This window comes from Canis lupus, chromosome 1, assembly GCF_048164855.1.
Source record: "Canis lupus baileyi chromosome 1, mCanLup2.hap1, whole genome shotgun sequence".
NCBI lineage: Eukaryota > Metazoa > Chordata > Mammalia > Carnivora > Canidae > Canis > Canis lupus.
Genome location: NC_132838.1, coordinates 20,653,027 through 20,725,115, shown reverse-complemented (window position 1 = coordinate 20,725,115; position 72,089 = coordinate 20,653,027). Strand labels below are relative to the sequence as shown.

Here is a 72,089-nt window from a genome sequence, read left to right as displayed (position 1 = left end):
CAAGTGAATGTTTATATCTCCCACAAATTCATATGCTGCCCCTTGACCTCCACTGTGATCATATTTAGAAGTGGCGCCTTCAGGAGGTAATTAGGTTTAAATAAGGTCACTAGTGTGGAGCCCTCATGAAGGAATTAACTCTTCTTCTTAGTAATAATAAGAAGAGACAGAGACCTCTCTCCATCATGTGAGGATACAGTCAGAAGACTGCCATCTGCAAACTGGGAAGAGGATTCTCAGCAGATGCTTAATCTGCTGAAACCCTAATCTTGGACTTCCAGACTTCAGAATCATGAGAAATAAATGTCTATTGTTTAAGCCACCCAGTCAGTGATATTTTCTTATAGCGGTCTGAACTAAAGTACTCTTTCTTTCTTTTCTTTTCTTTCTTTCTTTCTTTTTTTTTTTTAAATGTGGATACCAGTAAATTTGACTTCCTTATGTGGTTCCCATTTGTGGCTTGCATTATATTTCTTTTGGACAGCGCCAATCTATCATACAGTAAACACTCAGAAATGTTAAGCTATTATTCTAGAGCACTTCTCACTTTCATGTAAACAAAAATACTTATTTTACATCCCTCTTTGTGGTCCAGGACCACTCTGGCCACATTTTTTAAAAATCATGTTAGCATCAACTATAGTGGAAGTAAAAGTGTTATTTGGTTTTTTGGGGGAAGGATTGTCCTGAATTTTGCTCGGTGATAGGAGTGCTTTTGGTGTGATCAAATCAAGGTTTTTCTCCAACAGTGGACTGAGTAATGATTGCAAACTAATTACAGCATGCATATTGCACTTTGCTTTGCAGTAACAGCTTTCTACCAGCTGTTTCCTTTAGCAGTTGTTCATTTCAAGTAGGTACCAATGTTGCTGGAAGTGGGGGATGCCAGAAAGCAATTTCAATTCTTTGTTTCAAATTGAAATCTGTATTTTTTTTTTTTTTGCATTTTTTTTCCCTTAAGGGCCCTTAAAAATCTACATAGCTCTAAGGCTAATTTCTTAACACCTTTTCTGGTCCCTTTTTCTGGAAAAAAAAATCTTTTGAAGATTATATACAGAATGATATAAAATCTCAAGTTTAATTAAGCTTTAGCAAAAATATCCTTTAACCATTGCATTTGTTTCTTGCGTTATTCCCTCATAGCCTGCAACTCTTCTGAAGTATACTTTCAAGTAGAGATTCAATAGAGCCATTTAGAGTAGTTGTTTTGTGGATTAAATAACTATTCCCATCTGGCTCATGAAATACATAATCTGTATTCCTCTCTGGATAATAAATACAGTAAGTAACTACTTACCATCCCTTAGACCATCACTTTTGTCTGTTCTTTATTATCTATTGATAAGGACTTTTCATTAACTCTTTCCTTGCATAGAAACATGTCTGTTGGCTTATTTTTACAGAGGAAGACATTAGCCTGGTTTCTCTGACCCCAACAAGGCCTCAGATGTGTAATGGTGGCCAGTAATAACAATGGCTAACCTTTATTGAGCACTTATTACATAATAGGCAAAAAAGCATAGGGCCAATGCTTAATGATTTGTAAACATCAGTTTATGCAGATCTTTAAAAAAAAAAAAAAACTTTGAGTGCACTATTATCCCCCACTCCCTTATCATCTGGGAAACCAATTTGGAGTCCTCCAACCTGTGAGTGGCTAAAATGAGATTTTAATCAGTTTGTGTAACTCCAAGTCTGGCCTGTCATCCTCACTTCAAAGTCAGGGGCTCCGAACAATGTGAGCACCTCAGGAGCTGTGCTGTGTGATACACTGGGCTGTGAGTATAATGTGTTAGGACTTTTACACACACATATATATATTTTTCTTATTTTTAAATGAAATTTCTATATTTGTTTGTTTTACATTGTGTAAGATAGAAAAATATACCGGTGCATGTAGAAAATATCTGCATAAGTTTATGGGCTTGGGAAATGGATGCTCAATTTTTTTTGGTAGGTTTTTACTATAAAAAAAAAGTTCCAATTGTATCACAGCCCTGGAGGAACTAATACTGCTTATCAGATCATCCACACAAAAATCATAAAACATGAGATGCATGATAACAATGCATATGATCCAACATTCAAAACTTTTTTAACTGACAGAAGAGTCTTACATTAAAGCATTATTTGTCAGTACTTTCACTCTAACTCGAGCAAAGCTCTACCCTCAGGAGTTACTTTCCCATGGGGGTAGGATAATTTGTCTCCCCTTTGTGTCTAAGTGAATAGATGCTTTAGCCACTTGACCACAACTGCCTGTTCCTACCACCTAGTCTTGGCTCACCTTGGATCTCTGCTTGCTTTACTGCTGACATCTACTTCCTGAGACTCTGAGATAAATAATTACCATGATATAATGTTGCTAAGCCATGCTGGCACTGCATGGTACACCCAAGAGGGTAGCACCTTTTTTTGTGGGGGGGTGTCTAATTATCCCCATGCAACTAACACAAGGTTGCTTTCTGTACAACAGGCTTTAGTAAGATTGGTGGCTGAGTAGAAGGGTAACTAGAGGGAATTATAATGTAGAAAAACTGGATTCCAGAAACCAAGAGAAAAGGGAATGCTTCGTCTCCTTAAGAATCTCCTTGTTTTCTTTTTCTTCTTCTTCTTCCTTCTCCTCTTTCTTCTCCAGAGAGAGGGTGGGAGAGAGGTATTTCTCAAATCCTTCATGGTGCAAATTTCCATTCTCCTTCAGGAAAACCTTAAATCTTCATCTCTCATTGACATGGTCTCACATCTTCCTTTGTCAGAAAAGTCCATATATATAATTCACAGTAGCAAAAGGCCACACATTTGAGTCACTTAGCCTAGGATAAGGACTTGGACAGAACAGTTCAGAGTGGAATTTACAATATAACTGCAATTCCTTCAACAGTTTTCCATGAGCAGGAGGCAAAGATCTGTGCGTGCCCTTCTTCCTGTGTCATTTTGGTCTCCTGTAGGGAACTCTTGGATGGAACACACATGCATACTTACGCCTCCAAAGGACAAACAATAATTCTCCAAGATGGAAGGACTTAGAACCATATAAGGAAGAGAAACAGTATTTGAAAACCATATGGTCTGCAAAGATTGTCCTTGTCACAATGTGATTGTTTTTTGCAATATTTTGCTAAACCGTTGGAAGTCTTCATGTTCTCATCCCCCAGATCTGCACCACACCCACACTGTCAATTTCAATTTGATCAAATTCAACAACCACTTTTCTTCTAATACCTAGTTTGAGTCAGATATCGAGATCCTGAGTGTATAGGTCAATAAGACAGAGCATGTTCTCAAGCACCTTAAAAATTAGAATAGGGAGATAGACACACAGAGTTGTTGAACACAGTGTGATAGGTTGTATACTTAAGTGCAAAAGGCTTTGACATTTTTGAAAATGATCAAGAAATTTTTTTGCTGGTGGGGAGGAGGAAATGATTTATGGAGGAAAGAATTGTGATGCCAGGCTTTAAAGAACACAGAAGATTCTACTGGGCAGGGGAAGTACAACAGAGAATGCAAATCAAAGGAAAACTTGTTCCTGGCTCACAATATCCTGCACTTAAAATATCCCATTTTATTTATGAGGCACGATGATACCTCCATGTGACTGTAAGGAATAGTCTAAATGTGGGGCACAAATTGTACCCTTCCTAGTCCCTAACATATTTAACAATATACAGAAAAGAAGTACCCCTACAAAATAAGAAAAAAGATCCCATTTTTCTATCTATTTGTCCAAAATCAACCCATTTCAAATATCACTTCCAAGTTGGAGCCTTTTTCTTACCATATTGGTTAATAACAGTGATTGTACCATTCATTTGGAAGCTTTCCTATTTTACCTAGCCTAAGAGGGATTATTTTCAGCTACATATCCATCGTTTCCCCAAGAGGGGAGGTTATATGCAGACTTGCATAGTCACATACATAGTGGCCAACAGTTTTCTCTAACCCACAGGGCCTGTACAGGGATTTGCATATGGTAGACATTCAGCAGCGTTTGTTGGCCACAACAAAGCCCAAGTCCCAGTTTATGTAGAGAGCCACAACCAGAGTTGGGGAATTCTGACATTGGTGTTGTATTTGGAAGAAAATACAAAATAAAAATGTAAGATAGTAGCATACAAACAAAAATATTCCTAATGAATTCAGCTTGGGTTGGGAGGGGGCAGGAACAGGACATACTTTAGCCCATAAAAGGGACTGAGGGCCTCAGAGTAGGACCAGAAGAGGTACTATAGCAGGTACTAGAACATCTAGTAGATTGTTACTATGGGAAGCCAATCAGGGCCAGAGCTGGGGACTCATGAAATTTACCACAACTGTGAACCAGAAAGAGGTCTAAGCATGGTCACATCAGGAGAACTAAGATTTCTAGAACTCTTTTTAAGATTCTCATCTGGAATAGGTACAAGTCAATCAAGAAGTGGTCCAAAAACCACCTGCTGGGTAAACAGATGGTCAGCCTGGGTGCAGAACTAGGTAATTCTTTGATATCAGGCACTGGAGGTAATGGCTTGGTATTCTAAACAATGGACAAAAGCATAAAGACAGTAGGGGCTGAGGGAGAGGCAGGGGTACTCATATAAAGAGAGGATTCCAGGGATGGTGGGATGATCAAACAGGCGGGAGGCAGAGCCAGGAGAGATTCCAGACCATAGCAAGGAACATGTTTTTTTTATTTTTTTTTTAAGGAACATGCTTTTTATAGGTCACATATGATGGGGCCTGCAGGTGTCCAGTGAGATATGAAAGCTGCCGAGCTGGAGGAAGTAGCAAGACTCAGACACTAATACCATAGATTTGAATGTTCCCATCAGTATAACTGTTTTCAGGGACTTAAGTCTCCTTTTCAAGACAACATGTCTCCTCAATGGGAACATGTGGAGTCTACCTGGAGGGCTGATAACATACAGATGGCTGTAGGGTATCTGCATCTGCCTTCAGCTTAGGTGATGGTCTCAGTGTCCTGGGATGGAGCCCATGCCTGGCTCCCTGCTCAGCGGGGAGTCTGCTTCTCCCTCTACCCCTCCCTCCTGCTCATGCTCTCTCTCTCTTACACACACATTCTCTCTCTCTCACATAAATAGATAAAATATTTTTTTTTAGATTTTATTTATTTATTCATGATAGTCACACAGAGAGAGAGAGAGAGAGAGGCAGAGACATAGGCAGAGGGAGAAGCAGGCTCCATGCACTGGGAGCCTGACGTGGGATTCGTTCCCGGGGCTCCAGGATCGCGCCCTGGGCCAAAGGCAGGCGCCAAACCGCTGCGCCACCCAGGGATCCCGATAAAATATTTTTTAAGAAAGCCCAGATGACTGGGCTCCAACCCCAGAGGTTCTAATTCAGTAGGTCTGGAGCAGAGTCTGACAATTTGCAGTTCTCATATATTCCCAGGCGATGCTGATGCTACTGGTTCAGGGAACATACTTTGAGAACTGCTACTTAAATGCATGGTTTTCAACCTACATGCACATTAGAATCACCCAGGAAGCTTAAATTAAAATCCCCATACCCAAATTGCCTCCAGACCAATTAAATCTAAATGGCTAGGGGATGGCACGTTGGCATCAGCACTTTGTAAAGCTCCCCAGATGATTGCAATACAGCCATGTTTGACAGTAAGTTGTTTAAAAACTTTCTTAGTCCTTTTCTTAGTGAGAAATGATCACAGTGCCTTCTATGGGGACATAGAACATCAGGGTGCAAGACAGTGCTGTCCCTTAGCTATATTCTTATTTTATAGCTGGGGAAACTGATAGGATTTCACAATCGAAACTTTTCTACCACAGGTGGTAGACTTAACGACACCCTAATGGTGAACACAACGAAGCTAAGAGTGTCCTAAGATGGGCTGAGAAATGTTTAGGCTAGGATATTGACAATTTAGGATGGCTAAGCCTGCTTCTTTCAAGGGTGAAAGATGAAATGGAGCAAACTTACTTGCATATTAACTCAAACTACGGTCACACACCAGCACTGATTAATAGTGTGTGTGATGCAACTTTGAGTGTGGAGATTTTGCAAATGTTTAATTTCTGTGCATTTGGAAGTGATGTCACAGTGAGGGATGGCATGCTGTCTCACGGGAAAGTAGGTTATAGGGCAACACAAGCATTCTACTCGACAAAGACTGTTTGGACATTGGCTTATACTACATAAAAAAAGTTTAATGTCTTATACCATGTAATGTTGCCAATGGAACATCTTCCAATTAAGATGGAAACAGCTATCAATCATCAATCCTACACATCATGGCAAGTAGAAGTGAAGAAAAAGCCCATGGCCTCCTCCCAGCTTTCAAGGGTCATGTATGCTCTCTACTGAGAGCAAAATCACTACCCATTTCAGTGGCAGGGAAATTATCTGTTGCGTGGCACTCACTCTACAATCACTGTGCCACAACCAAGAAATAAATATGGTTTAGTGATGTAGAGCACAGTAAACAGCATGTAGATAGTGAGAATTGCTTTAATTTCCTCTGTGCTAAAAAAAATCAGTAAATATTCTTCAGCGCTCTTCAGGGGGCAAAGGATTTCAGAGACTGGCTTTGGCGGCTGGTATTTTTCGATTTGATTTCCCTTCACTGGTAGCCAAAGTCCCCAAGAGAGGTGTTCCTGTGAAGGTAAAATGAACACTTAACAGAACTTAGAAAGAGAATTTCGTTCCTGTTTTGTCCAGTGTTGCACTCACTTCTGTCTACTGAGCTGCCCCTCCCCTTCTTCCTTCCCAAGAGACCCAACTTCTTCCCCGATTCTCCAGGCTCCTTCCCTGGCCACCTGCTGGGGGAGCTGGTTTAGGACCATCTTGTTGGTCTCATTTCTCTTGCTAATGAATTGCAGAGGCCTGGACATGGGATGAATTCTGGCTAGGGAAATCAGAGATGTGTGCTGGGAAGGATCACTTGATGATTTAAAGGCGATAAGCAGAAAGTTGGTGTTTTTTCCCCCTGGATGCGGTCATGGTTCTACAGTCACTATCTTGGTGCTTTGAGAGATACTCCGAGAACAAATGCAGAATGGAAAGATGAGGCTGTTCAACCAGGGAATTAACTATGCCTCGAGAGTTTGTCATATGAGATAATAAATGCCTTGTTGTTGAAGCCCATTGTTTCAGGGTTTCCTGTTCCTTGTAGCTAAAGGCGCAACAGTTGATTCATTTGGTATCTTGAGTACGTGTGTGCGGTAAGCCCTCCCTAACATTTGCCGAGATGGAAGATATTCTAGAAAAACCAATATATATTGCCACACTGCTTTACAATTCCTTATAGAAACTGCTCTTAATTTAAAAATAACTTCCCACATTTTACTTTTATTTTTCTTTCCATTTAACTTAATCTTAGCAATTATCTTGACAGATTTAAGGTAAAGTACTTCATTCATGTAATAAAATTTGATTGGCAGTTTTAATGTGTGGAGGAGGTTAAGATATGACTTTAGCATTAATAAGCTTTACATGTACAAGCCAAACACACATTTAGAAAAATGGATGCAAAACCATGAAAATCTTCCTAAGTATTACCAAGAAAAATTCTCCAAAATTGGTTTTACTCACTGTTAATATTTCTATTTTAAAGTTTCATATTCCGTAATAAACTTTTTGAGGTGCGCACATTATAAGTGCACAGTCTGATATGCTCACATATTTATATAACCACCAACCCAGAAAATTCCCTTTTACTCCTTTGAGGTCAATCTCTCTACCCCCACCTCAAACCAAACAACCAGTATAATATATCACTGGTAGCTTAGTTTGGCTGGTTTTATGACTTCATATAATCAGGTTGCACTATTTTGTATCTGGCTCGTGTTTCTCAGCAAAGCATTATTGACATTATTCCATGTTGTTGAGTATATCATTGTTTCTTTTAATTGCTGTCTGGTATTCTATTGGATGAATATACAATTTACTTATCTGTTCACCTATTGAAGGAAATGTGGATTGTTTCTAGTATTTGGTTATTATGGAAAAGCTACTGTACAATTGTATACAAGTTTTTGTGGACATTTTTTTTTCTGGGTCATGTGACAAATTTTTACAAAGTTTAACTTTGTAAGAAACTGCCAAATTGTCTTCCAAAGTGTCCTCACATTTTGTATTCTGCTCAGCAGTGTTTGAGAGTCCTGACCAACATTTAGTATGGTCAGCCTCTTTACGTTTAGCCACTCTGACGAGTGCATTGTAATGTGTCATTGTGGTTTTAATTTGTGTTTCCTGATGAAATGATGTGTATCTTTTCATGTTTTTATTGGCCAATCATATACTATCTTTTTGAGGCCTTTGTTAAACTCTTTTGACTTTTTAAATTAGGTTATTTTTCTTTTTTAGTTGAAGCAATGCTTTGTATGTATATTGGATACACATCCCTTCACAAATATATGTATTGCAACTATTTTCTCCCAGTGTGTAGTTTTCTTTTTTTCTTTCTTTTTGTAGTTTTCTTTTTATCCATATTCTTATTGATGTCTTTTGAGGAGCAGAGGGTTTAAATCTTGATGAAGTCCAACCCGGCAATTTAAAAAAATTGATGCTTTTTATGTCCTAACAGCACATCTTTGTATATTATAGTCATTAAGATGTTTTCTTTTTTAAAAAAGATTTTATTTATTTATTCAGGAGAGACAGAGAGAGAGAGAGAAGCAGAGACATAGGCAGAGGGAGAAGCAGGCTCCCTGCAGGGAACCCGATGCGGGACTTGATCCCGGGACCCTGGGATCATGCCCTGAGCCAAAGGCAGATGCTCAACCGCTCAGCCACCCAAGTGTCCCAAGATTTATTTCTTAGAAGTATCCTCTAGAAGTTTTATAGTTTATCTTTTTTTTTGTTTAAATCTATTATCCATTTCTGATTAAATTTTGTCTATACCATGATGTAAGAGTTAGGGTTCATTTTTAAAAATATAAATATCCAGTTGTATTATCACCATTTGTTGAAAAGATAATTTTTTGCTCATTAAAGTAACTTGGTACCTTTGTCAAAAATTGACTATGTATACATATATAAAAAGCTCTCTATTCTGTTCCATTAATCTATTGGTCTATGCTTATGACATTACCACTCTGCCTTGGTTAAAGTATTTATAATAAATCTTGAAATCAGGTAGCACAATTCTTTCAACTTTGTTTTTGGTTTTCAAAATTGTCCTGGCTATTTTGGGTTCTGTGTGGTTTCATTTAAGTCTTAGGATCATCTTCCCAGTTTTTAAAAATATTCCTTCTGGACTTTTGTGTGGGAATAAATCAGTATGGGGAGAATTGGCGTCTTAACAATATTAAGTCTCCTAATCCATGAACATGATATATTTCTTCATTTATTTAAACTTTATTTATTTATTTATTTATCGATTTATTTATTTATTCATGAGAAACACAGAGAGAGAGAGAGGCAGAGACACAGGCAGAGGGAGAGGGAGAAGCAGGCCCCATGTAGGGAGCTCAACGTGGGATTCGATCCTGGGTCTCCTAGATCTCACCCTGGGCCGAAGGCAGGCACCAAACCGCTGAGCCACCAGGGATACCCTATTTAAACTTTAAAACAAACTCTGTATGTTTATATTTTGCAGAGTATAGATTTATATATATTTTTCATGTTTGATGCTATTATAAAAATATCTTCCAATTGCTTTTTCCTTATATATTGATACAATTGCTTTTTATGTATTGACTGTGTATCCTATAACTGGTAAATTTACATTTTAATATAAACATTTTTAAACAGAAAGAAAAGTTGAAGTAAAATAACATTAAATGCTCATATACCCACATCTGGATGCAATAATTAATATTTTGTTATGTTACCTTTATCCATTTATATCCATCTATTTTTCTATCCTATTTATCTAATTTTTTTATGTATTTCTTACTGAGTTACAGATATTGGTACTTACTTCACCCCAGCATTTCAGCATGTATATCATAACTGGAATTCAATTACTGTTTATATTTTCTTTGTTTTAAGTAAAATGTACCTATAATGAAATGTACAAATCTTGTTTACTATTTGATACCTTTCCACAAGTGCACAGTTCCTGTGTTATCATATGTTCCTTCCAAGCCAATCTTGTCTCCCATATCCTCATAAATAACCGCTGTTCTGATTTTTTTTAATGTTAAATTAGTTTAGCCCATTTTGGAACTTTATACAAATAGAATCATGCAGTATGTACTGTTTTGGGGGAAGATTTCTTTCAATCAGCATGATATTTTTGAGTTTCGTCTGTGTTGTTGCATGTAATATAATTTTTAAATTGCTGGTAGTATTTCATTATAGGGAATCTCGCTCAATTTATTTACACTACTTTAAGTTTATCTCACCAGTAATTTTGATTTTTCAGTGAAGTCTTATGCATCTTATGTTGCAATTATTTCTAAGTGTTTTTTTTTTAAGATTTTATTTATTTATTCATGAGACAGACACACACACACACACACACACACAGAGGCAGAGACACAGGCAGAGGGAGAAACAGGCTCCAAGCAGGGAGCCTGATGTGGGACTCGATCCCGGGTCTCCAGGAACATGCCCTGGGCCGAAGGCAGGCTCTAAACCGCTGTGCCACCCAGGAATCCCAGTGTTTTGATTTTTGATGCCAGTATATATGCTGTTCCTTTGATAATTTTGCTTTCAAATTGATAGTAGCTAGCATCAATTGATGCTAAATGTACAAAATAATTGATTTTTGTACATTGACCTTGTATTCATTTACCAGTCCTAGTAGTGTGTGTGTGTGTGTGTGTGTGTGTGTGTTTGTGTGTGTGTATTCTTTAGGATTTTTCTGCATAGATGTCATATCATCTGCAAATATTTTCAATTGTCACTTTTATTTTTAGCCCTCTCAGATGTCATTCCTATATCTTCTGTCTTCTATTGTTTTTGATGAGAAGTTCATCTTACATTTTTTCACCTGTATCTGTTTTATCCCCTGGTTTTTCTTTTCCCTTCTGGATTATTTCAAAATGTTCTCTTTATTTTTCATATTCAGAAAGTATCTGTGGTGTGCCCTTTTGTGGTTTTATTACACATATCCTGCTTGAACTTCTTGGATCTGCAGTTTGATGTTGCTTATCAATTATGAGAGAATTTTAGCCATAATTTCTTTAAACATTATTTTCTACCTTATTTTCATTCATTCTCTTCTCCTTCTGAGACCACTGTTAGACATATGTTAGGCTGTTTGATATTATCCTATAGGTCACAAAGAATGCTCATTTTTCTTCAAAATTTTATTTCTTTTCTTCAGATGAGATAATTCCTGTCAATCCATCTTCTAGCTCACATAGTCTTCTAGCCCCTCCAATTTGTTGTTTTGCTTGTCCAGTGAATTTTTCATTTTTCTTGTTGTATTTTTCAGATTTACAATTTCCCATGCTGCTGCTTCTTCTTCTTCTTCTTCTTCTTCTTCTTCTTCTTCTTCTTCTTCTTCTTTAAGATTTATTTATTTTAGAAGGAGAGAGAGAGTGTACACGAACACTGAGGGGAGGGGTAGGGAGAGAGAGAATCTCAAGCAGACTCCCTGCTGAATGCAGAGCTCAACACGCGGCGTGATCTCACAACCCCAAGATCATAACCTGAGCTAAAATCAAGAGTCAGATGCTTAACTGACTGAGCCAACCAGGCACACTTCCCTTTACTTCTTTTAATAGTATGATTTGGAGAGAAATGCTCAGATCTTAAGCAATTGTAAATCAGTTTTCATTAATTCATATTAAGATTCAGAATATTTTCATCACCCCAGAGAATTCCCTCGTGTCCCAGTGGTATCCCTTCCCAAGATAGCATTCATGTATTATACTGGGTTATTCTAGAATATCATATAAATGGGATAATGCAATGTGGATATTTTGTGTGTGTCCAGATTCTTTTGCTCAATAGTTTTTATGTACATCCATGTTGTTGCATGCATCATGATTTCATTTCTTTTTATTGCAGAATAGTTGTCCATTGTAGGAATGTATCACAGTTTCTTTACCTATTCTGTTGTGCACATATGTTTTAAGTTCTTTTCTTTTTTAATTTTTATTTATTTATGATAGTCACAGAGAGAGAGGCAGAGACATAGGCAGAGGGAGAAGCAGGCTCCATGCACTGAGAGCCCGACGTGGGATTCGATCCCAGGTCTCCAAGATCGCGCCCTGGGCCAAAGGCAGGCGCCAAACCGCTGCGCCACCCAGGGATCCCTGTTTTAAGTTCTTTTCAATGAATATCCAGAAGTTGACTTCCTGGGCTATATAGATGCATGTTTAATTTTATTAAACATTTTTATTTTTGGATAGTTGTAGATTCACATTTAGTTTGAAGAGATAACACAGAGAGATTTCATGTACACTTTACCCAGTTTCCTCCAATGATAACATCTTGCAAAATGATAGAACAACTTCACAAATAGGATATGGACATTAATGTAGTCAAGATACAGAAAGTTCATCACCATAGGGCCCCTCATGTTGGTCTTTAAAACCATCTTTGTTCTCTCTCAGATTCTCCCTTAAATTCTAGCAATGACCACTCTGTTTTCTATTTCTATAATTTTGTCATTTCAAGATTTTTATGAAAACTGAATCATACAGAATGTAATTTTTTGGGATTGGTTTTTTTCATTAAGCATAATTCCCTGGAAATTCATACAAGTTGTTGCATGTACTAATAGTTCATTTTTAATTGCTGAATAATCTTCTACATGTCTAATTTAAAAAAAAACTAACACTTTCCCAAAGTGGTTGTACCATTTTACACTTTCGCCATCCATTTGATGCTTATTTTTAGTTTCTATTTTTCCAGTAAGATTCCTTATCTGGGTACTTATTAAGATCATATTTCTCTTTAATTATTTGAATATATTTTCTCTTAATTCTTTGAACATATTTATAGTAATTATTTGAATACATTTATATGCTAAGTCAAACATCCAAGCCATATTAGGTTTGATTTCTGTTGATTTTACATTTTCTTAACTATGGATCACATTTTCCTCTGTCTTTGCATATCCAATAATTTTGATTGTATTGTAAATGATACAGGTTTTTATTTTCTTCCTCTGAAAAGTGATGCTGTTTGTCCTTTGGTCACTGGTTGGTGATCTGTAGTGTGTAAGCTTGGTTTTATACTTTGTTAGGGTTGACCTTTGGAAAGCCCAAGATGTTTCCTAAGTCCTTCTTAAATGATAGGATTTTCTCTCCTCTATAGATACTGTCAGGACTTGCTTTTATCCTATCGTGGGGGGAGCAAAAGTGGGACTTACTCTAGGGCATAGTCCTTACTTTTGTGGTAGATCTTTTGTGATGTTCCAAGTGGATGCCAAAAGCTATTACATGATGTTAAAAATATTTCTATTCTCTAATTGAGCAGGAAATTCAACTTCTTCAGTACTGCTCAACTTTTAGTGTGCCTGCTTCTCTCTTAACCTTAAAAAGACCCCTCAGCAGCTGCCTTCTACTAGGCCTCAAGGAGTTCCACCCTGTGCCCTTGGCCAAGGACTTGCAGGGAAACCCCGCATAGACTTCTGGAGTCAACCTGGGTTCATTCATCTCCCCTCTCGTGCCACACCTTGCACATTCTAGCCACCGCAGCTGCTCCAAACCCCGATCTCTACCTCCTCACTTCAGTTGGACATCACGAATATTTGTATTCCAGCCCTATGTACCATGAATAGAAAGTTGTCCCTCTGTAGAGAAGTCCATTGATTGTGGAGCTCCCCTTGTGAGTTACTCAGTTCTCAAGGATCACAATCTCGCATTGCCTGTTTTCCCATGTCTTGAGTATTTGTCCAGTTTTGTGGTGGTTTCATGTAGGAGGGATAGCCTAGTACCAGCAACTCAATCATACCTGGAAGTTAAAACTCGCCGTTTACATTTTTAACCTCTTGTTTCATGTTTTAGACAGTCTGTTTGATTTAATGAACCTTATCTTTTTTTTTTTTTTTTTTTGGCAGAGTATAAATTGCATGCTGAAAGATAGCCCTTAGCATGCAATTTGAGTTGTAGACTTTCAGAATTTTAGAGTTAAAGGAGTCTTAGCAACCACTGATTCTAACTTTCTTCTGTAATGAATGAGGAAACAGGTCCAGAGAGATTAGGTGATTTACTCAAGGTTGCACAGGTTGTTAGTGATTTAAAGCACCTGCTCGTGGAGGCAATAAATACCATAAAACTGTACCATGGTAATGAGTGGAAGCTGCCTTATCTTTGCACTATATATGAAAAATAAAAGGATTCCAACAGTAAGCATTTTCAGAGTATAAAGATTGCAAAAGGAACGCTTAGCCTGGCTAAACTGCTTTCAAGATTTTAAAATCCCTTTAGTCATACTCTTTTACATAAAGCATCAAATGTGCTAATTAGAAAAGATTCAGATCTACTAATCAAAAGTTCTTTACTTGGCAAAATTATAAGCAATAAAATAAAGTTGCTCGAATAATTCTGCTTTTGTCTACCCTCTGCCCCCCAGGAAGGAGTAAATATTGTTATTTTGACACCTTCTTCTGAATCTGACATATAAAATAATCTATATTTTTATATAAATTAGCATTTCAATTTTATCCATGAGGTTTAATAAGGAAGTAATAAAAAGTTTACTTTCTAAACTAGTATATATGCCTAAAATTCAGGTTTCTGATTCTTACTTTATTGCTTTTTTTATTAAACTGCTTTTTAATAGACTATGTACCAATATGCCCTACCTATCTTTAAATATGCTTTTATCAGAGTGGTATGTACTATGTCACATGAATGCACTATAGCACAATGCAAAAAGAAACGATTATGAATTTGAACACATTCTTTTTAAGGTCACCCACACACCAACTGCTAACGTAATGTTTAAAACCTTGAGAAACTAAGAACTGTAAGTCTAGAACATTGAAAAAATACCCACTGTGCACTAGACGTACTACCATTTGTATGCAATAAGAACCTGTTTACCCTGCTTCTGTCCTCTGTAGCATTTATAATAAATAACGATGATCTTCCAACCCTGGACACTACCTCGATAAAGCAAACCAGAGATGCTTTCTATGCTCTCTATGGAAGCTGTAAGAATTGCCATGATTATTATACTTATACTCTCTAGACTTTTTATAGGCTTTATGTCTTTTTGTTATAGAGGATATTGTTAAATGTAAAAAAAAAAAAATACCCACTGTGTGCATGGAATCAAATGTTCTTTTAGAAAGAAAAAACTTAATAAAGGAAAGAAAACATGGTAAAAATAGCCAGTTACCAAGCCTAGTGAAAAATAGATATTATTCAATGGCAATAAAACGTTATAAAGCTAAGAATTCGGTTGTGGCCTTTTTGAAGAAGACAACTTTACTGAAGGACATTTAAAAAAGAAGCAAAAGAACAAATATCGATAGATGGGAAGGCTCAATATTATAACAATGCCAGTTCCCCCACAAACAATTTTTAGGTTTCATACAATTCAACATAAATTCAAAATGGATTTTTTTTTGAATCTGATGTTCAGAATTAAAATCAAAAGATATTTAAAACTTTTTTTAAAAGACACATTTTGAAGAAAAATTTTGTATTGTATTTGATAATCAAGGAAATTTTTTAAATCCTGGAGAATCTTTACAAATCTTAAAGGAAAAAGATGAATAATTCAATAGAAAAAGATGACAAAGAACATGTACCATTTACAAAATGACTAATAAATGTATTACAAAACCTGCTGACTCACAATCTACAATACACAAGTTAAATTACACAATTAAAAATTTCAAATACTGGGACCCCTGGGTGGCTCAGCGGTTGGGCACCTCTCTTTGGCTCAGGTCGTGATCCCAAGATCCGGGATCGAGTCCCACATCAGGCTTCCTGGGAGGAGCCTGCTTCTCCCTCTGCCTGTGTCTCTGCCTCTTTCTCTCTCAGTTTGTGTCTCTCATGAATAAATAAATAAATCTTTAAAAAAAATTTCAAATGCTAATTTGGTAAAGGTGTAAACAACTTAATGTTGGCAAAGTTTTGGGGAAAGGAGTGCTTTTATCCTCTCTGCTGGGAGTGTAATTCAATTTGACAATATGACAACAAACCAGCTTATTTCCTTTAATGAGGTAACTGACTTTGGGAATTGATATTAAGAAAACAATGAGGGATATTTTGAGAAATTTCAGTACAAATGGGTTCACCACAGTCTTATTTATGATAATGAAACTTTGAGAAGTTTAAGTGAGTTGTCATATATTTATGTATGTGATATATATAATGGGATGCTAGACAGTCTTTAAAGTAATTTGGAAATATTTAATGGGATTAGAAAATGCTACTTATAAAGTTGTTTATTCAGTATTATTAATTTTATTTAAAAATATAAAAGCTAATATGCATAAGCTTTGAAGACATGCATCAAAATGTTAACTGTGGCTATCTCTAAGGGGTGTGCTTATGGATTCCTTTTCCAAAATTTCTTCAAAGAGATATATTAATTTTGCAATCATTAATTTTTATGTGGAAAGAAGAGTGGACTAATAAAATATGCATCTATAATATAAATAATGAGATCATTAAAAAATATGCCTAACTGAAACAGTAGAGAGAGACATTCTTAGAGGGTTTCAGTGCAAACAGAATCATTAAGTGTAGTGATTCTCAAATGGGGCATGATTTTGTCCTCTGAGGGACATTTTTCAATGCCTAGAGACATTTTTGATTGGGGAAGGGGACGGTTGCTATTGGCATCTGGCAGGTGCAGGCCAGAGATCCTGCTGAACATTTGTCAATGTGCAGGACCAAGACTAATTCAAACTCAAGAGTTCAGGAGTGTTGAGATTGAAAAACCCTACTCCAGAGGAAAGATCATGAAGTTGGGATTCTGAGATCCTCATCTCTCTTGAATCCATTGATACTTTCCTGACCTTGGTGGAATCACTTGCAGTCTTGTTTCTTTCATCAGTAAAATGGAGCTAGCAATTTCTTTAAAGGGGATAGATGAGTGAAAAAGAGGTTCTGAGACCAAGTGGCAAGAACACATGTAGGAGTAATTCCTATTTGAGATGAAGGAGTAATTACCAGCATTATCTATTTCTCTTTGCTTTGAAGCAGACTTACAAGGATTTAAGTGTTGCATAAAAGTTTACAGGAATGTACAAATTTGACTGATTCAATGGGATCTCCTGTTGTATGCATCAAGCACATAAAAGAAGAATTTCCTGCAGTCCATTACAAGGGTCAATAAAAGCCTACAAAACATTTCAAGCCAAATTGCCTCACTCTTTCCAATGTCAACTTGGAGTATTTTGAAATTATAAAAAGAGAATTTCTTTTCCACTTGGATACACAGACCTCAGGTTTTTTTGCCCTTTTCATTTTAAAAGTTATAAGCTCTCTTTGAAACTAAAAGCTGTTGACTGTCTGCCTTCAGCCCAGGGCATGATCCTGGAGTTCCTGGATCGAGTCCCACATCAGGCACCCAGCATGGAGCCTGCTTCTCCCTCTGCCTATGTCTCTGCCTCTCTCTGTGTCTCTCATGAATAAATAAATGAAATCTTTAAAAAAAAAAAAAAACCTAAAAGCATTTATCAGTGTTTATTTTTAAAAGATTTTATTCCTGTATTTATTTATTTGAGAGGTAGGGAGGGGCAGAGGAAGAAGGAGGGGGAGAGAATGTCAAGCAGACTCCTGCTGAGCATGGAGCCCAACTCAGGGCTCCATCCCACGACCCTGAGATCACAACCCGAGCCAAAACCAAGAGCCAGACATTCAACCTAATGAGCCCCCCAGTTGCTCCAATGACCACTTTTTGATAGGAAGTTTCTAGAAAATGGAACCTTTGTATTTAAGTGATTTAGTTATACAGCTAGAATTTTAGCTTATGGCTCTATATGCATTCACTAATTCCACATAATAAATTCTTTATTCTTCATTTAAAAAGTAGGCTGATAATATTTACTTGTTGGTTACTAGGATTAGTGACTCCAGTCCTTAATGATCTGGTCATCCTCACCCTTTTCTTCTTTGGGAGGTGCTCTTTCCATCCTACCAGGCAAATCCCTGTTCATTCTTTAGGTGTCACCTGGAGGCCACTTGTCCAAGGAGATCTTCCCTTTCTCAAGATTAAGTTAGACTGTTGCTATATGTAATCCTGGAATCCTATATCTCCCTATAAAGGTATACATTGCCTTTATAGAATTTGATTATTTGTTCAATGTTTGCCTTCCCTTCCTGACTGTAAGTAAAGATGGAAAAAGAGTGAAAGTGGGATCAAATATAACTTATTCACTCTTTTGTATACCCACTCTTTTGATCCACGCCTGGTGCATATTAGGTGCTCAGTAAATATTGAGTTGAATGGAGCAAGGCACGATACGATTATAATCTAGAAAAGATTTCCTCTAATAAAATAAGGCATTAATTAGAAAGTCACTTTCCGGCAACACTAAGAGTGGTGGCATGTGAGTTGATATTGGAGAATGTGTTGAAAGTGGCTTGGGCTGCTAGAATAGGGTCTATGGCCAGAGGAGTGTGCAAGATGGGGAATGGAGGAAGCAGGATAAGGCTTAATGGGTCTCTGGAGATACTTCTCAGGGCTCATGCTCCCTAAGGCACTGATTTACCCACAGGGTTTCTAGTCAGCAGGGTTTGTGTCCCAGGGTGGTTCTGTGGCTGAACCAGTACCCACTGCCTGTATACTTCATGAACTCATTTCCATCATTTTGTGGATATTAGTGGTTTTTTGATACCATCAGGAAAATATATTCTGAATGTATCTTCATATAGTTACTTGAAATAAAAGTTTGTTGAAGTCACCTAAACAGTTCTGATTAGAAATTAATACTGAGTATCCAGTCTATCAGAGAAGGTTCCAACTGTATGCTCACATGATTTGGGGTTCTTAGTGCCAGCTATCATCAAATATAAGAAAAGAATGGCATTGTTGATGTAGAACTCATCTTACTCTTAAGCCATAGGACAGAGTCAAAAACCCGTATCCTAGTGACTGATCTGACACTCTTCCAGTTCTTTCTATTGAGGAACTTAATTTAAGATGTATCTCAAAACTGACTACCTTTCCTTTAAACTTTTATCTCATTTTTTTTTTGCTTTAAAATTTGACAACATTGCTTAACAAATACATGCTAATTGTATTTTATATTTGAATTGCATTTTTATGTCCCAAAATAAATGCAATTTATACTTTTACTTATATCATATAATATTGATTTTGAATGTACAGAAATGTTCAAAATAAAATACTTAAGTAAAACGAGTGAATAAGAAAAATCTTAAGTGTAGGTGGTAGACAAATAAAACAAGATTTGAGACTTTAGAAATCTTGGAATACTATAAAGTACTATATAATAGGGCTAGGAGGATGGGTTGATAAAATATTTTGATAAAATACTTTCTCTTGGCTTGTACAATGTGTAGATCGGCATTTTTCTAATGCAAGAGGACATATATACCATTCAAGTGATCTGAGGATCTTTAAGATCTTTTGTTTCAGGTTATATCATAGGTACAGTGTCTGTTCAAACAGTAAGATCTGAAATCCCAGAGCCTGGGGATTAGTGGGTAACTACTCTTTCCCAAATAAGGCAGGTATCTACATATAGAGATTACCCTATGCCCCCACCTGATTTACTATTCTTATAATTCAACTTTTATGTTAACAGTATTAGAGTCCATTTTAAGTTTTAAAGTACTTATAACCCAGTCAGTACTGAAAAGCCGATTATTAACTACATTTTTTGGTACAATGTTATTGTGAAGAGTCAGATTCTAGAGTCTTTATTGAAATTTTGACTCTGCCATTTATTAGCTCTATAACCTGAGTCATAGCCTAACCTCTCATAGTGTAAGTTTCTCAATCTATAAATAAGGGACAATAAATAGTTACTATGAGATTAAGTGAGCTACATAGAGAGAGCATAGACAATCTTGGCTATTATTACGATTAGCAATTGTTATGAGTTGAATTATGTCCCACCAAAAAGATTCATTGACCTCCTAACTCCCTACATTGGAATGTGATTTATTTGGAAATAGAGTCATTGTAGATATATGTGATCATTCTGGATTAGGATGGGCCCTTAATCTAATATGACTGATGTTCTTATAAAAAGGAAGGTATGGAGACCCGCACACAGGGAGGATGCCATGTGATAACAAAGGCAGAGGTTGGAGCGAGGCCACTCAAGCCAAGGAGCACCAAGGTTGGCTGGCTATCACCAGAAGCTGGAAGAGGCAAGAAAGGATTCTATCCAGAGTCTCAGAGAGAGGATGGCCCACATGATGCTTTGATTTTGGACTTCTAGTTTCCAGGACTGTGAGAGAATAAATTTGTTATTTTAGGCCACCTGGTTTGTAATACTTTGTTATGTGGGCCCTAGGAAATTAACATAGTAATACAGTGCAAAAACTTTAAATTTTATAAAACAGAAATTGTACATATATAGATTCTTCTGCTTTTTTCTCTTTTCTCTCTAAAAGTCAACTTTTTCTAAAACTTCTTTGGTTCTTAATATATCTCTTTGTTCTAATTTTATTTTTCTCCCATAACCTTTCTTGGTTTAGGATAGTATGTTAAAAAAAAAAAAAACCCACACACACTGGCTTAAAAATATGGTAAAAAAAAAAAAAAAAAGAAAGAAAGAAAAGAAAAAAACAACAACAACAAAGCAATTGCTCAAACAAAAGGCCAAACAACAAACAGGATGAAAACAAGAAATGACCACGTGAGAGGTAAAAGTGATGCTTGCTAAGCCTGAAGGTATGAGAAAAGACTAGCTGAGTAAATAACATGAAGATAAATAGAAGCTGGACATGAAAACTATTATTTAGATGAGTACACAAATGGAACCTTTCCTTGTCCAATTCCAGCTACCCTGTATTTAAGAAGGGAATTTTTATATCATAATTTCTACATGCTGAGTATAGTATAGAAACTAAATTGCTTCTCATTTGTTTTTCAAGATAAGTTCCTAAATTTTGCTCACTTGTTCACTTTGGAAACATTTAGGTTAGTTTTTTGCAAAACAAATCTTAACCCTTTCCTAAGTGAACACACGAGGGTAGAAAGGTACTTTTTCTTCTGTCTCCCCAGGAAAAGTAAATCTGAGCAAGATAGTCTTCTCACAAGGAGAAAAGACAAGGTGGGCCCCTCAAACAAATGAGTGGACTTGACTCTTGGGCTTCCTCCAAGTCCTGTGGTGTCCCTTATTCTTCCAAGTTCCCGGGTTTAGAGTGAGAGTTGGATTCCTCTCTGGGATCTCCCTGGACCACTAGAGGATTTAATCTTAAAATGATGAACTCTAGAGATACATTGTCAAGATAAAATATATGTCTAAACTCTATTATTCTGGTCATGTTAATATTTAATTCAATACGAGTAGTGATTTACTGAAAACATTTGTTTGATTTTCTTCTTTACTTCATACTTTGTTCCTTTCTCTGCCCTTCCCAATGACCTTTATTTTTCAAGTAACATGGAAAAGGTGAGGAGAGTAGTTGAAGAGGAAGAGGAGGCAGGGCCTGCAAATAAAGTAAATGAACCCAGTATTCTGTTATAATTAAAGCAAGCAGCATTAGGTTTTGGGTTATGGAAAAATATCCTGCGATTCTTAGATATAAATACTTGTAAGGTCATGCCTGTTATTACATATGATTAGAGTAGAAAAATCATCCAGGGGTATAGTAACAAAATTTGACTAAGACTGATTATTATCCTTGATGTCCCTGACGTCTTTTTAAAAACTCAAATATGAAGGCAGACCTAAGAATTTAAAAAAGTATAATATATCCCAATATTAACATCTTAACATACAGATAATCAGATATATTATACAAATTTGCCTCAATTTCTGAAATAAATGTGGTATTGGAAACTTTATTATTCACTTAGCAAATACTTACATGGCACTTCCTATGTATCAGGCATTATTTTAAGGACTTTACAAATATTTACTTATTTAATCCTTTTAGCATTTCTATGGATTAGGCACTGTTACCATTAATTAACCCTATTTTAAGATAAGGAAACTGAGTAACAGAAAGTTTAAGAAACTTGCCCAAGGTCACACAGCCAAGGATGGCACTCAAATCCATGTAATCTCCGCCACTGTGCTATAGTACATCTCCTGTTTCTGTTAATTAAACTTTTTATCTGTACTTTTTTAAGTAGAAGAAATCCCATGGTAAATTTGAAATGCAAAAATCCATTTTGTTAAGTGAATTTTTATCCATCAAATTTATCTTGTATGAAAACTTCTTTCTCATAAACTGTTTTCCTTAAAATAAGATCTATATATAATTTCAAATGTCTTTGTAATAAATATAAAATATAAACATATGGAATCTTTCCCTTTGAGGAAAAAAGGATTTTGGTAATCATGTATAACAGACTCCTTTCTACCATAAAAATTCATAGTCTTCTATCTGACGTTTGTGTTAGAAAATTCTAAAATTTCTTCTGCATTTCTATGCTTCATTTGAATGAAGCAATATGTGATAAAAAGTGCTGGCTCTTGGTCTGGCCATTTCTTTAAGAAAGGCAACCTTATCCACAGTTATTTTTTTCCCTGCCCCTCCCAGATTATTTTCCAGTGAAGTAAGGGAGTAATCATGGAAGACTGCCATATGGTAACAGTGAGCCATGTCAAACACACCCACCTAATGGTAAGCAAGCCACCAATGACTAGGTGACTTTCCATTTATGACCTGATAAGGACAAGTACTATCCTAGGTACAGAGAGTGCATGTTGTAACACACAAATTGAGAGCTCACTTTTGAATCCAGGGCAATTCTAACTGGTTTGTAGTGCAAAATCTCAATAGTTACACTTGCAGCCAGATGACAAAGAGATGAAACACACCCAGTCATCTCTGTATATGAGAAACCTTGTCTGGGGAATTTGAAGAAATCGCCAGAATTTCCCTACAGTTTCCAGGTATTTTCTTTTCTATGGAACACACACAGATGCTTTTCTGTTGCTCTTGGACAAAAAGTGCATGTAATGAGAATGTGTCTGCTCCTTTTGTTTCATTCACATGCTATTTTAATGATTGGAAATTTAGTCAGAATTGCTAAGGATTTGTTTGTTGCTGAAAGTGTGCAGGAATAAAAGGGAGAGGTGTCATACACAGAGCTGGAGCAGTTGGTATTGTTCATCCAGTACCAAATTTTTTAGAAGAATCACCTGCCCTCCATGTCTTCCCCTGTACCTCAAATAAACAGCAGCCAACAACCACAAACTCTTATCTCCACTCCCAGAGGACTGTGGGAGTTTGATGACTCAGGTCATCTCAAAGAAAACACTGCATTTTAGAGAACAAGCTGTTTCTTTTAGTTGGAACAACACAGTAGCAAACAATAATACATAATAATAGCAAAGGTAATGCCTTGAGCATATGACCTCACTCCCATTGTGATTTTCCTTCAGGGCTTTCTGGGAGGGTCCCGAGAGCAGATTTCCTGAGCAGCTGTGCAGATTCTCCAGAAAGGCCAATGTCTTTTACTGTCTTTTTTCATGAATGGATCAGCACTGGGAGGGGAACAATTGAGTCATGTGTATCATCTCCAACAATCACAAAACTTTCACTACAGATTTCAAAGGAATATGTTCCAACCACAATAAGCGCTGAAATGTGAGTACTGAGAAAAAAAAAAAAATCACTGGATATTTGAAAGGGTGGTTTCGGGTCTGTAAAAAAGCAGCCACTTTATCAGCTTATAAAGCAAGCTAGTTCTCCAGTGATTTTAGCCCATGACCTGTTACTTTCGACTTTCACCGTTACCTATTCAGAACATGGTTGCTCTGGTTTCAGTAACAGGCTTGAGTTGAGTTGGTTGATTGGATTGGTTGGTTAAGTTGATTGGGCTATGAGCAAGGATGGCTTTCAACTGTTGGAAAGACAACCATTACCAAGAACAGATACACTTCTTCCCTTTTCTGAGGAAATTGATTATTGGGTCAATTGTGGCTGAGAAGTGGGAGATGATTGTTCTTGATGAGCCTGGAAACCCTAGCGATATCAGGACTTCTTGGATAGTGCAGGCCTTTCTACTCCAAGACTTCCAGTACTCTGGGCAAGGTGAGAAGGTCTACATTCCTAGAGTGGCCCACAGTCAGGGTTTTATAGAGTTGGTCCCAATCTGCTCAAATATATGAAGCCTCATCCAGGAAACAGACACAGACACTTTATATGGTCAGTGATTACATATTTATCTGGGAGATAAGCAGAGTCATCTTCATTGACCTAGGGGACCCATTTAAAAGAGCATGATTGTGTGAATTGGTCTGGATCTTCCTGGGTTTTCCCAGGAAGCAGACATTGAGATGGAGGTTAGCATGTAAGAGTTTATAGAGAATACTTCTGTGATCAACACCCAGAGAAGGAGAGGTAAGGAAGCAGGATTTAGAAGAAGTTGGAGGTTGTGATGCAATTTCAGTGTAGACTCCAGCCAATCCTATGGGAGGATGGGAGGACCTTTCTCACATTTGAATAAGGGGTCAGGCTTTCACATGCCACCACCCATCAATCTGTCAGTTGATGTGGCCCACCCTTAGATGAGGTGTAAGCTTGGGCTAAGTGACTCTCTTCAGCAGATGCAATATATATATATAGGGATTGAGACTTGAGAGCTATCTGTCAGAAGTGCTCCCAGTATCCAGGGAGTAAGTCCTTCATTTGTAAGGGGGAGGCTAAATGGAATATTAGCCTATCACACGAGGAGGCCATTTCCATATATGGCCCTTCCAGTAGAAATTTCTGAGATGACAGACATACTCTATCTGCATATTATCTGCACTAATACAGTAACCTTGGTTACTGTATGGTTATTAAGCACTTAAAATGTGATGATAGTGGATATTGAAAAACTAAACTTTTAGTTTTATTCAATTTCAAGTAATTCAATTTTTAAATTGATGCATAATTCACATATCATAAAATTCACCCTTGTAAAGTGTATAATTAAATGGCTTTTAATATATTCGCAAAGTTGTGCAACCATAATGACCCTTCAATTTTAGAACATTTTCAGCACCCGAAAAAGAAATTCCATACTCACTAGCAGTCAATCCCATTCCTGCCTTTCCTCAGCTCCTGGCAAACACTAATATATTTTCTGTCCCAATGCATTTGACTGGCCTCATAGAACAAATAAGCAAGTTTTCTCTCCTCTTATTTTTTTGAAGAGTCTAGGAAGGATTGGTTTTAATTGTTTCTTTAACTGTTTATGATAGAATCCACTGGTGAAGACATCTGCTCCTGAGCTTTTCTTTTTGGAAAAAATTTCAATTACTGATCCAATCTCTTTACTTGTTGTAAATCTATTTATGTTTACCTCCTGAGTCAGTTTCACTAATGTGTATTTTTCTAGGAATTATCTATATTTTTTAGGTTATCTCAGTTGATGGCATATATTTGTTCATATCATCACCTTAAAATTCTTTTTTTTTTTTTGTAAGGCTGATAGTAATGTCTCTTCTTTCATTCCTGATGTTAATAATTGGATCTGTGCTCTTTTTTCCTCAGCCAGTCTAGCAAAAAGCTTGTCAGCTTTTTTGATCTTTTCGAATAACCAAGAAATGGTTTTGTATTTTTTCTCTTTTGTTTTTCTATTCTCATTTTATTTATTTCCTCTCTATTCTTTATTATTTTCTTCTTTTTCCTTGTTTAACTTTAGCTTGTTGTTCTTTTCCTAGTTTCTTAAGGGAGAAGTGTAGGTTACTGATTTGAGATCTTTCTTCTTCTTTATATAGGCATTTACAGTGATAAATTTACCTCCAAGTATTGCTCTAAATATCTGCCTTAAATTTGATATGTTGTGTTTTCATTATCTCAAAGTATATTTGTATTTCTTTTATGAATTCTTTGATTCATTGATTATTTAAAAGTTTGTTGTTTAATTTCCATACACTTTTGAATTTCCCAAGTTTTCTTCTGTTGTTGATTCCTAATTTCATTCTATTGTAGTCTGACATTGTACTTTGTGTGATTTCAATCTTTTAAACTTGTTGAGACTTGTTTTATGACTGAATATGTTGTAATATTCCATGTACATTTGAAAAGAACATTTTTTCTGCTCTCATTGAGTGTTCTATAGATGTCTCTTAGTCAATTTATATTGTTTTTCAAGTTTTGTATTTCCTCAATGATCTCCTGTCTAGGTTACTAAAGTCTCAAATCATTATTATTGCTGAAATGTCGATTTCCTCCTTCAATTCTGTCAGTTTTTGCTTCATACATTTCAACTTATTTGTATCCTTGAATCTGAATTTTGTCTCCTATAGAGAGCATTTAGTTGGATCATTAAAAAATAATAACAATAATTTCTGGGGGTGCCTGGGTGGCTCAGTTGGTTGAACATCCAACTCTTGATTTTAGCTCAGGTCTTAATCTCAGGGTCATGATTTCAAAATCATTTCTGGCAGTCTCTGTCTTTTGATTGAAGTGTTTAATCCATTTACATTTAGTGTCATTACTGATAAAGTATAATTTATGTCTGCCATTTGCTATCTTTTTTGTATGTACACTATAAATTGTTTGCTTACTACTTTATCACTGGCTTCCTTTGTGTTAAATGTATATTTTCTAGTGTGCCATTTTTATTCTCTTGGTTCTTTTCTTTTTATAACTTAAAATGTTTTATGATTGCCCTGGAGATTAGAACTAACATCTTAATTTTTAAAAAGATTTTATTTATTTGTTTGACACAGAGAGAGAGAGAGCACAAGTATGGGGAGTGGTAGGCAAAGGGAGAGGGAGAAGCAGGCTCCTGTTTACACAGAGTGAGGGAGCCTGGTATGGGGCCTGATCCCAGGACCCTGGGACCATGAACTGAGATACAGGAAGATGCTTAGCCAACTGAGCCACCCAGGCACCCCTTAACATCTTAATTTATAACAGTTTAGGTTGAATTAATATCTACTTAATTTTTAATACTATGCAAAAACTTTGTTCCTATGTAGCCCTGTTCCCTTCCTATTCTTTTGTGTTATAATGGCCTTACAAATTACATTCTTATAGTACATGCTTATCAGCATAGATTCATCATTATTGCTTTATGCAGTTGCCTTTAAATCACAGGAGAAATAAAAAATTTAAAAATCAGAAGAAAAATAGAGTTACAAGCAAAAAATATCTTAATACTATTTTTTATATTTACCTATGTACTTACCTTTACCAGTCTTTATTTCTTCATGTGGATGTGAGTTCCTGCATATAAGCCATATTTCCTGTTTCTTTACATGTCTCATATTTTTTTTGTTGAAATTTGAACATTTTAAATCATGTGGTAACTCTGGAAATCAGATTTAAACCCACTGCAGGATTTGTTGTTGTTGCCTTTTGTTTGTTTAGTGGTTTTCCTGAATGAATTCTGTAAGTCTGCATTATTTGTCACTGTGACCACGAAAGTGTCTGCTTGATTACATTAGTAGTCAGCTAATGTTTGTACAGAGATTCCTTAAATGCCTGGAACCAATAAGTCTCCTAGGCTTTATTGAGAGACTCTGTGTGGGTGTCGGAGCATGCCTTCTAATATTTGGGCAGACAGTTTATAACTGCTTTAGCCTGTACTTCCTGCTTGCACAGAGCTTTAGGGTCAGCGAAAGTTGAGAATTTAGGGCTTTCTCAAGTCTTTTCTGGGCATGTGCACAGCTCTGGTCTTATGTACAACCATATAGACTGGATTCCCAGAAATATATTAGAGCTTTACAAAGCATCCTATGAATATATTCTTTTCCAGCTTTCCCTTAATTTTTTTTTCTCAGTTTTATTTTTTGTTTTTTCCTCAAATTGTTAGTGTTGCCTTAGGCAGGTGTGCTATTAAACAATTGCCACTGATTGTTTTCAACAGATAACTCCTGTTTTTATTGATGAAGCTGTGAGAGTCAGGTCAAATAAAGGCAGTCCCTGCAAGTGGAGCTTGCAGGTATTTTGTGGGAGCTTCAAATCTGGTGTTTTGGGGGAGCTTCAAATCTATTCTTCTCCTTCCAGTGGATGTTAGACTGCTGTTTTCAAAACTACTACATTTGCAAGGTTTTTTTTTTTTTTTTTATGGCTACTGCATAGCTGAGAGAGAAGGATTGGAATTGGGTCATTTAAAATGCTACAAAGCTAGTTATTCTTAGCAAGAACTAGTATTTTCTTTGTATCAATACCTCTCAGATTATTGCAAGTCTTTGGTTAATTTCCAGAGTTCTAAGATGGTAATTTTGACCATTTTTTCCCAATGTTCATGTTGCTTTTATGATGGGGGGGGGATTAGATTTTCATAGGTCCTATTCCATTCTTGCTGGTGTCACTCCATGAGATTACTCTCTGCTGCGCTGTCCAGTTTAGATCTAGAGACTTTGGTGAAGACTTGACCTCCATAGAGTGGATGTGAGTAGTGAAGACTCAAACAGAGAGATGTAGTAAGCCTTGAATGATATCCAAGTTGAAGTTACATTAATCTCAACATTAAAGAGTGTCTTATTCTTCTTTTCAAAGAATAACTGCTTCCCTTAGCGGGGGATAGAGGGACAAATGAGTTCTGAGTAAGAGTTGGCATCTATAGATGAACAGAAGTCTTCAGTTTTGGCTCACAAAATAAGCATCCTTGCTAGTAGGTGTGCATTGTTTGGGCATTTGTCTGGACTCTCTCATACTTAGGACACCAGAAAGGATTCCTAAATATTTATCTAAATCACATCCTTATTAATAAAGTACTTATTTGGGTTTTCTGGGTGGGAAAGTGGAGATCCATACTGTGTGCAAACAGTCCTATTGGCAAATGCTGTTGGTGGTAGCCCAGAAAGAAGTATAGGATGGCATTTCCCAGACAACAGAGGCATCATGGATAGAGAGCCAGTAGAGTACCTATGAACAATGATTAGTGATAGCTCCTTGTTGTAGTTTGATTTGGATGTTTTTTTCTTCCTACCACAGGAGCTACCCAGGACCATGTTTATTTACTTAGGACTCTGCTTGGATTGGATAGCCTTCGGTCATTGCAACTTCAAGGCCTGGTTTACAAAGTTGCCTTAGTTTATTATGATGATTTGGTAGAGAAACAAATGCTCACTACTACCAATTCCACACTGATGCATAATGACTCTTGGTAGCTGAGCGTGGGGTACTCTGGGGGACAATACAAAGTGAGGTTAGTCAGTTCCTCTTATACTACTGGGCCATGGCTGTTTCTGGACTGGGTGTTCCAGTCCAGATCAGTCTAGGCCTGATCCTCAGGCTGTTTCTTCACTATTAGGTGCTACAAAGGATGAAGCATTTGCTCTGAGGGCACCAGCAGGAAGTGGACTAGAGAAGTTGATGGCATGAGTTTCTTTCTCGCACTTACCTTCTAGCCAGGAGCTGAGAATAAGTACCAAAGCTTGCTTCACAGAAAATTTCAGAGGAAAGGGTAAGGTTTGGTGTATAGGATGGGACAGGATTTGTTACATGGGCTGTAACATGTGTTCTTTATAGTAGTTAGGACAACAGACCAGCCCCATACGACAATCTTCTTTCCTGTTAGGAACTTACTGTGAACTCTGAGCAATTAATTTGTTCCTGTGTAAAGCTGCAATATTAGGAAGAAGCTGGGCAGTCTGATGGGTTTTCCCTCATCTCTCAGGGCAATGGAGTAGGAAGAAATGGGGCTGGGGGCTGGGTAAGTACATTTGGAAGACTAGAATGGCTAGCTGTGCTGATTGGGCTCTGAGGAATGTGAACCTTACTTCTAACATTGTGATTATATGGCACAGCATTAGTTGTAAGGCCACTGGGGAAAGGGATTTAGGACCTAAGGCCTCAAGTATGATTTGCTGTTTGGGTTGAGGCCTGGCCAGCAGTGGCGCTATGGGCCAGAGGCTATCCAAAAAAAAAAAAAAAAAAAAAATAATAATAATAATAATTAATTAATTAAAAAAAATACAGCTCTCACCAGATCTGTGGCTGATGCTAGAATGGGGACTCTGTGGAGACAGGAAATTTAGTTGGGAGTTGAAGTTGAGAAGCTCAAGCAGAGCATACATTGGATTTCTGATATTAGTTGGAGGGCTAAATAAGGAAGCTAAATATGAGGGCAGGAACATAAAGTAGAAACTCTATCTGTGCTTAGAATGGTTAGCGTTTACTGAGCATGCCTGCAGTGGTGGGAGATGTTCCAGGCACCAGGGAGGTGTTCTAGTAACTCATTTAATTCTTACCACGACTTCAGGATGTAAGGACAACTGCTCCCATCTTCTTCTAGAGGGGAGACTGAGGCAGGGCTAGTAAATGGTAAAACCAGGATGCTACCTCTGGAAGTCTGGGTCCATGGCTTGAATTCTTGACCACTATTCTGTTGCTGCTCCTGATGCATCTTGCCTTTGGATTTCATGTGCATACTTCAAGATTACAATGAGTGGTTTCAGTCAGGGCTGGAGTAGGCTAGCAGCACCGGCATACAATGACATGCAGAAAAAAATAGAACTTTTGGAATTTGATTAGGCAGGGTGAGGTGATCTGGTACTGGGAGAAATGGGATCTCATGGTCCTAGAAAGGATGAGATCCAAGGTACAAATGAAAAGGTTAACTGAGGCAAGGAGAAGGGATAAGACACTCATTGAGACCCAGAAATGGGTCTTGTTGGCTCTTATGGATCCAAGTGATGTTCATGTCTCTCATTTCTTTCACTTATGTATCAATCACTTCCATTCATGAAGTTGTTCTTGGTGACTTCTGGGGTCATCCATTTTAGATTTGATTCTACTGCAGTCTCACTGAGATTTGTTGTTGTTGTTGTTTTTTTAACCTGTAAAATGGGATGAGAATTGAATAAAAAATTTCATTTGTAGGGCCTGGCAATGCACCCAGCCGACCCAAGACTCTGAATTAATGTCTGTTTGCTCTCTTGAGTCATCCCTCTGATCTTTCCCCATCTTACCTACCAGTACATAATAGGTATCTGGCACATATTTGATGATTGCTTAAGTTAAGCCTCGTCTTACATAAATGTGCATAGTCCTGTAGGCTCAACTAAGGAAACTGAGCCAGTGTCCCTTCATCACCTTCCATCCTGGAACAACTGCTAACGGGTGCATCAGAAGCAAAGTCAGCCTCTGCGTTGACAGATGCACAGTTTGCATGAGCTTCAGCCGCAGTGTGAGCCCTAGAAACCCAAGATGACAATTAGGAAAAAGAACAAACAACTCCAGAGGAAAGGTGTCCTTAAAAGTGGTGAGCAGCAGAGTAAACAAGCAAACGGCTGTGAAGGAATCAATCATTCAATCACCACTGATGGCCTGCCCTGTCCAGGGGGATATTATCTGTTGGATGCAGCTGTGGAAAGGTGATCTCAAGACCTGTTTTGGATTCCCAGGCCTGTCTCAGATCTTTCTGTTGTCTTAAGAAAAATCAGTTCACTGCCTTTTGGCTTTCAGTTTCATTAATAACAGCCCCCTGTTGTTGAGTACTTACTATGTGCCAGGTATGGTTTGATTTTAGTGATAGCCCTAGAGGGTAGGTAATATTAATTATTCCAATGTTACCTATGAGGAAACCTAGTCACATGGAGGTTAAGCACCTTGCCCAAAGATGGGACTCAGGTCTGGACTGCTTAGTTGCAGAGTCCACATGCATAAACACTAAGCTTGACTATTTCTCATATTCTAGAAGGATGAGTAAAACTGTTCACAAAATTAGTGAAGCAAATTTGCTATTAAATGTGTGGAATCACGTTTGGATTTCTTGTTTTTAAAGGCTGAACAGTGTTACAGTTGTAATATGTCAGATGTGGAATCACTTCCTCAACTGCTTCTAACTGAAAGCATGGTCTTGATGCACTTCAGTCTGTTAGATGAAGTGACCTAATATTTCTTTAATGCTATCTTGCAAATTATGAGTCAGGGATTCATTATGACCATACATTGCTCATCTTGAGCTGGCAAGCACCCAGAACAGTTTTATGAATTCTCACAAGGCTAGAAGCTAATGGAGCCAGCCCTGCAACTACCCAGGAGAACACGAAAGCTTCAAGACGAGGTACAACACCAGTGCACACCTGCATGTCATCAGTGAAGTCATTAACTGAGCAGACAAGAACAGCCTGCCATCATGTCTGCTTATTGTCAACACTGAAGAGGTATTGACAGTGTTGAGACAGGTTGTCACTGGAGGGAACTGAGACCGAATCAACAACCAGCAGAACATCCATTCCAATGGAACCTGTTCCTCGAGGTGCTACGTCAAAACAAAATGTATGGGCTACATCCATGGGCAATGCTCCAAGCTGCCTGCTCAGCCCCAAAGGCTGTGAGTTCTGTATACAGCAGGTAAAGTATTGCACAGCTACATTGGTGAAGAAATGACTACTGAACTGAGTTCAAACTCAGAATGTAAGTGGAGCCAGGATCTATTTTTCCAAGGCGTAACTGAATTTTATTCCTCTCCTACACACAAATAGGAGCCACTAAAAAGTGGTATCACAGTCTTGCTGGAAGAGCAGCCCTTCTCTTTTCATTGAAAGCATAAGAATTTGCCCCATTTTTGGAGGAGGCCAAGCCTCACTTGCAGGAAGATTGCATTCATTATGTGAACATATTGGTAAGAAATGAATCCTAAGTGAAACACCAACATTCTTAGCGACATAAGTGACTTGGTATATTCTAGAATAGTAATGAAAACTATGAATCCATGGCATCTGAGAATTCAAGTTATGTGGAAGAAGGAAGGAAAAGTAGGATTCATTTCAAACACCGGACAAAGTGAGATATGAGGAAACAGAGAGAGATAGAGAAAGAGAGGGACGGAGGGAATATATGTGCGCGCGTGTGTGTGTGTGTGCGTGCGTGCACACATGTTCCATCTTTGCCTGAAATTTGTTCCGCATTTGCTTGGAGTCCCAGTTGCATAGGGGGATCCATTGTGGATGAGCCTGTTCCAGGTATCATGGAAAATAGTTCCCTCCTCCATTGTTTGGAATTACGACTCTGCCCGTGGTGGAGAGAAACTTTTAAACACAATTACACTATCAAGATGTACAGTGAGTGAGTCAAAGGCCTGGATCAGCTTGGCCTGAGACGATAGAATCAGAGGTAGGTCATAAATCTCCAGCTGTGTTAGAGTGTTTGCCATGATGCAGTGGCCCTGGTTGTGACAATATCCCTGCAGGGGTGATGGATGAGCCTTACTGACATCAGAACAGGCGGGAATATTACAAGGAATATTAACAAGAATCTTGATGAAAGAGTCTCAGCAATTAAGTCCATGGGAGAGCTTTAATCCAAGTCATAAAAGACATTGTAGACTGGAGATATCTTTCCATTTGACCAATTCAAAAAGCAGGCCATACATGGACTGGTAACCTCAAAGTATTGCTAATAAGTCCATGACATATTGTATTATTAGAATTAAAACTTGAGCTTTTTTTTTTTCCCAAATAATTGGGTGACTGGATGAGGATTTTACAAATTCCAGTCAATTGCTGCTTGCTTTCACTTAACTGTGTATCACCACCATTCGTAAAGCTGTCATTGATGATAATCTTTTAGAGAACAGGGATTAGTTTGTTTGTAGAATCTGTTTGATGTCTAGGGAAGGGTTAGTCCAAGTGAAGTTAAATGGCACCTGAGGCAATGGTGGATAATGTCTTAATGTCTTATAACAGTGTCCTGGTTCACCCCTCCCTTCCTCTCGTCAGCTTTGCTCTCCCTTCTTGTCTGTCCCTCATCTCCTCTTCTTCCCTCTTTTCTCCCCTCTCTCCCTCTTGTTGGTTTCCTATCTCTCCTCACTTTCCTCGACTTTATTCAGTCTTCCCTGCTGAGTCTTCCTTACACCTGACTGCCTGTCAGGCTCCTGTGGGCATCACTTTGTGTCTCTGGTATCATTCCGAGCTAAGGTTATGACTGAGCTTTTAATGGTACTGAATATCCTCATGTAGACAGATTCATGGGATGAGGAACTTATACTCTCTGCAGTGCTGATCACTCGACATGAGGCTAAGGCAGGATGAGAGTCACCACCCTAGATGGTAGCCACCCACATGGGAATGGTGGCAAGATATTGGAAGAGTGAACTGCTGAGCTGCTAAAGGTAAGAATGTCTAAAAGACACATGGAGGCTATGTCCTAGGGTCCATGTTTTTTTCTTGGAATGAAGAAGACATTTCAACCCCAAACTCAGTCTGAAAGCCACTTGCCAATAATAAAAACAATATAAGACCCCCCATTTTACATCTTCTGTAGCTAGCAGAACATATTGCACAGGAACAGAGCACAGAGGCAACTGGTGATACCTATGAGAGAGAGCTCCAGTTAGAGAAAGAGAGATGTGGCAGAGCTGCGGCACTATGCAAGCAGAAGTAGAAATAACTGAGGGCAGGCTTTTGGAATATGTTTTGGAAGAAGCCAACCTTTTTAACGCTATCTGTAAAAAACTGTACTTGTGTCAATATTGGGCAATTGAAGGAGCAGAGGATGCAATGTAATAAGGAGTCTGACCGGTGAAAATGGCATCCCAGCATGGACCTCTGCATGACGAAACAGAAAGGAGCACATAGAAGAAGCTGGATGAGTCAGAGGAAGAGAAATTCAAGTCCTGGTCGGAACAATGGTGATTCTCCATTAGATTCTGATAATTTCTTAATGATACTAAATTAGAAATTCATATCCAATCCCCAATCTGGGTCACTTGTAGTTTTATGTATATACTTATGCTTAAGACTATTCAAGAGCAGATCTTCTCAAACTTGGCTACATTTGGAAAACACCCAGGAAGCTCTTGATGCCCAGGTCCCACCTCAGTATAATGAAACAGAATATCTGGAAGTGTTGCCTGGTCTTCCATATTAAAAAAAAAAAAAAAAAAAAAAAGTTTCCAGGCGGTTCATCAAGATTGTGAACTACTACTCTAGAGTAAAGAGTGTTTTAATTTCGTTTCATCTTCTGGGTTCAGAGCTCTTCAATAAAACTTTTGTTGTTTTCATAAAGTGCCGAGTTGAGCAACCCTTTCCAAAGTGGGTTTCTTAGAGTGCCAGTCCTTTGAGATGTTGGAGAAAAATAGAGGATTCTTTGGTCAAGAAGTCTGGGAATTCAGGGCACCTGGATGCCTCAGTCAGTTAAGTGTCTGACTCCTGATTTCAGCTCAGGTCATAATCTCAGGGCCGTGAGATCGAGCCCCAAGTCAGGCTCTGTGCTGGGCGTGGAGCCTACTGAAGCCTATCTCCCTCTTCATCTACCTTCCCCATCCATCCTCAACCCCCACTAAAGAAAAGAAGTCTGGGAAGGCCCATAATGCTCATTAGCATGTTAGAAACTTTGGGAACTCCTGCAATACAGAAATCTATCTAATTTCTTACTTCTCAACCTCTCCACAGTCTCCCAGAATAGACAAAACAAGGAAGCCCTCCAGTCACAGCTTAGAGTTGATTGGTTTGGATGGCGATTTAGCCAGGTGGCCAGAGTTTGCCTTCCAGCTCAGCAACTTACTAGTTCTGTTGGGGCAACTGACTTGCTCCCCATGTGCTTTGGTTTCCTCATCGGTAAAACAGAGAAGATAACATTTTGAGTTTTGATGAGTTTTTTTAAAAAGCACAGGGAGAGCATTGATGGAACAATTACCAATATTAAAAATTGGAAAGCACTCTATAATTTTATCACCTTTCCAATTTCCTGTTAGCCACAATCACTTCAGTGTCCCACTGACCGTTCAGTCTCAGCAAGATTGAACAGTTATTTGTTTCTCATTGAAACAAATGATGTCTTTTTTTTCTCTAGGACTATCATTCTTATGGTCCCTGGTGGTCTCCAAACCTACATGTCATCTGTAAATTCTTTCCATTCCTTGCAGCTCACATTTAATCTGATTGCTGCCTTCTTGGTACTGTTCACAGTGGTCATTGCATCTACCCTTCACTTTCTTTCTTTCTTTTTTTAAAGATTTTATTTATCTATTTGACAAAGAGAGATAGAGGACACAAGCAGGGGGGGTGGCAGGCAGAGGGAAAGGGAAAAACAGGCTCCCTGCTGAGCAAGGAGCCTGACCTGACCTCGATCCCAGGACCCTGGGATCATGACCTGAGCTGAAGGCAGATGTTTAACCGACTGAGCCGCCCAGGCATCTCTACCCTTCACTTTCTATTCCTGGTGCTCTTCTCCTAAAATCAGGAATTCTTCTAAACCTGGACTATTGGAATAGCCTCCCTTTGTTTTCTTTCTTCCAATATATCCAGTTCAGTAGTAGCAGGTTAATCTAATAAAAAAATCCATTTGAAGATATTATTTCCGACTAAGAGTTTCCCTGTTGACTCCCCAGATAATTATTACTAATTATTATCACCAGTAATAGGTAAATAATTATTACTAAGGTTTATTGAATACTCTCTATGTGCCAAGTTCCAGACCAGGCATTGAGTGTACAAAGACAGCGGGACAGGCTTCATCTTCATGACTTGACAGGGGAGTAAGCAGACACATAAACAACTGCTCTACAATGGGCAATGCTGGAATTTTACTACATACTATGTGATTGTGTGTAAACATGGATGACAGAGAGTCTGTGTATGAGTGTATGTGTATAGCTTATTTCCCCCGGAGTAGGAAGACTTTGAAAATGTATCACTTAGTTGAATTCTTACCCAATACATGGTTGCAGGTGAGTAGGAGTGCTAGGTCATCCTGAACTCATTTCTCCTTTCCATTTGAGTCCCAACATACCCAGCTTAACTGAGATCTCAGTAATCTTCCCCCACACAAATCCAATTATTTTACTCCCCATTTTCTAAATATGCCTTGCCTGCATACAGACCTTTGCTCATTCCATTTTGTCTGTGGTTGATGCGCCCTCTTCCACTCTCATATTTACCAGTCATTTTTTTTTCAAAACACGTTTGTTATGCCCTACTAACATCTGCATATTTTGGGTACTGATATGCACCCTAAGGCAAGATTCATTAAGGCAATGAAGGCGGATAATATCTACTATTAAATTGTGCACATCTATGTCAGTGGGGCAGTGCATTTGTCTATAGTTAACAGAGACTGAAAAGTAACAGCTGAGACATGGCTTATTTTTCACATAGAAAGGAAATCCAAAGGTTGGCAGTCTATAACTGGCATAGTCAACAGATACCTTGGCTCATTCTATGGTTCTTTGTCTGTAGTGTTAAAGGAAAGCCTTTATTCTCATGCTGAGAAAATGGCTGCCATAGCTCCAGCCATCAAGTTTGAGTTTCCACATATAAAGAAGGAAGAGAGAAAAAGGTCAGAAGAAACTCACCAGCTTGGTCAAACCCCTTTAAAGAACTTTCTGAGAAGCCCCAAATACCAGAAGTTGTCTTAGGTCTAGGCTTTAAAAAGCCCACACTGACCCTTCTCTGGATGTGCCGTCTGCATTAAGGATTTTTTAATCCACTAGGCCAAAAGAAATGCCCACCCAAAGCCCACCCACTCCTTCTAGACAGTGCTCTGAGTGCCCTGGAATTCTAGCCAAAAGGGACCTGAGCCCACTTCTAGGTCTGTATGGGCCTCTCTATGGTCTATCCTCCTGTGGGTAGAATATGCCACTGGTGTGCATGACCACAGGCCTGGGTGTTGACTGAGGGAGACTGTATGTGGGAGGCGGGTGAGCAGAACTATAAATGGAGCTTGGGTATGAAGACTGGAGTGTCCACATGCAAGGACTTACTAAGTCCCCTTGCTGTGTGGGCTGTAGCTGAGGGTAGAAAAAGCATGTGAATAGGCCATCTAGACCAACTCTCGCCCTAGTTTGGAACTTGAAAGAGGCCACGTATCCCAGGTCTTCCAGATATCATGAAGGTACACTTTTATTTAGCAGTTAGGTAGCTCATTTTATAATATTTAAATACTTAGACATCTACTATGCAGACCATTTGTACTTTGTGCCCATCCCAGACATGGGAATTTGCTACTTCTTGATCACCACATTTTCAAAGGAGGCTGGGAGACGTAGTTCTCTAAATTGGAAGATGAATAGAATGGGTATGGGATTTGGGGTCGACAGCCAGCAACCGATGCCGTGTGTGTTTGTGAGGGATGTTGGAAGGAAAGATGTCTTTGCCTTTTCCCGAAAGCATTAACAATTGCATCCCTATTGCAATAAATTGCAAATATGGAAACTGAGAGTTTATAGAAGAAAATGTGTAGATAATTTTTAGAGCACACAATTTGGCATCAGGCCTTATGTTAACACAAAGGCAAAGGTGAAGGTGAATAAGTTTGCAGAGTCCCCCTGGCAGGTGCTGGGTGTGTGGAAATGCAGAACTGGAGGTCTCGAGAGAACTGGCAGTGCTGTGGCTCCTGGAGGGGTAACCCAGGACACCCCAGGGGTGAGAGCTGAGATGTTCCGTTGGCAGCATCCGTGGGCTCAGAAGAGGCATGAAGGGTGATAAGAGGATGTTGAGGATTAGGGAGGAAGCCCAATCTTGAAAGAAGCCTGGATAATTTAACTGAGTAGATACTTCCCTGTTGAACATTCTCCTCAGTGGTTGGAGTTGCTCATGAGCAAAGTATTTTAAATAGAGGCTATAATAGATCCAGAAGGGAATATTTAATGTGGTTTTGAATAGTTAGCGTGTAATAAATTTCTTCCTGTCTGTTGGTCCCTTGGGTAATGAATGTTAACAAAAACAACCCAAAAAGATATATAATCTGCACACATTAGTGATTAATGTTTGTGATCTCTGAACACAATGTTAGGATTCACAGAGAAGAACATATTTCTTGAAAAACCGGATGCTTCCAGTGCTTGCGATCTTTAATAGAAATGTTCTAAGTAAGAAAGACAATCTTTCTTTGTACTTCTTTGGTGAGGAAAACCGAAATGCAAAGTGTCAACAAAGGCATGGGTATTGGATAAGTGGAAAAGCTGAGTGTCTAGAGTAAAGATGTGCTTCTTGCATGAATAACTTCCGAACAATCTGCTGAAGGAGTGATTTTGTATCAAGCTGAAACCCCAAACCAGCATCATTTTAATTTGCCAAGCACCTGTGAAAGAATACAGCTGCAAGGCCATGGGAAAACAATAGGAACTGTGACAGTTCATTAATATAAACCAGCAACTAGATTTATTTGGAAAAGTCATTGATATTGAATTACCCTGGAGGATGCAGTGACATTCCTGAAGCAGGCCAGCAAGCAGCTAACTAAGATTATAGATGTGTGCACATCATTTGAAACCGAACAGTAATTTGGTAACTATTACGATTTATTGTGTATGTCAAACAGAATAACAAATGTGTAAAGAGCCATGATTGCTTTAGGAAAGTTAGGTTTGTGTTGTATTCAGTTGTTTGGCTTTTTGCATGCAAGGTTATTTTGTTCTGGAAAATCAAGATAATGGTGTTGCCTCTACAATGATTACTCGTGTGTATATATGCATAGAGGGAAAATATGAAAGTACACATTCTTGTCTAACAACTCCGAGCCTTAATATAATGCTGATAAGAAACTAAAGAAGTTGTTTATTGCAATCAAGTCATTGCCGTCTTGTGTCGGCGGTGACTACAAATATTTTACGTATGATAACTCATAAGCAATCTGGCTTGCATAAAATGAAAGGTATCAACAGATCTGGAAGCAGAGAAATAGATCTGCTAACCACTCACTTTTATTGCAAACAGTAAAATGTAACTCTAGAAAATGGGAGGAAAGCAAGATTCTTTCGTATACTTGAAGCATCTGGGAAAATCTCAGTGTCTGGCCCAAACGCACAAGCCTGTCCATTGAACTTACTCCCAGCCATGAGACAGGCAACATTAGCCAATAACGTAGGAGCAAATGAAGAGAATGCCCCCATGCCTCTTAAGGTTTCCTCTTTGAATGCAAAGGAAGCACCAGGGTCCTTCAGCGCATTTCCTTCGATGCTTTTCTTAAGCCTTCCACCATCAGTAGTGAGTATCCGTGTCATACTGTTAGAACCACTGGAAACTGACGGACTTGCACTGTTGGTCGTCAGCAGCTAGCTTGTAGAGACCACTGAAGGCTTGCTGAGGGGGTAGCAGCGAGTAAGGACACCGTAACAGCCTTGCCAACCCCTGGGGCCTGGGTTTTTATGAGCCCCCTGGAAAGGTGGTCATGGTACACTGGTGTTGGCAAGGGATGTGCGGAACGTAGCGGATGTGTGCGTGTAATCTGCTACTGGGAGGGAAGGAGTTTATAGACCAAGAGCAACTCACTGGTCCCTTCAAGTATTGTCTTCCTTCTTAAGATACTCTCTTTTTTTTTCTCACATGAAATAATAAAAATGATCTCATATCCAGGAAAGATCTGATTTGAGACAGAAAAATCCAGGATTTAGGAGAGGCAATCCATTTAGAGACGGTTTAAATGTATGATTCTAAATGATGGGTCATGTATTACATTACTGGTGCTACACGGTTCTTACTTTTAGCATTACTCTCATTCCTCTTTCAAATCCTCTGATTCTAAAAGACTTTTCGAGTGTTTGGAGTTGCAAACTACATTACGTGATGAGAGAACGTCCAAGGCTCGTTCCCATTTTGTGAAATTCTCTAATGGCACTACTTAAAAACACAACTTTCCAAACAAACACTACAGTTTTTGTTTTGTTGTTTGGTTTTCCCATCATGATTGAAAAGCATTCTGAAAATACGAGGAATTATAAAATTCTCCAGGTTCCCCTGTAACAAGAGTGATAACGCGTTCGAAACAAAGGCAAGTCACATAGTAAGTGGAAGATGTGGAATTTCCCATGAAGCTTTAGCCACCACATCGACTTTAGTCTGTCCAAACAACTAGACAATGTGTGGAAGTGAATTGTAGCAACTGCCGTGCTAGTTGAGCCCTACGCCTTTTACGTGGAGCAAAATCCATGGCTAGCTCATGTGTGACAATGCAAGTCCCAGAAAGCAAATTTCTGCTTACGATTGTTGACAAGTGTTTGAGGAAAGAAAACAGAGGCTGGAACCTAGAAACGCAGAAACCAGATTTGATGTATGGACATGTTCTATTTAGATATTGCCTGTAAAATGGTTGGCAGCATTTAAAGTTGGGACTTAACACATTCAAAGTTGGATTTGCAACTCGAAAAATTAAAAGATATGATATCTGGGCTCATGATCCCTGATTGCATACTGGCGGTGGGGGAAGGAACACTATTTCTCGGGTGCAGCAGAGGTTCTCTGTTAATCTTTCCAGGTGACTCTCCATGCCTGCTGCTTCCAGCTATTCACACGTGCTACTGGAACCGAGATAATCTGTTTGGTTTATTCTATTCTTTTTTAAGATTTTTTATTTATTTATTCATGAGAGACACAGAGAGAGAGAGAGGCAGAGACACAGGCAGAGGGAGAAGCAGGCTCCATGCAGGGAGCCCGATATGGGACTCGATCCCGGGACTCCAGGATCACGCCGTGGGCCAAAGGCAGGCGCCAAACCACTGAGCCACCCAGGGATCCCGTTTGGTTTATTCTAAACCTCACCTCTCCAAAGACGGCCCAGTGCCCTTAGCAACCCCAGCTACATATTCACAAGGCCCAATGCAAGAATTCAAAAACGGAACCTACTGTTCAGAATTATTCAGAATTTCAAGATGAAGAGAATAGAGAATTAAGCCACTTGTGGGGCCCTTATAATCGGGGGGCTTTGTGTGACCGCATGCAGCCAGCCCAGGGCCTAAGAATAGCTCTGCATACAGGGGCTACGTTTGGCTTCACTCTGATCACTCAAGAACTGTGTTGGATGCTTCTCCTGATAGATAAAAAGTGCTCAAAGATTTCTGAAAGAACTCACTACCCTCGAAGGAACTGCAACAGGCAAATAAATTCCCAGAACCTCCAAGTAAGAGAGATGTCGTAAAGCCTTTGCTTATTTGTTTGTAGAAAGTTCTAAAAGTGAAGGTGAATCAAACCTAAGTGTTTTTAAATGATAAGACTAGTACCGATGAATGGGTGAAAATTCAGTGGTGTAAAAACATGAAAAAATGTTTCATTCCTTCTCAGAGCTTCAAACTCCCATCCAAGTTGCTTCTTATATATCCTGTTACAGATCAGTTTTTACATATCCTTCTAGAAATTTTCTACATGCATTCATTTGACACAAATGAGAGCATACTATATTTAATACCTGAACCTAAAAAAAGTTTTTTAATGTAACTTAGAGAACATTCTGCTACCACTACATGAAACTTATCCTAATCTCAACTACTGCGTACTAGTCCATTTCATGGCTACCTAAGTTTGCTTAATCAAATCTGAAAAAAAATGATCACATGGTTTCCATTATTTTTGTTTGTTCCTTTATTTTACTGGTACACGTTGCCACTGTATTCTTTGCCCAGGATGCTGTCTGCCCAGAGGTTTGCATGGTCCCCTTTTCCCCTTAATTTGGGCTCTTGTTCAAATGGCACCTTCTTGGAGCACATCTCCCCCTGCCGTTCTCCTTCCTCTTCATTTCATACCACTTCTCACTCTCTGAAATTAAACGAAATATTTGCTTATTTGTTCAGATAAGTTGCATGGGGGCAAGGTTTTGCCCTCTTTGTTCACTATTTCATCCATCCTAGGGATACCCTTGCTTTGTCACATGTGGGGAGTCAAGAAATCATCATTTAATAGGTGAGTGAAAGCTTTACATACGTGTTTTCCCCTTTGGATGAAGGAAAACATGCTGGTGATGCAAAGTCCAAGTCCCTGTGCACATCATTTTTTTTTTTTAATCGGTAGCTACAACTCGCTTTACCAAAGGTTGCACCAATTTATTCTTCTGCTAGCATTCTGGTTTCCTCTCACTGTAGTTAACGTCATTTTTAGAAATACTTCTCTGTCTTCAGCAAGTTGGCTTTTTTTTTTTTCATTTCTTTAAGTATAACATGTATTTATGTGCGGAGCTGGTATTCTCTCATATAAAATTCGGGAGGAGGGGGATAAGAAGGTACAGAAAAGCCTGGTAAAATTATCGGCTTCCTTTCTATAGAATGCTCCACGAACTACTTGCACCCATCTGCGCGTTTCATGCTGTCGCACTTGCACGGTGGCTGTCCCACCAGCCTGGTGAATGCCTGTCACCACCCTGTTCATTCTTTACTCAAGGACTTGCTCAGAAGTCATTAAGACTCTAACCCCCTTCTCCCATCTGACCCAGTAAGAAATACCCCCCGTTGGTCAGGTCGGTGCCCCAGGGACTTAGCCTGCCTCACATCCAGCCAGTGGAAGGCAAGCCTGACCCTTCCATGGGACAATCTGGTCCTGGTGTCCAGGGAAAGTCTCAGATCTGTGACTCCTCCACACCTGAATGTGTGTTCCCGTGATGCCACAGGACAGCATCTGGGGCCAAGGGGCTCCTTCTCCCTTCAGAGGAGCCAGGCCCTCACTCCACTCTTCCTGGAGTGTCCCGGCCTGACCTGGCCCTCGGTGGCTGCGGGTGCTCTGCGATAAGCAGAGCAAATACGGTAGCAGGCCGGGCCCCCAGTCGCCGCCCCCAAGGCTCCAGGGCAGGAGGAGTGTTTTCAGCCCACCTGGGGCTTTTGCCAGTACTTTATCTGTGTCCCCCATATCTCCTCAAAGTATGAGCAAACAGAAGCACAGTGCTTTATCAGGAGTTGTAATTCCTTACATCTCTCTTATCACCTGAGATTACCCAATCCTGCCAGAGCTGTAGGGATCTGCGCACAGGATAACAGGGCCCTTCTGGTAGCAAGTGGTCTTATCAACCCCGCAGCACTCGAAGGGTTGGAGGAGGCTTTCATTGCCACCCTGGTATTTTTCCGGATACACTTGCAACTTTCCTAAAAGGCCTGGCTTTATGACATGGGTTGTCTTTAGGAGACGTCGGGCCCTAAAAGTGGATGGCATTTGCATCTGGAGCAAGGAAATGCAAATCGCTGTGATGTAGGAGGTGTCCCCTGTTTCAGACTCCGATATGGTCTCGTTTCCTTCTCCCCTCTGCTCTGTCAGGGACACCGGTGACGTTTTATAAGTGAGGAAACTGAAGCTCAGGGCAGGGGCAGGATTCCTCCAGAGTCACAGAGCTCTAAGTATTGGAGCATGAGCTTGACCCCCGGAATACTGCAGACTCTAAGGCTTAGTGTACCCACTGTGCTGGGGGGGCTGAACCCTTGATTCCGCCTGGAGACTGGCTGCCCAACTTTAAATTTTGGCCTCTCTACTTCATTAGCTGTGTGACTTGTGGCAAGTTACCTAACTTCTCTGTGCCTCAGTTCCTCATCTGTAAAATGGGATTAATAACAGCATTTATTTCATGGAGTTGGGAAAATTAAATGTGTGTGTGTGTATTAGGATCAATTTTTATTCTATAAATGACTATTAATAATCTTATTTCAATGATAACTTCTGCCATTCTGAAACAAGGCAAAGAAGAATTGAAGCAACTGTTCAGATGATTAAATAATCAAACATGGAAGGAAGGAGAAAGCTCTAACACAACAGAATGGTGTTCGCTTATTTGGTTGTTTCTTTTGTTCTTCCTTTTTCTGGAAGTATATCTATTTCTCTTTTTTGCTTTGATAATAGACATCTGTCCACCCTTTGATTTTCCACCCTAGAATGTTCTTTACATGGAACAAATATGAAAACACACAGAAATGTACTTACTTAGTTGTTCATGCACCTTTCTCCTTTGTATCTTCCTCACATGCACATATATAGAAACATAAAGGTGAAAATGTACACATACTTACCTTTTGTTGGCATCTGAGAGCAGACTATTCCACTCCCATGAGGGTGTGTGTGTGTGTGTGTGTGTGTGTGTGTGTGTGGTGTGTGTGTGATAGGAATCAATTCCTCACTTGTTATCACAGGTGCGGTAGGTTGCCTTTCATGAAGTTAAATATTTGTCTCACTTACAAACTCCTACACTCTCAGGGTTGGAAGGGATCATAAAAGTCACCTTGTCCAACCACTTCTCTGATGTTTGAATTGCTTCTTGTGACGTCCTGGCTCGATGGCCCAGTAATCTATATTAGAATATTCCGATGACAAGAAGTTCACTAGCTCCTAAAACGGCCAGTTCCATCTTCCTATCTTGTTAGAGTCCACAGTCAAAGATGACACTAATGCTGGCTCTTCCAGGCTAATAGGGCACATGTATTTGAATAAAGCTTTTTTTAAAAAAAAAAAAAAAACATTTTATTTATTTATTTATTCCTGAGAGACAGCAAGAGAGAGGCAGAGACAGAGGCAAAGGGAGAAGCAGGCTCCCCGTGGGGAGCCCTATGTGGGAGTCGATCCCAGGACCCTGAGATCATGACCTGAGCTAAAGGCAGACACTCAACCAACTGCCCCTCCTTGACTTAAACCTTAAAGCCATTTTTTGGTAGGAAGAGCCATTTCAACATGTCTAACAGCAAAGTCCCTACTCAACATAAAAGAACTTACGCAATTATAAGAAAATGACAGGCACTACAACAGGAAAGAATAGGCAAGGTGTACACATCAATAATTTACAAAAGAAGAAATACTGGTGGCTAAAAAGTGTGCCCAAGATATTCAACCTCAATAATAATCAAATAGATGCTCTCAAAGCAACAATAACAAGTCAGATTGGTAAAGGTAAAACGAGCTCTGAGGGTATTCAGGATTGAGGATGAAGGTGTGAACAGGGGAAGGAGCAGTCTCCATCACAGCTGGCCGGGAATGTAAACTTATAAAAATAACTTTTCTAGAAGGCAATTTAGCAGTATGGATCAACATTAAGATGTACACAGTGACCCAGAAATCCCACTTGTAGGATTTTATCTAGATTTTTCTTTAGCAAATAATCAAAGAAGCACACAAATATACATATGGACACATGTTTCTGTGTAAATATTCATACACACGTGTGTGTATATCCATAACTACACGGTTGCTCTACCAGAACATTGGTAATGGTTTAAATGGTGTACAGTAGAGCTATTTAAAAGGATTTTATATATATTATTTTATATACATATATATAACATGGATATATATATAGGGAAATATATTTCAGTAGGGAAATATATCCAAGACATATTTTTGAGTGAAATGCCATGTTACAAAACAGCATGAATAACATAGTCTCATTTCCATAAAATTTATATATGTAAATATATCTTAGTCCCTAAATTCCACAATGAAAGGAGTAATCATATCTATGTATGTGTGCATACGTACATATATCTGTGTGTATATGTATATATATCAGAGTCCTTGAGATTTAATTCACAAATCATAAAATTAATCATTTTAAAGTGTCCAATTAAATGGTTTCTAGTATATTCACAGAATTACACAATCATCACCACTATCTAACTTTAGAACATTTTCTAAATAAGCCTGAAAGAAGACTTGTGCCCATTAACAGTTACTCCTCATGTGCCCACACTTTCAGTCTCCGAAAACTATTGACCTACTTCCTATCTGTATGGATTTGCCTATTCTGGACATTCCTTTAATGGAATCCTACAATGCGACTAGCTTCTTTCACGTAGCTTGTATTCAAGTTTCCTGTATGTTGTAGCATGGATCAATACCTAGTTGCTTTTTATGTCAAAATAACATTGCATTATATGGATATACCACATTTTGTTTACCCTTTCATCAGGTGGACATTGCGTTGTTTCCATTTGGGGCCTATTATGAATAAGGCTGCTCCGAAATTTTGTGTCCAAGTTTTTGTGTGGACGTATGTTTTCAGTCTCTTGGATATACGTATAGCTATAGGAGTATAGCTGTTGGGTCAAATGCTAACTCCATGTTCAAGCTTTTGAGGAATTTCTTTTTTTTTTTTTTCCTTTTTTTAAAAAGATTTATTTATTTATTTATTTATTTATTTATTTATTTATTTGTTTATTTATTATAGACATAGAGAGAGAGAGAGGCAGAGACACAGGAAGAGGGAGAAGCAGGCTCCACTCCAGGAGCCCGACGCAGGACACGATCCCAGGACTCCAGGATCACGCCCTGGGCCAAAGGCAGGTGCCAAACTGCTGAGCCACCCAGGGATCCCCAAGATTTTGAGGAATTTCTAAACTGGCTGCACCATTTTATAGTCCCCACCAACAATGAATGACAGTTCTAATTTCTCCACATCCTCTATACTTGTTATTGTGTGTCTTTTTGATTGTAGCCACCCTAGGGGGTATGAAGTGATAATATATATAATTTTTTAAATATATATATATTTTTTTATGTAGGCTCCATGCCCACTGCAGAGCTCAGCAAAGGGCTTGAACTCACAGCCCTGAGATCATGATCTGAGTTGAGATCAAGAGTCGGATGCTTAACCGACTGAGCCACCCAGGCATCCCCATAAATATTTTTTAATCAACACAATTCCATTCCAAATCCAAGCCTTTGTCCCTCTGTTTTGGGAAAAAATGCAAACTCTGCAATTCTTGAGGCCATAGATATGTAGAAAGAATAGAAAGAACGGAAAGATGGAAGAAGTCAGAGAGTTGGTTTAAAGTAGAGATGAGCAGGAGAGAATGCTAAAATCTAACAGTGAGCTAGACAAGAAGGGTCTCTTGTTTGATTCTAGATCAAAATGCCCCAAATCAATTTGCTCGGTGATGAAATTGCTGAACTTAGATATTTACCCAGAATGTTTCTTTTAACTGCTATAGCAATTCCTATTGAATGAGATAGTTTTAACAGATGTTTAAGATTCTGTAGAGTTCAAAAAAAAAAAAAAAAGATTCTGTAGAGTTCTAGTTGATTGGTTTTCATTCCATCTTCATAGTCGTATTTTAAATATTCTACATGTACTTGCTAATGGACACAGGGTGGTTTAATTTTATGAAATATTTAATATTCAAAATACGTTACTAGGAGACAAACTTCTATATTTCAAATACATATCCTAACAATTCATATTGACTCCTTTCCAGTCTTTTAAAAATAATTTTCTACTTTACCAATATTTTTGCATTTTTTAGGTCTTTTTTGCCAATTTTTTAAAAGTATGCCCATTGCCTTTTTAGTTCATTGCTATTAGAATTATTTACTTTTACCCATCCTTTAGCATTTTTTTGGATTTTAAGTCAATTTACTCTTTAATCCTTTTAAAATAATTTCACAGTGATAGATAACATATTTCAAAACTGGAAGCATTAATCATATGAATCATTTTAGTAATCCTCTCAAGGTGGCTTCAATTCCTTTGAACAGATTTATTCTTTCAAGTCCTGTCGTTTTACAAGCTCATAGTAAGTCAGTGTATCCCAACTGCTCTTTATTAGACATCATTTGTTTTGCATTTCATTAAGTTCAAGAATTATGTAGTATTTGTTGCAAATCATAGGATTTGGTGTTTTTGGAGTTTTAGGTTTAATTTGGTTTATTTTGGATTTAGCTTAGGCTCAGTGAAGTCATTTTGCCAAGTAGTTTTGCAGTAATTTGTCAGACCACCTTAGCTTAATGTCCATTTCATGTGTGATTCAAATTTCAGACATTGGCCATTTCTCAAATGCTTAAAACTAATGGAAAATATTCATTTCATTAAGCAGATTTATGTAGGTGTAAGCTTAAAAATGTGCAAAAGGCAATGATTTAATTCCTGAATACCGCTAATAGTTAAAAGTGGAAAATTAGGTATCTATCATATGATTTGCCCCCAAATCTATTTTTTAGTAAACATTTTTGGAGAAAATTATAACTCTGTGTACCATACTACGCCATTCTTTAAGTTAGGTTTGTCTAAATATACTTCCTTGGACATGACCTGATAGAGCCACCATAATCTGAATAAGCAGATTGTTATTCTTAGATAATATCCTCTGTAGAAATAAGTTTCAGTTGGTGACTGACCCAGGACAACATAGAGTGAAATCAATGGAAAAGTAAATCAAAATAAATTCTTTGCATTTCAAATAAAGGGATTTCTTTTAGAGTTGGTTTTCAACATATGACTTCCACATAATGACAGGATTTAGGATCTGGTTAGAAGCTTATATTTAATGTTAAATTTGAAGATTCTAAAGAGAGACTCTGTACCAGTAGGTGTTTACCATACAATGATGTAATGCGCCTATGATCCACTCTGGGAACTACAGCAGGCGTCCCCACCTTCTACGCCCCCTAAAATCAGCATGAAACAAGCACAGTGACTGCTGACTAAAGGTGATAAAAATGGCAGTGGCATTATGGGCTCTGATTCTAGAAAACGTTCCTAGGTGCAGATAAAGCTTCTACATTCTGATGCAAGGACGAAAAATATGAATCCATTTGGTCCAGAGACCTTTACATGGGCTGAATTTTGCCCCCTGCCCTACCAAATTCATATATTGAAGTCCTTACCCCTAATACCCTAGATCTGACTGTATTTGGACCTTGACCCTTAGAGAGGTAATTAATTTAAAATGAGATCATTAAGAGAGCTCCTAATCCAGTATGAGTGGTGTCTTTATGAGAAGAGGAGATTAGGACACAGTTGCGTAGAAAGAGAAGATGATTTGAAGACCCTGGGAGAAGATAGCCATCTATAAGCCAAGGAGAGAAACCTCCAAGGAAACCAACCTTCCTGATACCTTCATCTTAGATCACAAGCCTCAAAACTGTGCGAAAATAAATTTCGGTGATGGAAGCCATCCAGCCTCCAGTACTTTGTTAAGGCAGCCCTGGAAAACCAACCTCGAATCTCAAACTTGAATCTCAAATACTCAGCTTTCTGACATACAATATCGAATGGATTTCAGTGATTACAGGCAGATATTCATTCGTTTTAAGACACAAAGCAGTGATTTGGGGCCTTTTCTTGACTAGTTGTTAAAGGGGCAAGTTTGTTCCACGTGGATGAGGTGGAAGGCATGTCCTGCACATCTGTAAAGTGTTCGAGGACAGACGTCGCTGCTTCTCTGTGCGGGGTAGCAGGGTATAGGCGGTGCGGGCAGTGGTTGTGGGCACAGCCTGTTGAATTTAAGGGCACCTCGCTCAGAAGGTGGTGGTGAAGAGCAATGTCACTAAGATGTGTTAAGCAGGGCCTGGCCTGCAGTGAATGCTGTCAAAGTGGTAGTTGTTATTTTTATTGTTGTGGAATCAAAGAAATTGGAAGTAAAAAAGAACTTCTATATTATTATTGTTTTTTTTCCTCCTGGTAATAATAATTCCCATGCACAGCAATAATAATAATAAAAAGAACTAGATTAAGCAACACTAAGTAATAGTGTAAGTTTTGGTAGGGATGCCAAAGCTTTGGGCTGGTGGGCAGCCCATCACTACTTGCTAATCTTTGAGGAGAATCTTTTCTCCTAATTTAACACATTTTCCTTTGGTATCTAGTCTCCCCAGTTCTTTTAATTTTTTTTTTTAAAGATTTTGTTAATTTATTTGAGAGAAAGAGAGAGCATGAATAAAGGGAGAGGCAAAGGAAGAGGGAGAAGTGGACACAAGCCCAGGACTCTGAAATCAAGAGTTGGATGCTGGGGGCACCTGAGTGGCTCAAGTCGTGGAGCATCTGCCTTCTGTTCAGGGAGTGATCCCAGGGTCCTGGGATCGAGTCCCGCATCGGGTTCCCTGCAGGGAGCCTGCTTCTCCCTCTGCCTGTGTCTCTGCCTCTCTCTGTGTGTCTCTCATGAATAAATAAATAAAATCTTAAAAAAAAAAATAAGAGTTGGATACTTAACTGGGCCACTCCGGTGCTCCCTCCCCAGTTCTTTTAAACTTTTATTAACTTCACTTTTGCTTTTTCATACATCTTTTGGGCCTTTTTTTTTTTTTAATTTTTTTTTCATTTATTTATGATAGTCACACAGAGAGAGAGAGAGAGGCAGAGACACAGGCAGAGGGAGAAGCAGGCTCCATACACCGGGAGCCTGACGTGGGATTCGATCCCGGGTCTCCAGGATTGCGCCCTGGGCCAAAGGCAGGCGCCAAACCGCTGCGCCACCCAGGGATCCCCTCTTTTGGGCCTTTTTGATACACTGTTTTATTTCTTCTGAATCTTGAACTGCCTATGTTTTCTCAGTCCTCAGGTCCAGCACCAAAATCTGACTTGGGGGCCTGCAGAATGCCCGGTTGTTTCTAGAATCTTCTCCATCTGGAGCTGATTTGAACAAACGAAATCCTCTGGGCTTCCAACTTTAGAGAAAAATGACATCAATACAAAAAAAAAAAATTTATAGTGCCTGGCAGGTTACCTCAAGACAGAATTTGATACATTTAAAATATTGAGTTTCAAATTGATGGTGTCAATCTACATCGGAGGGTAGCTGATGTTCTGCTTTCGCTCTTGGCAACTCCCAGACCTGATCTTTGATATCCAGGTTATTTCTGGTTTACTCAGGAGGGTTTATGTCTTTTCAGAGACTGCAGGGTAACCATTGGTCATTCTACAAATGAATTCACTTTAAATTCACTCATAAAACAAAACAAAGAAGAAAAAAATCACAATAGCAATTCGCAGAACTTTTCCTCGAGGAGTGCAGGTAGCATGACTCAGGGAAGGGTATCAGCTTTAGGCCCTTTTTCAAACATGTCCCAGGAAAGTGGTATGGACTGAAGACCTCCAGAGGGCTTACTTTTTCAGGAGTTCAGGGAATCAACAAATCTCACACCATCCCATCCCCCTACAATCACTCAGCCTGTGTGGCCAGAACACTCAGTCCCACTGGCATCTCAGGAACTTCCAGCAGCAGGGCCCAATTCTGAGAGGAAACCAGCAGCCTGCAATGTTTAAAGTAGGTGGAATTTTATCTCAGCATCGCCACTTGGCATCTTGTCTGTGTGGATATTGTCCTCTGGAATTGTGCAGTGCGCAGCCTACACAACCATACACAGTAGCCCCTTTTCAGTTCCTATTTCTATGCCTCAGCCCCTGTCTGAACATCTTCCAAGTACCTTGGCCCTCATCTTGCTTCCTGGGGACCCAGACTCTTTCTTAGGGGACTTTCCATGGACCCTCAGCTCCCTGCTCAGGACCTTATATGCTCCCCAACGCTGTCTCTTTCCATTAGTACTTATATGTCCTTTCGATGTTGGCTGTGTAAGAGGTTAGACTAACCTGAAAAATCAGTTTATAAGAGGTTGCGAATTGCTGCTGCTGACATTGTCTATATAGTATGGAGCCTGGATCCTAATGAGATTTCAGCAGAACTTGTTAATATTACTCTCATTGATATTTTACTATGTATTGACTTAGCCATGCTGTTTACCTTTTAACAGTGGTTTTTACACTGTTGATGGAAGAAATAAATCTAACAGTAGAAATCTCAGCACTGAAGAAGTTGATTTTGTGGGAAACCTTTCTATAAGGATGACAGTGAAAGGCCTAAAAAAAAGAAAAAGAAAAAAACAAAACAAACAAACAAAAAACCTAAAAAAATCACCCCTATTTGATCTGCTACAGTATCAGGAATTCTGTTGTCAGGCAAATAGGCGAATGGGTCCTTTCATGAGTGAGAACATTGTGTAGCATGGGAGTTCTTAAATATGAGTTGAGGGCAGCCCGGGTGGCTCAGCTGTTTAGCACTGCCTTCAGCCCAGGGTGTGATCCTGGAGACCTGGGATCGAGTCCCGCATCGGGCTCCCTGCATGGAGCCTGCTTTTCCCTCTGCCTGTGTCTCTGCTTCTCTCTCTCTCTGTGTCTCTCATGAATAAATAAATAAAATCTTAAAAAAGAAAAATGTGAGTTGAGCATCAGGATGAGTCCTGGGCTGCATCCCTAAAGTTTCTGAGGCATGAGGTCTGGGATGGGAGGTGGGAATTTGCATTCCCAACAATCCCCCAGGTGACACTGACGTTCCTGGTCTGGGACCACTTTGAGAACCAGTCATGTAGTGGAAAGAACAGTGGGTCAGCCAGAGGAGACACAAGTTCTAGTCCATCCGGGTCTTCGAACATGTGAGATCCTAAGCAAGTTTCTTCAGTGTCCTGAGCCTCAAAGTTCTCCTGTGTCACCAGAGGGGTGGCCTGGACAGTCTCCAAGGTTGCCTCCAGCTCAAATTCCTTCCAGTTCAAATTCTGAGCTGATCATACCACATGGTCCAGGATGTGGTGGGGACCAGCCGTAGCCTCACTGGGGACAGCTTCCCTTATTTGGGGAGACCCTCACTTCATTCACAGGTGCAGCAGCCGCCTTTCTGGATCTAAAAGAGGCCTTTCTCCGAGGGAGTGAGTCCTGGAGGCTCAGAGGTGAGAACTCTCTGGTTTTGGCAGCTACACCTACAGACTCCAGAGCTCCCCACACTCAGGGCTCCTGTCCCCCAAATCATCTGTCTTCCACCTATTCATCCCTCCCCTTTCCACCCTCTCCTGAAAGCCACTCATCTTTGTACTGTCTCCATAGTTTTGCCCTTTCCAGAATGTCATATAGGAGTGCATATAGCAGTATGTTGTATATACTATACAATATGTATGGCACATACATGCAGTGTGCGGCCTTTTCAGATTGGCTTCTTCCACTTAGTAAATGCATTTAAGTTTCTTCCGTATCTTTTCGCGGCTTGAGAAATCATTTCTTTCTTTAAAAAAAATTTATTTAAGTATAGCTGACACACGATGTTACACTAGTTTCAGGCGTACAACATAGTGATTCAACAAGTCTATAGGTTATTTTATGCTCACCACAAGTGTAGCTACCATCTGGCACCATGCAACACTATTACAAACTATGCTGTGCCTTTCATCCTGTAACTTACTCATTCCATAACTGGAAACCCATATTTCCCACCACCGCCCCCCCTTCCTCCATCATGCTCAACTCCCTACCTCCTAACCCTCTGGGAACCATCAGTTTGTTCTTTGTATTTATGGGTCTGTTTCTGTTCCTGTTTGTTTTGTTTTTTTTTTAGATTCTGTACCTAAGTGAAATTATACGGTATTCATCTCTCTCTGTCTGACTTATTTCACTCAGCATAATACCCTCTAGGTTCATCTATGTTTTTACAAATGATGAGGTTTCATTCTTGTTTACGGCCAAGTAATATTCCATTGAATATATATACTGCATCTTCTCTATCCATTTATCTATTGCTGGATTCTTAGGTTGGATAGCTCATTTTTCTAAAAATTGAATAATATCCCATTATCTAGATGAACCACATCTTTCTAACCCATTCAGCGACTGAGGCACATCTTAGTTGCTTTCAGTTTGGGTAATTATGAATAAAGCTGCTATAAACATCTGTGTGTAGGTTTTTGTGTGGATAGAAGGTTTCAGTCCCTCTGGGTACATACCAAAGAGTGAGATTGCTGGATCATCTTGAATATTTAGTTTTGTAAGAAGCTGCCTGACTCTCCTCCCAGTTGGGTATACCATTTTGCATTCCCACTAGCAACATAGGAGAGTTCCTATTAGTCTACACCTGTGCCAGCGTTTGCTATCAGTGTTCTATATTTTGGCCATTCTAGTAGCTGTGTAGTGGTATCTCCTCAGATTTATTTGTTTTTAGTAAACCTATGTTAGGTTCAGTGATTGCTTCTTTTCAAAGTTATTCTTCTCCTCTTGTCAATGATTAATCATTCATTAGAAAATATTAATGAAAATAAGCATTAAGCTCACTAGTCCAGTAGTTTCTGAAATTTGCCTTTTATCTTCTCTCCTTTCTTTGGAAAGACAGGACAATATTTCCTTATGTTGTTCTGGCATCTCTCTTCTTCTCCATTATTTTTCAAAGACTTCCTGCATTGATTTTGAGATCACATTTGCAAATACTTTGGGCATCCAGGGATATAACTTGTTTGGGCCTGAGATTTGAATACAGTCAACATGGCTAGTGGTAATCATTGCTCCAAACTTGTGTTCCCCTTCTCTCTTAGTGATACTTATTCTCTGTAAGGTTGATGATCATGATCCTGTAGTGAGTATATAAGTAAAGAAGAGTTAAGCAGTGTTGCTTTTATTTTACTCTTTTATCCAGGAATAATATTAACTGGTTGGCAACCATGTGGCAAGGGAATGAACCATCAGAATGAAGGCTTATTTAGGTGCTTGCTGGCTGGACATCAGGTTGCTTTTATTCCAAAGGAGATCTCAGGGCCCGTGGCGCTTTTTTGTTCCCCTAACTATGAACATAAGCCATGAGAGTGTTGCTGGTAATTAGTTCCGTAATACTGATAGGAACCTGTTTGGGCTCCGGATTATCTTTTTCTGTATTTGTTTTTGATTGTGCAACTACATTGTTAACTCCTTGAAAACACAGACTCTTTCCCATACCACTACCATAAGTAGATTGCTTATTACTGATGTGGATATGTCAGTAATATTTTGATTATTCTTTAAAGAAAAATCTAAGAATTTTAAAAAATTGGGCACTGGAGTGTTTTGTTGTTTTTTTTTTTTTTTCCTAATTAGCCATTTACATAGAAGCATGTCTTTAACTATTACTGTTTTCCTCTGTTTCCCCTGATACATAACAACTCCCACAAACGTCTTGCGGTTTCTACTCGGTCAAAATGTATTTACGAGTTTAAGTGAAAGCCCAATATCACATTTCCATTATTTCTCTGGAATCTTGTACAGCAGAAAGTTTGCAATCGAGTCTCAATTAATCTCTGTTGGATGCCTAATTCTTAGGGAGGTTTACTAAATACTTCAGGTACAATTACAGAACTGGAGCTCAAAGAAAGATAGGCGGATCAGAGAATCAAAATGGAAAGAAAAAAAGAAAAGCAACCTCCAGATGAGAGGCTCAGCCTGGTGTGTCATCGTATTTGTCTTGCAGAAATGGATGGTTTAATGGGTCCTGCATCTCAGGTCAGCAGGCTCGGCCCGCTGATGGGGCTGGGGCTGCTCTAGGGGGGGATGGCAAGCGAGACACCTGCTAGCTTAAGTTCCAAAGGTCTCCCGAGTCATATTACAGAGACATTCCCGAGTAATTTCATTGAGCTGCTCTTAAAGCAGTTTATGTGCACTGCAGTAATGGGTAAACTAGCTATTTTGACACATTGCAAAAGAATGTTTTTGAAAAGAGAAGCACTCCTAGTGAAAACAGACAAATGATTGAGGGATATTTCATTGTAGCTGAACTCGGTGTTGATGTAGGTGTTTAAACAGCCAGTTCCCCACTCGCTATTTAAATATCTATATACTGAATTAGTTATTCACCAGGGGGAGATGTTGAAGAGAAGCAAAAATGATACAATTAAGTTACAAATATAGGAGATACAGTCCAAAATATCCCAACTGTCCTCTTTTTCTTCTTTAACAAGTGTCATTATATTTTGATGTGTTTAATAATACAGCAGAGGTTAAATGAAACATGAAAAAGGGATGTACATTAAAATTGAGATAACTCTTCCTTCAGTGAAGTGGAACCCAGCAGATGTAGCAGCACACTGTAATTGCTGCCTGTTTCCTGTCAGTCTGATTAAGTTGCGTTGTCCCGGCTCCAAGTGTAAGAATCAGTGGCTTCCCATAGGGCACAGCATGGGACGACGGGCTGAAGGCAGTGGCATAACTACGCGTGCCTCCTGCTTCTCCTGGTAATAGTGTAGACACACAATATACATTGATGACATATAAAATCAATAGGCTGTGTAGTGTATTAAGAACACGCTGCCATCCATCTTCTCGGAGTTACGTCCCAGGAAAGCCAACTAAACAATAACACCCCGAAATCTGACGCTCAGTGGATCAATCTGCTGACTCCAGAGCCAACGACAACCGGGAGGCTCGTTTTGTAAAGAAACATAGATAAGTTTAGATGGAATCTAAATTTGACCAAATCTGAGATCTCTATCAACTGCTTTTAGTTCTTCCCCCGTCCCAACTGTGTGTTGTGGTTTCTCACCATCCAGTCAGTTGACAAATATTTACTGGGCACCAAAGGAAGTCCGACACTGTGCTAGGATTTGGAGAGGAGAGATCCCAGGAAGTTTATGATCCACTTGGGAAGACAATGCCAACATAACCGAAGAGCTAGGAGATACACTGTAGGAGCGAGACTTGGGAGGGAGCAGCTTAGCGTAGCCTGGAGTAGCGGGAAAGGCCTGGCAGGAGGAAGGAGCTGGAAATAGGCCTTGGAGGATGGGTAGGGCTTCAGTGAGGGGAGCGCAAGAGGGAAGGCAGGCGCACTACGCTGTGAAATCCTGCTGGCCAGAGCTCCCCTGCTTCTAGAACCATGAGCTCAGGGCACCTGGAAGAGCTAGCTCTGTCCAATTGGAATGAATGGGATGGGAACAAAGACCCATAGGGATGGACTGGGTGAGTATCCCAGTAAAGGCACCTCCCTGCAGTGATCTCTCACCCTCTTTAAAAATAAGTGTATCCTAATAACTATCAGAAGTTACTGATTTACCCTCATTCCCCTGAAATTGATTCGGTTTCCCTAAGGAAGTCTTGGATGTGTGTTTTCATATTTAATTCAATGAAATGCATGGCTGCAATAGAAATGGTGGCGTGGTGTGAGGAAAGGCATCATGATTTGTTCCCCGTGAAGTGATTCGACCACGTTTTTTCGGACCGTGTAGAGAGTTGTGTTGATCTCAGGTAAACATAACCGAAATGACGTATGATAAGTGAACCATAATATACTATGTTATGTTGGATGTAGACAATTTGGACTTGTCACCTAAAAGGGGGCATAGAGACATTGAGTTCTGGAATCTGCTCTAACATGCTGACTTCATAAAGTCTGAGAGAGGAGATGAGAATTCTATAGAAATGATAAACAATAACAGAAACAATAATTATATATAAATAATAGTACCACATAGACAAAGCTAAGAGGACGGTGTCCAAGGTAACTCAGAGGAGGGAGGGATGACTTACAGCTGCCAGCAATCAATGCATATTATTTCTGGTATGCAGGTTTGACTCCAGGTTGACTTTAAGTTTATATCCTCAGGCAGTGCATTTCACTTGGGGGCCCCGGCAAATAAGTTCTGGGGTGTCAACAGCTTTGACTTAATGACTTCCAGTCTAATGAGAAAACTTAAGACCTTGAAAAAGAGGAAAAAAAAAATCAGCCAGTCAATCGATTATTATGCGTAAGCCCTTGAAATAAGTTTGGAATAATCATGGTCCTTTATATGTCCAGGAAAGAAGATTTCCTTTGAGCAGTGTAGACACAAATGGACTGAAATGAGATTGGATTAACTGGATTCATCTGTGTAGCACTCAGGTAGTAAGAAGCCAAGCTGGTTTAGATACCTTTAATACTCTTAGATACTCCGTAACCTGTTTCCTTGGCTGTCATTGCTTCCCTAGCACATCCTCCTTTGCATGACTGGAGGAATTCCAGGGACCCTGCAGTAATTTCACACTTCACACTCTCAGGAGAGTTGGCCTGTCTTTCTATCTGCAATACCATTGGCTTCCATGTGGCGCCTGCTTTTTCCTTTTCCCTGGCTCCTACGGCTGGCCTTGCGGTTCTCTGTCAACATGTTGCCCAGGAGTGGACCCATCTGATGGTCATGGTCAAGTGACATGGGTCAACATCTCTTGCCACGAGGTGTATTAACTCCTGGGACGTTCTCTGCTGCTTCCTGTCAGTCTCAGTGCTTTCATGGAGGACTGACAGTTACCTTCCCTCAAAGCTTCTACAAACCTGATTTACATTTTTGGTTACCATACTTATTTCTTGGCAGTCTGATATAAACTTTTGGTAGGAGTGGTGGAATCAAAGGTGGTATTATCATCAGCTATTGTTTTTTAAAGATTTTATTTATTTATTCATGAGAGAGAGAGAGACACACACACACATGGGCAGAGGGAGAAGCAGGCTCTTTTTTGGGAGACCAGTGGGGGACTCGATCCCAGGACCCCGGGATCACACCCTGAGCCAAAGGCAGACGCTCAACCACTGAGCCACCCAGATCCCCTCAACTATTTTTGAAATAGCTCTTTCCTTCACACAACAGCCGTTAGTCCTTGGACCAAGATGGTCTGACTCCACCTTTTCTTTTACAGCATATACTTTCCTTCTTTTTTTTTTTCTTGTTTTATAAATATTTTATTTAAATTCAATTTAGTTGACATATACTATATTATTAGTTTCAGTGGTTGAATTTAGTGATTCATCAGTTGCATATAACACCCAGTGCTCATTACATCAAGTGCCCTCCTTAATGCCCATCACCCAGTTACCCCATCCTTCTCCCCACCTCCCCTCCAGCAACCCTCAGTTTGTTTCCTATAGTTAAGAGTCTCTTCTGATTTGCCTCCCTCTCTGTTTTCATACTATTTTATTTTTCCTTCCCTTCCCCTATGTTCATCTGTTTTGTTTCCTAAATTCCACAGATGAGTAAAATCTATAGCATAAACTCTTCTAAGTGATATCTTGGTCCTTCTTAAAAGTAAATGCATGACAGAACAACATATTCCATTGTCCACGCAAATCACACATGCTGTCATTCACATAATGCTATCTCCTTAAATTAAGTGTGGATAACATTTATTAGGAGAGTCTCCCTGTTTGGAAAGCAAATTACTTGCTAGGGAGGAAAATATGAAAGCACAATACAGGGCGATTCTCAACTTTGGCAGCATTTACATTTTGGACCAGACAGTTCTTTCCCTGGGCACCTGTCCTATGCATTATAGAATGGTTAGTAGCATCTTTGACTTCTACCCATTATAGGTCAGTAACACTTCTCCTGCTATGACAACCAAAAATACCTCTAAGCATTGCCAAATGTCTCCTGGGGTTGGGGGAGGTGGGGAGGTGGGGAGGGAATGCCTAGTTGAGAATTACTACTTTAGAAAAGTTACTAAAATACATATTTTTAAAATATAGAACTATTCTACAGCAGTCATGTTCCCAACTTGAACAAATATTGCTGTCCTGAAACTAAAACTAAGACTTTGGGAAAGGTCATCCAATCACTGTAAATCTTCTCAAGTTTTCTACAAATTAAAGGAATGTCACATAAAATCTCCATATCAGCTGGTAATCTTTGTGAAGTGCCAAAGAATGTGAAAAGAGGAGTTTGTGGTCTATGGAATGGTAGGATTGATAAACGTTCCCAGCAAAGTTACACAGCATATCATTAAACAGGTGGCTTAATTTAGAAAAGAAAGTGTAATCATAGGCACTATGATGGGTTTATGAGAACCAAGCAAACAAACAACCTAATTTGTTTTTCTTTATCTTTTGGATACATTATTAGTTTGGGTAGCACTCAGACACCAACTGGGTGCACAGCAATACAATTCTGATGCTAACCACCTGGAGTTAGTATCCATTCCCTTAAGTTAAGGGCTCAGTCCTCGGCCCACACTTTGGATACAAATGGAGTCTTCAGGACACCCACACTTCTGGCACGCTGGCTTCTAGTCCAGGAGGTTCCCTCCTCAGGTGTGATAATTCACTAGAACTACTCATAGAACTCCGGAAAGTGCTATACTTACAATTACACTTTTATTATAAAGAGCATACATAAGGCTAGGTCTGGGAAAGAGCACAGAACTTCTATGCCCTCTTCTTTTGGTGGCAGGACCTATCACTCCCTCAAATCATCAGTGTGTTCACCAGCCAGGAAGCTCTGCTGAACTCTGATTTTTACTGGGGTTCAGGGAGGATTGATTAAATTATTGGTCATGTGATTGAATTCCATCTCTGATCCCCCTCCCTTCTTTGGAGGTTGAGGAGGCTGCAAGTCTCATCTCTAATCTCGTGGTTAGTCTTTCTGGTGACCAGCTCTCTTCCTCAAGCTATCTGGGAGTCTACTAAGTTGCTCATTAACATAACAAAGACACTCCTATCACTCAGGAAATTCCAAGGGCTTTTGAAGCTTCTTGCCAAGAACCTGGGACAAAGACCAGACAAATTCTTTATTATGCCATAAGTAGATAGGGAGAATTGAACAAATCTATCTTTACTTTGGCAAGACAGTTGATATAGAGTGTGTTCCTAACTTAGTGGAAAATGTGTAGAAATATTAGCTGGTTAATGGTATAGTCAATGGAATTCATGGTTAGTTAAATAAATATATCCAAAGGGTTTGGATTAACCCAGAAGAATAAAAATTAAATTAGGCCAAAGGAGGCATACCTATCAAATTTCCAGATGACGTACAACTATGAGGGATAGCTAATGCTTTAGAAAAAACAAATAAAGGTTCAAAAGGACTTCACACATAAAAGCAATACAAAGACATGCACTTCCATAGTCATCAAGGATTCAGGTTCCTTCCGTCATTCTTTTCCGTCTACCATTTTTGCTTTCCATTTTCAGGTTGTTTTATGATCCAGGAGGACTGCTGGAGCTTCAACAATAATAATTATATTCCAGACAAGAGGAAAGAAAAAGAAGAAGTGAAAACGAGTACATCTCCCAGTCGCCAAAATGTCTTTTAAAAAGCCTTCCCAGAAGTTTCCCCAAACTTTCACGTAAAACTCATGGGCTTGAGCTTTGTCACTAGGCTGCAAGAGAAGCTAGAAAATAGAAATTTTTTTTCTTAACTGAACACAAAAGCTGTCCTATCTCCAAAACCAACCAACCAACCAACCACCCAAACAAGCAAACCAATAAACAATGAACATCTTAAAAGTCTGAAATAGGATAAATACTAACATGTTGAAACTAACAAGATGAATAAATCATCTTGATTTTTGTATTAAAATGAGTTTAAAATTTAACAAATATGTCTTGTAAGTATGGTGAAAAAGTTTGTGAAATAAAATATTGGTGAATACACTCCAGCCATGTAGTAAAGGAATAATACTTGTCAGAGGAGGGATTATTTCAAAATGCAAAGATGGTTTAATATTTAAATCCACTTTGTCGCTCCTCTGCCTCTGTCGCTCCTCTGCGCCTCTCAGAATTCAGGTGCTTGGGTTCCTCTTTTGACTCCGGCATTTTAAAAAAATTCTTATTCTTCAAAATTAAAGGCAATGCTTACAGTGAGTATATAGGCAGTGTTGTAATAATGTTTTTTTTTTTTTTAACATCTTTTAGGACAATTCATACTTAAGATTCTTGAAAATGGAATTGGTAGGACAGAGTGCAGGCACATTTTACATTTTGTTACATCTGACAAGCTGCCCTTCAAGAAGACAGTATCGATTCACAATTGAAGGCATTGTGCAGGAGTGCCTGGTCTTTCCTAACTTTACCTAACACTGGTCAGTGTCATGTTTTTTTTTGTTTTTTTTTTCATTCAAAGTCTTTTTAATGAGTGTCATGTTTAAGAAAAAAAATCTTTGCTAATGAGAAAATAGGAAAAAAGTTGAACATTATTGTAGTTTTAAATAATATTTCTTTATAAGTGTAAGTATCATCTTTCAAATGCCTTTTACTTTATTTTTCCTCTTCCTCATATTTCATTTTCATTTTCTGGTCCTTTTTTCATCTTTCTCCTGTTGATTTGGAGAAATACTTTCTATGTTAAAGATGTTTTGCCCAGTTTGTTATTTATCTTTTAGCATAATTTCAGTGTCATTTTTTCATAGAGAAGTTGTAAATTTCAGTTTTTTAATCTATTCAATTGTTTTTTCATTTTTTAAATAGCTTCTAATCATATTGCCATGTTATAAAAAGTCTAGTATCTTCTTCCAGTATCCTTTTTTCTTCATGTAAATGATTAATCCATTTTTGTTTTGCCTTTGTGAATGGTATGAGATGGATATATGGTGTTTTCCCCTTTAACATTTAGATATTTTTCTACTACTTATAGAAATACCATCTTTATAATATATTGAAGTTTCATTTATATACAGGAATAAATTTTAGCATAAAACTGTAGGACTTATATGAAAAGAATTATAAAAGTGAACTGAAGAACAATTAGTAAACGTGATAAATGGGGAGTTAGACACTATTTCCAAATTGGAAGAATCAATACTGCATAGGTTCCCACTATTCCCACATTCATATATAGATTTATGCCACTCCTAAACAAAAGCTCAATAAAATATTTTTGGAACTTTACAAAATGGTTTGAAATTTAACTTGAAAGAAGTAACCAATCGAGAGGAATTGGAAAAAAGAAACATAATGAAGGGAAGATGACTTGCAGGGTATTAAAATGTATTTAAAAAAATAAATAAATAAAAAATAAAATGTATTTAAAGAGCGGAATAAATAAAATAGCAAAGTGAACTGTGCAAAAAAGAGGCAGATAGATGGGCAGAATTAAAAGCCAAGAAATTGACTCTAGCTGTTAGTAATTAGTAAAACCAACAACTTTAAGCCAGTGAGGAAAATGCACTTTATTTTAAAAAGATTGAGAGAGAGACAGGGGACTGGAATATTATGATCCAGTTATTTTGCCAAAAATGTCATTAGATCCTGATACCATACCCATGGATTTGCTTAGAGTGTTAAATGGAAGATGCAAAACAATAACAGACTAGAAAAAATTTTAAACAAATGTCTATTTTGTTTTGTATAAGATGCAGTCTTTTTAAACATTGAGGTAAAGAAGAAAAAAAATCACATAGAAAATTTTCATATGTTGTATTATATAAAAAGCAAAACTCTCCAACATCCCCATAAACACAAATACAAGGCAGATTACAAGTCGTGAAAAATATTATTAATATATAAAGAGTAATAATAAATAGATGCCTAACCAACAGAAAAATGAACAAAAATGTGGCAAAGCAATATAGGAAACAGAAAGATAAGTGACCAATAAAGATGGAAATGTTTTCCTCACTACTAACCACAAGAATTCAAATTAATACAATAGAGAGATAATATTTTGACCTAATTTTGCAAAGATTCAAAAATGATAATGGCATTTTTGACAAGAGCAAGGCAAAACAAGCCCTTGTATGCCTCTAGTCAGAATATACATTGTTTCAGGCTTCTGGAGGGTAATATAGCAATCTATATCAAGAATTTTAAATGTATTTTCCCATTTCTACCTAGTAATTCTATTTTTCACAAATCATTTCAAAGAAATAATCAAATATATGTACAATACACACACACACACCCCTATATACATGTATAAACATGAAGAACTTGAAGAGTAAAGCAGTGAACACCCATGTGTCCAGTATCTGTTTTTTTTTATGTTGAAAAAGAAGTAAGTCATTATCAAAAAGTTGAAACCCTTTGTACATCCCTGTGTCTTGAAGCTTTCACTCCCCTCCCCTCCAGGGGTAAATGCTGTGTTTAAAATTATGATGGTCATTATTTAATTACAAACTTCCCATATATCCAAGTTTGAGGGAATTGATTAGATAATAAATTTAAATAAATTATATCTTGAAGTGGTGAAATGTTATTTATTAAAATAAGGAATTAAAATATATTTTTATTAGTGCACATATAATACACATCATTGGACATTTAGAAAAACAGTATAAAATGAAACAAAATTATAAAATCCACCAGCTGGACATAACCATTATAATTTTCATTGTACTGTCTGCTGGTCATTTGATCTTTTAAAATATAGTTACATATTGTTTAGAAATTAAATCACACTGTACATGCAGTCTTACAATTTGCTTTTCCTCTTAGCAACCCTCAATAAAATCATTTCATTTTACAAAATATTCCTGTAAAATTTAACAGCTGTGTGGGATTTCATTGCATGGGTGAATATTTACTCTAGTTTTTGATATTTTTATATTATTTCAGGTTTTCCTTGGTATAAATGAAATGGCAGTAAATCTCTTTGTTGCTAAATCTTCACTATACAACAATAATTACTTATTAGGTAAATTCCTAGAAGTGGAATTTTTTGGTTTAAAATTTTAAACAAAAACAATCATTTTTTTAGAAGGATATTTAGTGACATAATATATTGCCGAGTAAAAAAGTAGACTACAAAAATAATATATACAGTATGTTTGCAAATGTTAAAGATGTATGCAAATGAAGGGCTGGAAGGAAATACAGTATATCAAAATGCTAACAAGGTATCTCTGGGCAGGTGGATAATGAGTTATTTTTATTTTCTTCTTTATACTTTTTTTTATTTTCTTCTTTATACTTTTGCTCAGTTTTTCTACAGTAAGCATTATTGCCTTTTTGGTCAGAAACAAAATAATAGTCTTTAAAATAACTGAATAAATATTGGAAAAAATACACATGAACAAAGAAAAAAAAGAGAAAAATTGCAGAAGTACAAGCTTTGGTCAGGTTTCACAACTGTCCTCGTGAAGAAGATCTGGAGGTTATAGTGAACCATAAGTCAACAAGATACTAGAGCTGTTTAAGAATAAAATGAGTATTACGGTGTCTAGAACAGAGCAAAATAATAGTTCTTCTACAGGCTATGTCTGTGAGACTACACATGCCACAGTGTCTTCTATAGAGATGATATGGTGTGCTCAGATAAGTGGCACTGGGTTGTTAAGAGGGGTCGGATGCCGATACAAATTACGGGGCCCGGCCATCCAGAGAGGCACCAGGGGCTGATTATATTGTATGTCAACACGAATCCACTGTTGCTGGGGATGCTTGAACACGTTTTTTCTTTCTCATTAGGGTGCTAACCCCTTTCTTGGCATCCTTCTCTTGTGTGAGTGGAAGTAACTAGATGCCTGAAGCACAGTATATTGAAGGAGGAATGGCAAACTCAAGTTGAGTCAGAGCCAGCATTTGACTCTAAAGGAGTATCATCTGGGGAATGGGGTGTTCAGACGTCCAAAGGGGTGATGAGAAAGAGGTCGGTTAGTGCGGCGTGGTGTAATGTGGCCACAGGTAGCTTTGGAGCAGGCCCTGGGAGAGGGTTCCCTCCTTGGCCAGAGCAGGTGAGGCTTTCCGGGAAGAGTCCCCTCCGGTAGCTAGGCCATGGGACACAGCAAAGTTTACCTTCCTCAACAATGCTCACACTCAGGACCCCAGCTAGTGTCACTGTCACAAGTAGGGCAGCAGGGAATGTAAAAATGTTGGTGTTTTTCTACTAAAATAAATTTTTATCTTGAATTACCATTCGACCTCATGGCGGAAAACTCAACCAGGTTCACCTTTGCTTATTTAATTACTGATCACTTCAGCATTTTCCTACTCATTCTGCGTCTATTCGCAGACACTTGGGGACTCTGTGATGAGGACCTACCTGGTTGTCTCCAGTCCTCCTTTCTGGGGTAGAGTCTTGTCCTGTCAGCAGCCTCGTGGTTGGGATTCACTTGCCAGGTTCTGGAGTCCTAACTGGCCCTCAAGTTCCTCACCCCTCGTTCCTACTAATCATGGGTTACTCCACTCTGGCTGCCCATCCAGGGTCAGAGCCTGGGGTAAATCCCCCACGAAGCACCTTGTCCCAGATGTCACATCCTACCTGGATCCCCATTCTCTCATCTCCCCATCTACTCTTCCTAAGCTTTAGTAAATCCACAATTCTTCATTTCCAGAAACAATGGCCCTGTTGCTGTTTTATTCTCATACAAAACACTACTGACATTCTATATTATACGGGGCAAAACCCCACACCCTGGTTTCCTCTCTCCATTTCAGAAATGTTAGGGACATCATCGCACAGAGTTTGATAGAAATAAAATCTCATCATCAATCTCTCTTGGAGTGATTTAAATTATTTTGGAGCAAAAGGAAAGGTAGTATTTAAAATTAGGACATCTTTCTGGTATATTTATCCCGCAAAAGAAAATCCAGAGATACATGCAAAATGAAGCCACCTCAAAAATGGCAAATATGAAATTGTTTAAGGAACAGACAAACCATGGGAACAGATGGGCAAACCAAGAACTTACCGAGTTTATCACCTTCTAAAATAAGCTAACTTGAATTATTGGTAGATGTGATTTGTGTCCTATTAGGAGAGAGTGAGCTGACCCAGAGTATATCTCAAAGAGCAGTGATGGTTATTTTAAAGGAGGGAAAAAACCTGGCATAAAAAATAGGAAATTGATACTACTATTTATTCAGTAGCATTTGCTGACTGTACTGGAGAGGCATACACACACACACACACACACACGAGAGAGAGAGAGAGAGAGAGAGAGAGAGAGAGAGAGAGAGAGAGAGGAGACCCTAAAATAGTGTCTGCCAATAGTAAAGACTCAACTGATATTTGTTGAATGAACACAGAGGGGTTATTGAAACTCCAATCACTCCACATGGAATTTATAGAGAAGTCCCCTTCTTAAATAGCTTAAGTTCAGTTAAACATGTTTCTTTGAAAGGAACCTCTTTTTTGTGGGTAGGCACTTTTTGGGCCATATTTGTAGGGCTGATCGTCAGCAGGGATATATTTACCGGCCCACACTGATGCTTATGATGGTCGGTGTCTGTTCTGCTTGATTGATGCCCATGCAGTTACTGGCAATTTACTACAGTATTGTGACTAGCGTCTCTGCATCTGTATCAGCCAAAAAGATCTCTGACGTAGATGCACAATGAATCAACGGGGAAGGGGTGAATGTTGAATTCATAGTACTAGAAAAACTGCCTATCAATTTTTTGGGAAAAAAATCAGATCCTTACTTCACAAGAAATTATAGAAGCAATAATTAAATGTTTAAAAAAAATCATTATAAGAATACGAGTAGAAAAAAAAATAGGTGAAAAATCTGATTTTCCATAGAGGAACAATCCACAAAACAATCATCAAGACATGTTTGATACATTGAAGTAAAGAATTTTAATTTTATATGCCAAAAGTCACGAACAAAATGAAAAGGCAAAGAATTAAATGGGAAAAAGATCACTTGCCACAATTACAAAAAAGGACTGATATAAAAGGTTTGTATAAATAGATCAAAAAAGCATTAAGCCTTCAGTAGTAAAATGGGCAAAGGACATTAGTAGGTAATTCACAAAAAAGGAAATGGCTAATGAACCTCTGAAAAAGCTGTTTGATGACAATAGTCTCAAATAAATACAAATAAAACAACAAAACCGTTTTAATCCATCAAGCTAGAAAATATTTTTTTTGGCAATGATATTAGTCACTATTAGAGACAGTAGGAGAGAGAGCACTCTTTATATATCACTGCAGGATAATTGCTACAACTCCTCCTAAAACTCCATTTGACCATATATTTCAAGAGCCTTAAAAAAGATTTATATATATGGATCTAGTAGTTCTAATTATAGAAGTCTATCCTACAAAAGAATCTTAAACTCAAAGATTTATGCACATAGATTATCATTTTACATAATTTACAGTAGCAAAACTGGAATCCACAAACATTCAACAAGACAGAATTATGTTATATTGGTATGATGTAAAATTAGGCAGTCATTAAAAATGAAGTAACAAATAATTTTTAGTAACACTGGGGAAAATAAGTGTAAAAAGCAGACTGCAAAAATTTTATACACAGTAGATTCCAACTGAGGTTAAAAAAGGAATGAAAAGGTAAAAAGACTGGTAAGAAACCACCAAAATATTCACAGGGGATAACTGATTGGTGGGAATAAAGGTGTTCTTGTTTTCTTCTTTATAATTTATTCTCATTGTATACTTATATGATAAGGTGTCTAAAATGAGATGTATTAGTTTCATAATCAGGAATAAAAATCATTACTTTAAAGGAAAATCTCTAGAATTAACCAGGTTTTACCTGACAAAAGACACTGCAGGAAAGCATTTTGATGACATTTTGTTTTGCTATACTTTTTAAAGCAAGATTTCACAATTATTTTCAAACATGAGTCTCAAGGTAATAACATTTTTTTTTTTTGGCTGAGGAGTAGTAAATGATAACTAGGCAAAAATTGTATATATTGTATATATTTTGTATATATTTTGTATATTGTAATTGTATATATTGTATATTTTTTAAGAGAGATTATTTTAACCAATAAATAATCTCTCTTAAAAAAACACCGAAGAATAAAATTCCCTTCGCTGAAGGTTTAAGTAAGAACACAAACATTTTAGTCTCGTGTCCTCTTTATTAGCTATTTTAAAAATTTCACGGGGGCAGTTGGCTTCAGACTTCCTTTCTCGCAGTTTCTGAAAGTACTGTTGTTTGATCTCGAGCTCAGGATGATTTATGATGTGGAGAGAAGTTGCTCCATGCTTCCCATAAGCATTCTCCTCCACCTTGTCAGGCCTTCATGGCTTGCTTTTCTATCTGTCTGTCCTCTCCTGAAAGCCACAGTAGATTCACGCAGTAGTGAGAACCCAAGTCTTTCCCCCAGAGCCAGCCCCAGGCAAAATTGTCGAGGAGCTGAAGTTAGTGGCACTTCCTTTCTCCAGACCCACGTCTGGTGCATTCCCACCCTCTCAAAATCTGCTCTCACATGCTTTAATCACACTAAGCAACACTAACACTTTTGAGCATCTACTATACACCAGGCATTCTGTTAAGGGCTCTCACCCACACTATTTTATTTTATCCTCACAACAACCTCGCAAAGGTTTATTTGCTCCATTTTACAGATGGGGGTCCTGAAACCCAGATAGGTCAAGGAAGTTGGCTGTTGTCACACAGCTAGCCATAGCTGGCCCAGTTCAAGTTCTCAGCCAGAGCTGCCTGATCACAAAGCGGTGCTTCTTCTCAGAGGATGGAGCTGATGCTTTGGATCATCAGGCCATCCTCTACGCCTTTTAAACCCAAATCATACGGATATTTTGTTTCCCAACTGAAATTCAAATTATTCTTCAATTTGAAGGAGCCCAGAGCTTTTTTTAGTTCCCTCCTGAAATAATATAAATTTCCTGAAGAATACTGACATGTACCTAATTATAACCAGTAGGTCTATCAGTTGAAAAGAACATTCCTAAATGAATAAGGGCACCATTCAGTTTTCTCAAATTGTCACACCTTTCCTGATAGATAACAAGAAAATTCACAGGCTTGTCTTTCTGTGAGCTCAACATCATTTCCCCACTAATCTAAAGATCCTCCCAGAAGGTAATTAATTTCCCAGCTTCCTTCTAGAACTAATCGAGATTTAAAAACAGTAATTCTCAAGGAATTCTTCTTTCCCCCTTAATCAATTCTAATTCTGCTCCTAACTAGCTTTATGCCCCCGGGGGGCAGTTTACTTTGGGCCTCTGAGCTACAGGTTTCTCCTCAGTAAAAAAAGCAGATTGGATCAAAAATGAGACCCTTCTGCTGAGGTTGTGGGGAAAATTAAATGAGATCATGCAAGTAACGATTTGGATACCTGGGGGGGCGGGTGGCTAGGAAGGTGTACAGCCTTATTCAACACTTCCCTCTCCTTGGCCCATCCATAGTTTCTCTATTTAAAGGTCACGGGGTCCTCCTAATGGTTTTCTTGACCTTTTTTTCTCCAGGACACTAAATAATTTCTATTTCTTAATTCTTTCCCAAGACAGCTCGTTTTTCAGTCATGTACTGATCGCAATAAAGTGAATAACAAATCTCTTTCCTGTCTCCCTTTCCACTTGCCCCCTCACCCCTTGGCGGAATCCTCCCTCCAGACTACACCCACATATCCAGAGAAACAGGGACACAAGCCTCAGAGAGGCATCGGTTATACGATCTTCCTTCAAGGGTGGAAGAAAGTATGTTTTGTCAAGAGGAGAGCTTAAAAGGAAGAAGGAAGAAGAAGAAGAAGAAGAGAGAGCAGGCCCTCCCCAGCCAGCTTTCTGGTCCCCCCATCAGCAGGCCCTTAGGAGTGTCTGCCAAGGTGCCCTGGGGCCCCTGAACCACCTGGCCTGGGCTTGGGGCGAAGGCCCGGCCCATACCTGACACCCTGGGGCGCAGAGATGTTCCTGGTGAGTTGCGGGAACCGAGTATTTCCCGCCCAGTAATGTTTAACGGGGACGTTTGTGCTCGCCTGATGATGCGGAATTCTTGGGGGCTAAAGCGGGAGAATTAGGGAGCTAGGACCCTGCAGCTGGGGCACAGCCCAGGGACCCGGTTCACCGCCTAGAGCCTAAGGACCGAGGATTCTGTGCGCAGGACACCACGCACGGCCCCTGCTAGGGCGTCTAGTCGTTAGAAAGTGCCAGGGCCCCGAAGGGTGATGCTCCCCATGCAGCTCGCGCTGTCTCTGTCTGTCTCTGTCTCTCTGTCTCTCCTACGTTTGCTCAGGGCTGCAGACAGTTGGTGCTTCGGTGTCTACGATGCAGAGTCGCCCATCCTGTCCGGGGCATTTCCCCGAATGCTCTCCCAGGGGCGGGTGACGACCGTGTCGCGGGGATCCGTCTCCCAGGGCGGGGGCGCGGGGGGCGCGGGGGTCCCGGGCTCGGCCCCTCGGCCCTGCGAACCCCGTGGGCGGCGAGTGGCGGCCACGCGCGGGGCGCCCGCCTCGTCCTCCTGCGCCCGCCCTCCGTTCACGCCAGCGGGGCGGCTGGACGTCGCCCCTCGCCGCGGGGGCCTCCGCACCCACATCACCGTCGGCGGCTTTGGGGGGCTCCCGGGACTCCCGGAGCCGGCTGAGCGCCAGGATCTCCCCGCCGGCGGGGCCCAGCGCGAGCTCCCCGCGGTCGCCGCATCGCCCCGAGCGCCCTGCACCTCGCCCCGAGCCCCGCGCCCCGGAGCCCCGCAACCTGGAGCCCCGCACGCCAGAGCTCTGCACCCCGAGCCCTGCAGCCCCGCACCCCGTAGCCCCGCACCCCGAGTGCCCTGCAGCCCCGCACCCCGGAGCCCCGCCCCGCGCCCCCAGGGCCCTGCAGCCCCGCTCCACACCTCGGAGCCCTGCAGCCCCGCACCCCGTAGCCCCGCACCCCGAGCGCCCTGCAGCCCCGCTCGGAGCCCCGCACCCCAGAGCCCCGCACCCCGGAGCCCTGCAGCCCGCACCCCGAGCGCCCTGCAGCCCCGCACCCCGGAGCCCCGCCCCGCGCCCCCAGGGCCCTGCAGCCCCGCTCCACACCTCGGAGCCTTGCAGCCCCACACCCCGGAGCCCTGCACCCCAAAGCCCCGCCCGGACCCGCCTCGCCCCGCCGCGCCCCGCCCGGGCCTGGTGGCCGACCCCACCCGCCGCAGCACGACCCCGGGACCGGCGCGCGGTCTCCCCGCTGGCCCCGCGGCCCCCCTGCGGCCCAGCCGCCTCCCCTCGGAGAAATCCCCATCTCCTGGGAGGGGGGTTTATCAACCCCAGCGTCTCCCCAGGGGGTCAGCTACCTGGATCTCTAATTATTCTGCATTCCCTTTATGACTCTCTTTCCTCTTTAGGGTTGCAGAGGGTTCAAAGTTTAGGCTGAAAAATATTACCGGGGAGGGACAGGTGGGGCTGGGCCGCAGGATGCTCAGGGGGGCCCTGCAGGACCCAGGCTCTCAGATTCCCCCCTCTGAACCTCAACTGCCTCATCTATGCAATAAAACTTAGAACAGTTGACATCTCCCCTGCCTTAGAGGGTTGGTCGAAGACCTCATCAAGTATCTTCCAGGCCTGGGAATTGTAGGGTTTTGTCATCCGTGGATCTGGGATTTAAGATTAAACATATACCATTTCGTTAAAGCAGTGAGGGAAGAGCATTTTTATCTGTGAACCAAGGATCAGGAGGAGGTCTTTTTCTG

General features: G+C 39.4%; 1 long non-coding RNA gene across 2 annotated transcripts; it reads left to right on the top strand.

The window, feature by feature from the left end:
* The first annotated feature begins 22,700 nt into the window (after positions 1–22,700).
* On the top strand, positions 22,701–61,430 carry LOC140613015 (uncharacterized). 2 transcript variants are annotated; one of them, XR_012014155.1, is made up of 3 exons: positions 22,701–22,873; positions 23,366–23,570; positions 46,713–46,941. It is a non-coding gene; the product is annotated as an uncharacterized lncRNA (long non-coding RNA). The 2 variants fall into 2 exon arrangements; XR_012014146.1 differs by lacking the exon at positions 46,713–46,941 and adding an exon at positions 60,964–61,430 and having other exon boundaries at positions 22,712–22,873.
* The last annotated feature ends 10,659 nt before the right edge of the window (positions 61,431–72,089 follow it).